Raw genomic sequence first — 72,089 nt, 5'->3', positions numbered from 1 at the left:
TCTCTGTCTTTCTTACAAATGATGTTTGTCATATCTACTCCTCTCTGTGAAAGGGCAGTTAATTCATTAGGCTCACCCAGACAATAAGTATAATTAATAACTAAATAAACTAAACCACTACTTACTAAATAAATCATTCAAAAAGTAATTTTAGGGCCACAGTTTGTCTCCTAAACTAAGCTGACTTTCTTACTGAGAAATGTAAGTTTACTAAAGCCTTTTTGATTGGCATCAGAAATGCCTTCCACTGTATTAATAACCACATCATACTCCTCCACCAGGAATATAGCATTGTAGACATTAAAGAAATTATTTTAAATTGATTATCTAACTGCTGCTCTAGCAGAGCTCCCTGAACTAAAAACCTGAAATATTCTCTCCACTTCTGGAATCATAACACTAGTGTCCCTTGGGAATTAGTTCTATGTCCCATGATTTTTATCAAAGACTTCCAGTATCCATTTTCAAATTGTCCTTAGTTCTTTACAAAGATATAGCTATCAACAGAGATGAGAGCTCTCTAACACATAGACTATTCTTGAAAATGTTGTACTTCTCACACATCTTTGTTCATTTTAAAATTATTTTCGAGAATTACAAAGATAAACCACTGTCATGCTTAGTAGTAACTGCATGACTACAGAAACACCTGCTAACATTGCTATTAGAATAGTATAACCTGTAAAGTATAAGGGCATTATAACCTGTAAAGTATAAGGGCATTATCCAAAAACCCTCACCCTCAGTCAGGCCTTATGTGTCAGCATACTGTACACTTAAGCAGAGAAAGAGTAAAAAAAGCCTGTCACAAAATTAATGTTACTTTCCTTAGAGGCCATGATTCTTTTAGTTATGGCTCAGCTTAAATATAAGTTCCCTATAAAAGTTTTAATCTCTGCTAAACATAACTAAACTGCAAGCCATTTAAAGCAGCATCTTGAAATTTGTGCTTTTTCCAAATATTCTCCCAAACAACCTTGCTGTCTACGGCAGCATAAATACTTCTAGCTACCCTCACATACAGTTTACTATTCCTAAACAGCTGCAAAACACTGCAGAAAAAGTAACAGATACTCATAACTCTCAACTTCTTTCCTCAATAGTTTTGGATAAAGCCAAAGTAATGGGGAGAAGAGAAACCTAAAATCAAGAAAATGTTTAAATATTACTTTAATTCACTTAAAAAGTGAATTTAAAAAGTTTTGCATAAACATGCATGCTCTGAACAATAACAAGCATGAAACTCTAATGCCTGGTATTATTGACTTACTGTGATTTATTTGAAAATCAAAAATTTTGCAAGGGGCATGGCAAAAATATTAGGCAAAATCAGAGACATTCTGCAAAATTCTGTACAAGTGAGAGGTATGCAATCACTGTTCATTAATTCATTATTAACATCAGGTTCTTTGCTATTTCCTAATACTCACTTGAGAGGCTTTTTTACTCACTTGAGATCAGTATGCCTTCTCCATCACTACCCTTCTTTGTTGAATTAAAAGGATCTCTAAACTGAGAACCAAATCCACGTTTAGAAATATTTACAGAAGTCCTCCTGTATTTCAAAAATAATCTCTCAGATTCTGTTTCCAGATAAATCCAAACCACTATAGAGACTAATTTCTGTTTGTCATATATCACTTTGCTTATAATACCTAAACTAGCCCTAATGTTACTTTCAAATCCCTACTAAAAGATCTCCTATTCAAAACTCGGATATGTTCCTGTACAGAACCAGACTAAGTTCACCTGTTCCTTACTTTCAACATCCCTAGATCACAGGTGTACTGTGTAGTTTCACTTAGTGCATAGTACTGTAAACCAGGTGTTTAGGCCACCTTTATAGTTATGATTTCTAGTTTATGACCCTGTTTGTCTATGGAAACTTCTTTTTGAATTTATGTTCAAGCAATTCTATATTTGTTGTATAATATCTTGTTTAATTGTTTCTCAGTATTCTAACCACTGTATGCTGCATCAGTTGTAAAACTCTGATTTCTACTTATTTTATATGTTTTATGCTGTTTGTACAAAATAGCTATGTTTATATATATATATTTTAATTATTTTTATTATTTTTTTTATAATTTTTTTTACTATGTAATTGGAGCTTTTCTCCCTGGGCCTCTACTGAAAACGGTCACCTTGTGTCCAGTCAGACTAACCTGGTAAACAAATGGAAAATAAATAAATACATAAATAAATAATGTTCTAAACTCAACAAGTCTGCTATCAGCATGATGGACATGTGGGCAGTATAAGGAGGCAAAGCATCCTATACGCCCATGTTGGGATCATCACCCATTGCACTCACTTATTTAATATTATAAATGCCAGTGTTCCTTGGAAGAAAGAGATTTAGACTCCTTGTCAAGCAGCAGTTCTGTATGATCTATGAACCAAAAAAAATGCCAAGTGTAAGTTATTGTAGAGTTAGCTCTTGAACCCCATGTACTTCTCTGTATGTTGGCACTTTGTGTTCTCTTTATTTAAATATCCTTAGAGACTGAGCTTCCATTCATGTTTGTAAAATTATTACTAACAATATAAAAGAATGCTTGTGTATTTCCAGAACTATATTTCAATTATTTACCCTAGATATCATATCAAATCATTATGTTTTAATGTATATTTACTGTTGGATGCTATACTTCATATTAGTAGATTTGTGTTTGTACTTGCTAGTTATATACTGCTGAACCTTTATCATTTCTGTAATTGTATCACTGGGCTTGAATCATAACTGGAAAAGCCTCTTTAAATTCTTTAAATATCATTCACCCAGATATCCATGGTGGTGCAGCGGTAGCATTGTTGCCTCACAGCAAGAGGTTCTCCCGTTCGATTCTCGGCTGGAGTGCTTTCTGTGTGGAGTCTGTATGTCCTCCCCACAGTTGAGTGGCATTCTGAACGACATGCATGAATGGGCATGCCTTCGTTGAAGGTTGGGCATCGAGCTGGCAACTCGCACCATAAAAATGCTACTGCCAATCATTAGCGCACTGGAGTTCCGCTGTGGCGACCCCTAACCGGGAAAAGCCAAAAGACAAACAACAACATCATTCACTCAGATACTAGCTTGCTTTGAAACAAAGATCTATCTACCCTGGTAATGGAAAACAAATAAGATTATATCACCCCAGATGGGACTTGAACCCAGAAGCCCCAGATTAGGAGTCTGATGCCTTATCCATTAGGCCACTGGAGCCTGACTGGCTCTTTTGACTCTTCTGACTTAACATCAGCATGTTAAATCAAGGGAGTTTCAGATCTGCCACTTTATATCCAGCTAAAGTGTAAATTGTTTATGTCAAAGGAGATGAATTGCAGCAGTATCTGTGTGGAATAATTTCTGCTTTATAATGTTATTATGGGCCTGTTGCTTAACAAGACCTAATGGAATGAAAGACAACCCATAAAAATTAGGAGACCAGAATCAGGTTTACCAAAAGGCAGTCCAGGCTCTAATTGGATATGCAAGGGCTTTAGACCCTGTGTACCTTAACATCGCTTTCCCTTTAGTGAACACCATTCTCTGATATAGAACACCATTCTCTGATATAGAAGGGCTCTTATTTCAGTAGTATTTTCCTGCCAAGGAACAGTTCCCTTAAAGTTTCCCTTGCTCATTCCTAACCTCCATTTTTGGTAGTGGTAGTGGTGGGGGTAGGGGATGCATACCATCATTAAAAGGACAACAGATGCAAGAAGGAGAACCACCTGAAAAAATGACCAAGCTTTCTCTTTGTAGACGTATTAATTGTCCTTTGGAATGGCAGTATTTCTGTACAAAGTCTCATAAAAGAAATTGTTTCTCTAGGACCTGGCTGTCAAGGACAAAGTAGGACAATACTTTTATTTGTGTTTTCCTTGTGACACTTTAATTAGCTACCGCCCAAGGAATAGATCCCCCAGACACCAACAATCCAACCTTCCACGTGTCCTCCAACAATGGCACCATAATTTACCCCGTCTCCCACACTAAACTGCTAGGGGTTACTATAGACCACAAACTTAAATTCGATATGCATGTAAATCTAACCATTAAGTCGGTCAACAAAAAACTCGGATCCATGTATAGAATAAAGACCTTCTTAACCCCACACACCAAACTAACTATTGCCCGAACCCACCTCCTCTCCACACTCCTTTATGCCTCCCCAATATTCTCCTTCCTCCATAAGAGGGAGCTCAACAAACTTTCTACTACCTATAATCACATTGCCAGATTCATAACGGGAATGCCCTATCGCACACATCACTGCCTAAACCTAAGGACACTAGACTGGCTAGAACTGCCTAATATTCTCAAGCTCAATCAACTCACTGAGGCTTTTAAAATTATCAACCACCCAGAAAAAAACCCTGCACTGAACAAACTACTTACCCCCTACTCCAACCTTACATCCCTCAGGTCCTCCAAAACTCTACAAGTGTTGACCATTAAATCTAACAACTCCGGTGGTGAAGCACTATATGCTAATTCCATTGGCAAATCCTGGAATACCCTCCCAAACAACCTAAGACCTATGTCCTCTCTGCAACAATTTAAAACACACCTCAGAGCTCTCCTGAAGTCCCAATGGTTATGCCCTTGCTCTAATCCAGACTAATAGTTAACATCTTGACTTCACCTTGGCCTCTACAAGCCTCCACCCAACTCTATAACCTACAAGCTCACATTATAGCCCTTTTAGTTCTTCTGTCAAAGTCTGTATATATCTTAAATTATAACTACTTGCTTCCTTTATCTTGCCTTTAAACATCAGTGTATGTACTTGTTTCAACTTTGTACTTGTATTAGTTTTTTGTAACCATGATCGTGGAGCTTTTCTCCTCGGGCCTCCACTGAAAATGGACATGTATCCAGTTGGACTAGCCCGGTCAACAAATGTAAAATAAATAAATAAAATAAATTTAAACAGAATTGTAGCTTAAAGGGCATTTTTGAACTCTAGTATGCATTTTATTTAAGAATTCCCTTTGAAATCAGTATCAGTGTACAATGAATGTGTAAATGGCCAATTACTGAACTGATCTTTTTTATTGCTTCCTATCCCCTACTTGACCATTGCCAACGCCTTGAATCATCTTCACTCCAGCTTCCCTTGAATACCTCTAGATAGCGTTTCTGGGTGAGCACAGGTCATACCCTTTCTTTAGCAAGACCTCTTAACCTTTTGGGGACAGAACCTTATGACTATTTAACTCATGGCTGCGGAGAGAGGAATCAGATGGGGACAGAGATGGAAAGGAGCCAGGAGGCATCATGCTGCCAATGGCTGGTTAAGGTACCTAACCAAGGAGCAATGTACACTGGTGGTGGTGGTTAGAACTGCATGCACACCTGCATGCCAAAAAACTCTAGACATATCCCATTGCCCCTTGTACAGGTTGGAACCTGCAAGGTTCCTGTTCTCCACCAGAAAGTACAGAGGTTGCAGTACAGCCCTACATCCTCCCCTGGTATAAGAAAGCTGGCCACAGTCTGCTTCTTTCTCTTCCTGTAGGTAAGCCATTCCTGCACATAACACCAGGTATTTACATTCTGTGTGCCTTCAAGTCAAACAAATTACAAAGCATAACAACTTGCCTTTTAATACAACTCATTTAGACTTGGAACTTTTTTATTTTATGAGCATTTGGCATACCATTCCAGTAGCACTTATCCATTCATTAAATAACAGTTTTGAAAAGCACACCCCTATAAGAATGGACTTTAGCTGCTTTGGTGACAGGTGGGGAACTACTACTCGGTAAGCAGGTATTTTGTGTCACTAAGTCGAGGTTCAGGATGTTGGCAAGACTCTGTGTACAGCACTGTGGTAAATCATTTTAGCAGGAATGGTGGAAGGTATTTTGGGACAATCAGGTAGTTACAGTGCAATCCTTACATTTCAAGCAGTACATGGCAGGCTGAATAATAATCACAGAACAAAGACTGATGTAGTCCCTAAGTATGTATATGCAGATTTAGAAATACAGACACCTGTTGAATGATAGGAGCATTATGTAGCATGGATTACTGGAGACATATTACTGAATATTGACTTGTAGAAAGGAAAGAAGGATAACATTATGCACTGGCATTTATATGACATACATTGCAATTACATATCTGATGTAGAAGCTGATTTACCAGTAACATGTTTGTGTTTGTTAAGGATGGCATTAATGGGACCTCCAGACACTGCATGAATACTCTATATCACTCGAACAATGATCAAATGATGTAAGACCATCGAAGGCGGAGAAAATTGTAAATATATCTGGAAACCCTCAATAAACCATTGCAGATTACTAGATATCACAGCAAGATTCAACTTTATCATTACTAACAGTGAAAGGATGGGAACTAATTTGCTGCAGCAAAACTCTGAACAAGGTTAGATGGTGGAGTCTGTTAGCAACAATGATATACCTTAGCATACTCACGTCTGCAGCTGTGTCCTGAAATTCTAAGTGATGAAATTTCAGCACTGAATATTTAAATAAAAAGTGTGACGGCCCACACCTTCAAGTCCTAACAACTCTAAAGTAATAATATTTAGTAAGGGTAACAGGATAAGGCTCCCTCAAAGATAGAATAATGAAATCAAGATTCTTTTAGTGCCATTACAGGATTCAGTCTCAAAATTCCATGTTTCAGAAATTCATGTTTTGAATATTTGTACTCAGTTTGAGCACACCGCAGTTCATTTAAATAACAGGTAATAATAGTGGTCAGAATGTGTGTACAGTGATGTGATACTAATTAGATGAGGTTATCCTGGAATCAGAAATACAGTCGTATATGATGATGATGATGAGGCAAAATACATTTGTTTCCCATCAGTGCAGTATAAATAATTTGGCATTATGGGAATTATTTTGTCATGTTGCATGGTCTTTTAGTATGTTTATTCTATTGTAATGGCAGACAGTGTTAAATGTACATACTTGAATTGTTCTCTGAAGTTGTCTGTCTTACTTTTGAATATTAAAACTAGTAAACCACAAACGGAGAATAAAGTGGAGAAAGAGAAATACACACTACTAAAACTCAAAACGTTTAATATATATTGTGAACGCTTTCGTATGAAAATAATATTCCGAACTTCATAGTGTATATTTCTCTTTCTCCGCTTTATTCTCTGTTTGTGGTTTACTAGTTTTATTGTTTTTGTTATTGGTTTTTAAGAGTTTACTTTTGAAACAGTCTGGAAATATATTGCTGATAAGTATATTTCTTGGCACTTTTCAGAGTTTTGAATTGTCTTAATGTTTGCCTGACTGAATTATTTTATATATTTGCTGACATTGTTTGCTGTTTTCTCATCTGTTCTGAAACTGGTACCCCCTATTCCTGTGGTGGTGGTAAAGTTTATAAAACTGGTCTAACTGATCATTTTTATGTGTTTTTCAACTGTTGAACTGTTGAGGGCTACACACTCAAGTGCGAGAAACATTTATCTGCTTTAAAAATGTTTGTTTTACTGTATCTGTTTTAATTTTTGAAAAAAAAAATCCTATCTCTCTACTCATTTCCCACCTTTCTATAACCAGTAGAGTCCTGTTTTCAGATTTTGCTGAATTCTGGGCTGTTTTGTAGTTTCTGTGTTGCCCAGACCTTACTAAGATAGAAGGAAGCTTCTCTGATCATCAGTGAGAGTGGTGAACTCTGAGCAGCCTGTCGCTGGAGGAGTGGTTTCAACTCGAATCTGTAGTTTTATTGGCCATTTTGGGCTATTTCTATCCCTTTCATCTTTCTGTTTGAAAACCCGTGTTTGTGCCGTTTTGCGCATTGAGCAGCGCCGTTTAACTAGGGTTTAACTATTCCCGGTGCTAGAAAGTCTGCTCTTCTAATTTTCCCTTAGAACTAGCCATTTTACTAGTTTTAGCACTCAAAACTGTTTCCTTTTGCTCAGCACTTGTTCAAAACTCATTACCAATATGGGCAACCGATGTTCCATGCCAGAGGTCAACTCCTTGCTGGTCAGATCTGACCACAAGCTAATCACCCTAGACATCAATATCCCGCCCCCACCCCCCATTAAGGAAACCACCATAAAAAACTTATCCAAAGCCAACTTCATGCTTCTTAAGACAGAAGTGGCAAGCTTCATGACACCAATACAAATGGAAAATAGAGGTACAACTGCTGAATCCTGTACAAATGCACTGTATAAGCACATACACGAGTGGATGGATTATGCCATCCCCAACAGAACCAAGATGCTATCCTCCAAAAAAAGGAAGCCAATCTGGTGGTCCCCTGCCCTAAACAAACTCTACAACAGAAGGAAGAAGCTGTTGCAAAAAAAAGAGTAAAATCCCCTGATTGCAGGAACTCCCTGGTCAGCTTCAGTAAGAAGCTGAGATCCCTCATAAAATCCTCCAAAGCTAGTTATGAAAATAAAATTGCCACTGATTCTAAAGTCAACCACAAAGTATTCTACAGCTATGCCAATAATCTCAATGGTGACACTCAGATCTGCTCTGAGCTACAACACAATCGCACTAGATATACAGAACCAACTGATACTGCCAACATCCTGGCAGATAGGTTCAGTGCAAACATCACCCCCCCTCATCCCCTAAAGGGCCCATCACTATACCAGAAGAATGCAAAGCCCCTGTAATCATGGCTGCACAAGTAAAGACCGCACTCTCCAAAGCCAAGAACACATCATCCATGGGACCTGACAACATTCCAGGCTGCATTCTGCATGAACTACAGAACGAACTGGCACCCGACCGAAGTACCATGTTCAATCATAGCCTCACTTCAGGCTTTGTGCCTACTGAATGGCACACAGAGACTGTTATCCCACTCCACAAAGGGGGCGCCATCACTAACTCTGGGAACTACCGCCCCATTAGCCTGATGAGCCTGGTCTGCAAGCCCATGGAACTTATCATCTTGGAGCTTATAAACAGGGATATAGGTAACCTCCAAACTCTGAACCCCACTCAGTTTAGGTTTGTAAAAGGTAGGTTATGTCTCCTAAACCTGATTGACTTCTTTGAAGTAGTCACCAGAGCCCTGGACGAGGGTAAGGTGGTGCACACAGCCTATCTTGACCTCGCCAAGGCTTTCAACACTATCCCCCACTCTGGAATTATAGATAAACTCACTAGACTGGGCATAAATCCCTATGTCACAAGATGGGTGGCCAACTGGCTCACTGACAGAACCCACACAGTGAAAGTAGCTGACTCCAAATCCAACTTCAGACCAGTGACAAGTGGTGTACCACAGGGCTCAGTCGTGGGCCCTCTCCTGTTTGGCATCTACTTCTTAGAAGTCCAGGCTAATACAGAAGGTCTTTGGATAACAAAGTTCGCAGACAACTGCTAACTAGGTGCTATAATAGAATCGCCTAATGATGTGGACATTCTATAAAGGGGCCTCACTGAGACTGATGCTTGGTGTTAAAGTCATGGCCTCAAGCTCAATACCAAGAAGTGCATTATCATCTCCTTTGGGAAAAACACTGTAGCCATGAACTACTACATAGGCAATAGCCTACTAAACACTGAGAGCATGATAAGAGACCTGGGGACACAGGTGGACAGTAGTCTCTCATTTGATAATCATGTCACTGCAGTAGTCAGGAAGTCCTTCTATGTGACACACCTCATCACAAAAGGGTTCTACTCCAGAAAAAGTGAGGTCATCGATCCTCTCTACTCATCCCTCATCAGACCCATTATAGAGTACCACACCCCGTTTGGCATGTACCTCACAAGAAGACATCTGCAACAACTAGAAAGGCCACAGAAATACCTCACAAGGGGGATAACTGGCCTCAAAAAGATGTCATATGCAGACCATCTCAAAAAAACTCCAGCTCTACTCAGTCGCTTATCATCTACTCAGAGGCAACCTTTGCCTAACATACACAGCCATCTCAAACCCAGATCTGTTGAACATGCTACACTTAAAGAAACCCCAATCCCTCTGAGCCACACACACCAGGGACCTAAACCTTGCCATCACAATAAACAGAACATGCTGGAGGGGTAGATTCCATTCCCAGAGACTTCCCATGCTCTGGAACAGACTACCCATTCATGTCAAGCAAAGCTCCTCATTAGCCCTCTTTAAGAAAAATCTTGACAACTGGATGGGAAATAGGAAATTCACCCTGGGGATCACTTCTGTGGCTCTGCTAGACAGGGGCGCAGGAAAATAACTTTCTTGGGTGGCAAAAGCCAGGGAACTTTTTTGGCTAGACTTGTATAGGCCCCAGGGCCGATAGCCTAGTACCTACCTCTGAACCCATGAATATGAAAGCTTTTATGTGATAGCACTGGTGCCAGCAACTATAGGTTAGGGATAGGTACACATCAGTGGAATATATATAAATACACCAAGGTTTATTTATTTATTACAATAACAGTAAAAAATCCAGAAATTGGCAAAATACTCTCTGTTCAAACAATCATAGTAAATTCCACAAAAGAAAGAGAGTATACCATGGCTGGAGTGCTGTAAAAAAAACTTTAATTCGCCATAAAACAATAAAAGCAATAAAACACAGTAAGCACTTTCACAGTTTATTATACAACTGCGTCTTCAGCTCTAAAACCACACACAGCCTAAACTCATTTATACTAATAAAAGCCCAGTCAACAGGCAGCATTAATTAAGACATCTCATTCACTCAGACAGGTTACAACAGAGAAGCCTTTAATGTGTAAGGTGTCATGCTTTCAAAACTGGTTTCAGAGACACTCTATCATTAAGCCCGGGGGACTTATCACTATTCAAATGTATAATCCACACTTGTTCTTTCACCTCAGTTAAGTTCTTAAAGTCTCCCCCTCTTGAATTTGTGACCACGACTTATAATACTAAAAATTTAAAGCTGTGATGCTGTCCTGTCTCTTTAAGGATGGTCTATGCCTGAACATAAAACTGTGTTTCTCACTCAGTACCTTTTTTTACAGCACTCCAGCTATGGTATACTCTCTTTCTTTTTTGGAATTTATTTGTTTGTTGCATTTGTTGACTGGGAATATTCATCTGGGTAGATTGCATTTTTCTTTGAGAGCCACGGAGAAAAGCTGTGTAGAAGAGCATATGCCAATTAATAATACATGGGATATAAATAAATGTAGAAGGCATTGTCCACTTTCAATAGATGCTTGTAATAAAGAGTAATGCCTACTTTATTGTATAATATCAAAAGAGTGTGGAATTTTAACACAAATTAGCAATGTCTCAGCCGATTTATAGCATTTACAAAGACAGAAAAGAAAGCAAAGATTGTTAGTCAATATATAGAAATGGGAAGAAGATATGTTAATGAGAAAGATATTAGAAAAGGTGGAGCAAAGGCAGCTAGAAATGGATAATATGGACAGGTAAGAAAATGATGAAGAGAAGTGTGGAGTACCAGAAAATAAAACAAAAAGGGGAGAAAAAAAAGAGGGAACATGAGACAAAGTAAAAAACCTGGCAGGGATCTTGGTATACTAAGATGAAAAAAGTAAGAGTCACATCATAATAGGTTTAGTAAGAGAAACTGTTGAAGGAAGGAAGTGAAACTTTAGCAGGGCTTACGAAGCATTGAAATTTTCAGTGTCACATTATGTCACAGTTGCAAAGGTTCATTACAAATTAAGGGGGCAGATAATGGAAACCTTCAGACGTTAAAATATATTTAAATGTGTTTCAGATGCTAAAAAGTATACTGTTTAGCTTTCCATTAAGGATTGATTGGAAAATTCCACCACTTTTGAACAGAGAAAGTCAGCTCAGTAAATCATCTTCATCATCAACCACCCCGTTTTTCTACATGGGGTCAGGGTGTTGTCAGTTGTAACCATCTTTGTTGATTCGATGCCACTCTCCTACCTACTGTTCCTGGTCTTTCTCTTACAATTCATTCATCTCTTTGCTGAACACACTAATTTCTTCTTGCCTTCTTCCTGTCTGTCCCAAATCATCTTCACCAGATTGCCTTCTGCTTTTCTGCACATGTACCAAAACCACCACAATCTGTTCTTGTTGATGTTTTCTGCAATTGGAGCTACTTTGGCTTCTGTTTTGATGTCCTCATTTCTTCATCTGTCCTGTAGTGTGCATACTACTACCTTTCTCTTGCATTTCATCTCCATTACCTTTGGCTTCCTCAACTGCTCTATCTTTACTGTCCATATTTCTGTACTATACAGTAATACTGGTTAAACCACTGTCTTGTACACCTTACCTTTTAGCTTTTCTGGAATTCTTCTGGTATGCACTACCCCTGACATGCTGTGCTAGGTGGCTGCAGCCCCTCTGATTCTAGCTTTAGACTCCTCATTCAGTCGTCCCTTTTCCTTAGCCAACCCTCCCAGATACATGATGTTGTTAACTTGTTCTACTATTTTCCCTTCTATCTCAATTCTCATCTTTTTCTGATTTCCCCCATTTGCTGCCATGACAACCATCTTATCTGTGCTCAGTTCTATCCCCTGTGCCTTCAGTTATGCATTCCATTCTCCTGTCTTATCATTTTTGCTGAAGTTCTTGCTCAGAGTCTGCCTGTAATGCCACATCATCTGCATACGGCAACTTTGTCGATCTGTCCCCTCCAACCTGTTTGCTAATGTAGTCCATCAACAGTATGAATAGTAGTGGGCTCAGAGCTGAACCCTGATGCACACCCATCCTCACTGGGAACCCCCTGTGAGGCCAAACACCATTCGTACTTGAGTCGTTGAGTCATTGCACATAGCCATATCAGTATTCCTGGGACTTTGAACCAGCACAGGACTTCTCAAGCCAGCTTTCTTGGGACCTTGTCATATGCTTTCTCCAAGTCTAGCAATGCCCAGTTGGACTCTCCGCATCTCTAACTTCTTCTTCGCTATCTGTCTCACTGCAGAAATCAGGTTAGTTGTATTACATTCTATTCTGAATCCAAACTGCTCATCTCCAATCTTACTACTTTGCATATTTGTTTATCATATCACTCCCTCCAGACTTTACTGCAGTATGATAGGAGTTTGATGCCTCTGTACTGCCCACGGTTGTGGATGTCCTCTTTGTTCTTGTACACTGGCACTAGTATGCTTATTGTCCAGTCATCTGGGCTACACATTTTCTCTATACTGCTATGAGCACCCTCAGGACCAATTTCTCCCCTATCTAAACCAACATCTTGATCACATCTCCTGTGACCTCATCTAAGCCTGCTGCTTTCCATCCTTAGGGCTGTTCTTACTTCTACTAGGCTGGTTTCCTCTTCTTTCATCTTAGGCTGTGTTTTTCCTGTGATTTTTTTTTCATTCAGAAGCTGCTGGAAGTACTCCTTCCATCTAACTTTGATGTCCTGTGGACTGGTGAGCAGGTTGTTGCTGGCATCCCTTATGAAGAGCATCTGACTATTACCTTCTGTCTTTCCCTTGTAAACTGATAGAGTTTCTTTGTGACATCGACTGAGTCATTTTCCAAAGGCTGGTAGCATGCCTAGATCCTTGTTCTTTGTTATTGCAACTCTTCCCTTAGCCTCTTTGTTAGCCACCCAGTATTCCTTTTAACCTGGTCCATCTTTTCTGTCTCTCACTTTTTCTTGCACTCTTTCTTTTGATAACTTTCTGGAGTTCTGTATTCCACCTCCAGCTTTTCTTACATATCTTGCTTCCATATCAGGCTCGGCAGTATATCTGTTCTATAATCCTTACACATTCTATTTCGAGACACTGCTATTCATCGTCAACTCCAACTATTTGCTCTTCTTGCTGTGGTGTAGAGCCCTGAGTAACCCTTGAACTGTTGTGCTTTCTGTCCAGTCAACTTCCAGGTCTTCAGCCAAATCTATGTTGATCTTTGAAGATTGTCTGATAACTGCTTGCAGCTGACTATGGCACCAAGTGGTTTCTGTTGTGGGCTGACTGATTCACTGAGGATGCCTTTGCACTCCTTGATTCTACCCCAGTGCCCTTTCCTTACTAGAAGGAAGTTTACCCGAGTTGCATGCTGGCCACTCTTGTACATGATCCTGTAGGTGCCTGTCTTGCTGAACCAAGTGTTGGCCACCATCAAGTCATTTGCCAGACAGAAGTCTAGAATGTTTTTTTCTTCATTATTCCTGTTGTCCCTCCCATGTGGGCACAGGCAGTCTTCATATCCTGTTCTCTCTCTCCTGCTATGTGCATTCAGGTCACCCATTGTCCACATCAACTCATATTGTTTTGATTTACCTATTAGATCCTGCAACTACTGTCTGAATATACTGTTCCTATTCACTATCACACTTCTGCTGTGTGGCATAGGCAGAGCTTATGAATAGTATTCTGTCTTTATACTGGAGTATAGGCATTTGCCAGATATGAGAATCAAACCTTGTACCTTGCCAGATCAATAAATACTAAAATACGTTCAGATGGAATAGATATTGTGAATGAAGATCTAAGTTAAAAGTAAGGGGGTGGGGTAGGGTGGGGAACTTGCTATGAAGCATACATGCAGAAACACAAGGGACTATATTTGGAAGGTCAGGAGTGAGAGGTGGATGGAGAAAAACGTCTAGAATTCAGTGAGATCTGGCCAAGGACCCTGAGGGCAGTGGTTGGAGTACAGAAAGAATGAGCCTAATTTAATCAGCTACACTGACAACAGTAAGTAAAATGGATTTTCTTAGGCAGTAATGCATTTAGATGCATTATAAATGGACAGCAGCATGGAGGGTGATAAGCGTAGCACATTTGGATGCACTAAAGATGGTGTAGAGAATGCTGTGTGATTGTCGTTGATACAGTAAGTTACATTGATAATAGTAAACACATTTTTATTTCCATTTGTTAACTGGGACAATCCATTTGGGCAAATGTCATTTTTTAGTGGTAGCCTGTGGAGAATATAGTGTAAACAATAGTGTAATAATGTTGTTTGAAAACACATGACATATCTGTTTGATGAGGAAGACTAATTACATGCTATAAAGTACATTTCAGTGAGATACTGCTACTACTTTATTGTGAAAAGACACCAATGCAAGAACTTGTTTTGTTAAGCATATTTAAACAGTGGTCCTTTTGTACACATATATAAACATGGACATGATAATGGACAGAGTAGTTGGAGGCTTTGCCACTTTCTGCTCCCATAAAAAGGTAATGTTTATGCTATTATATATATAGAACACAATACTGAGTCAAAATTAACCGCAAACAGGCCATTGCCAGGATCACAGGCAATACAAGTTTTGGAGGGTGAAGATTTACCCTGCATATGCCCTTCATGTAAATGAAACAATTCTAAGGACACATGTTCAGAGAACACTGCCACTATGAACAAGCTTTGGTAGTCTGTGTGTCTAACTGATTTAATGTCAGCTGACAACACTGGATGTGATAAATAACACACTTCCATACCACTCAACTGTACAGATTTTTGTAGATTGTCCAGATTTTGGCCTCACATTTTTCATCTGTTTTTCATAAAGCTATGATTTTCTGGCAAATCACTGGCAAATCATTGACTATTGAAACACAAAAATTAAGTCAGCAGTGTTTTTCAGTAGTTTGTTGGCTTCCTTTTCCTGGTTTATCATTGACAATTGAAGTCAGAAAATAATGGCAGACATTTGAGTTTCAGACTTCATATCCTTCAGAAAATTCACCCTAATGCAAAACCTGTTATTCTATCAACTTTCTAAGTTTGTAAGAGCAATATTTAGAAAGCATCCCTATTTATGGGTATTTTTACCTCCATTATTTCTGGCTTTATCCAGATTTGTTGCTCTAAGAGGTTGAGAGATATGTACACTTACTATTTTCTCTGAAAAGAAGGAAATTATTAATGAAAGTACAATTTGAAAGTGAAACTATTCAACCACACAAAACAGGGTCTATATTAGATCACCGAACGCTTAAAAAAGTGAACGGTGATTAATCGACCCTATGTATGCGAAAGCTAACAATGTCAAAGTTTCCCAAGGGAAAAAAATCGTTGTTCCAACAAAAAAAAAAAATAAATAAAAAAAATAGTTTCAAACATTACATTAAATGGGGGGCTTTGCCCCCCCCCCCTACTTATATATACCAACTCCAAGACTGCACTACAGTGCCAAAAACGGCAAAGTACCGAAGTGGCCAAGCGAATTCTTTCCCAGGGAAAGAATTCGCTTAACAGCCGCTTCGATATTTAGTGTTTTCAGCCTTTTATGTTCGACCAAGATGCATTCAAAAGAATGCGTTTTTGGTCTTGTAATATAGACCCGACAAAACATTAGTAACTCCATTCATAAATGTAATTGAGTTTTCAAACAAAATATCCATGACTCCTATTAGAAAACAGAGTGTTAGAACAAAGTCAGTAGACTACTATCAAAGGAAAGCTGTTATCTTCATGGGAGGGTGTAATGACCCCTTTTTTGGGCCAGTGATCAAGGAGCCTCAGTCCTCACCAGAGACACCTGTGGGGAACGTTCACTTTGAGGGAAATAGGTACACTCAGTATTTCCAGATGCAGACCTGTCTGCATCAAGCGCAATTTCCCTTAAGAGCACCCAGGGAACATGCTCAGATTTGGCGGCTGGTTCCTCTCTATATCTTGAAAAACTGATGAACACCATAAGTTAAAAGCTTGCTTTGTCATAGGCTCAGCATTTCTATTATAATCTTTTTCACTTCAGTAGTTGCTTAATTTATTTGAAATAAGTTGACACTTAGTGTCCTTAAATAAAAGTGTACTTTAAGGTACAAAAAAAACCCTCTGTCCTCATTCATAACTGTCACAATCTTAGAAATCAGGGAAATACCAACATTATAATCAAGGGCAAATAACTAAAATGTCGAAGCACATTTTGCTTTAAATATTAACACTACTTACTTAAAAACATTTCATAGAAAAAAAAAGCTGTACATGCATTGTCTGAAAAATATGAGTTATTTAATTACAAAATATTGTATTCCTTATGGACTGTATTCCTCACTATGTCATAAAATCTCACATTTATGAGCAAGAGCAAGCTCTATATTTTGAGATGAATTCAAAGCTTAATATATCTTCATGTTCTGTACCAACTAACATTTTTGCAGAATAGCAAGTTTACCTTGAAGTAGGCATACTGCATATATTTGCATGGAACTCTCTTTTAGAAATTACAATGCAAGTTTGTCTTTAGGTTTACTCATCTAAACTATCTATCTGTCGCTCTACCTATGTATCTATCTAATCTGTTTGAATAACTGTCAGTCTATCTGTTTAGTCATCACCATCAAAATCTACTGAAAGTTTATCCCAGCAACTGCAAATCCTTTAATTGGTGATTGGGTCTAATGTGGCCTTTATCTTGGCCTATAACCCTATACCTACCATTTCATACTTTTTGAGGAATAAAAGAAATCTTTGTTAAAAAACAAACAAAAAATGTTCAGTACAGTATTTGCACTATTTTCTAATAGCAGCCATTGATGCTTTACATTTTTTGTTGTAGGGTATCGGCCAAATCAAATGTACACAAAATGAACCAGAGAGCTGACATATTTGAAAATCGTTCACATTATTCAACAAATGGAAAGGATGAAAACGAAAGTCAAAACAAGGATAATTTAAAACAAAAAGTGAGAAGGTCACACAGAAAAAACAGTCAGTAAAAACTAAATGAAACTCCAGCCAAGCTAGAACTTCCACTGAGTGACTTCTCAGACTTCTTGTATCAGAGGCACATGGGGGATACATGCAAATGACCCTTATGAACATTAGATGTTTCAGCTATATGACTATTCCGAATACCCATGACTTATTTATTTTTAAGTCATTTCAATGTACAATTTCAGGCCAGTAAAGCCAAACCCCACTAGCTCTGGATATGCATATTTTGGACTTATGACCGCATCAGCACAGCACAAGCAGATTGTTTGACCAAGCATCAGAAAAGGCTGTTATATCCAGCTGATGCCCATTACCATTAGGGTGACTGCAAAATATCCCAACTAACAAACTAAAACAAAGAGTGAGAAGGTCACACAGAAAAACCAATCAGTAAAACTAAATGAAAACTCCAGCCAAGCTAGAACTTTCACTGAGTGACGTCTCAAACCTCTTGTATCAGAGGCATATGGGATATATACAAATGACCCTTATGAACATCAGGTGTTTCAGCTATATGGAGATTCTGAATGCCCATGACTTACTTATTTTCAAGTTGTTTCAATGGACAATTTCAGTCCAGTAAAGCCAAACAAGTATAATTATAAAAATGTGAAGGCTATTTTGGAATTAGAGAAGGGACATGTTAAATATGACTTCAGAAAGGAAAATATGTCTAAAATGATCAGTCCATTCTACACCCTTGTAAATAATATGGTGAGCCTATGCCTAAAGGGGAAAATGGATTAAAAAATGGTCACAAGTTGTTCATCAGTCCCACAATAAATAAAGTAAACCTGTCTTGGAAGACCAGAAAAACTACAGCAGCATACAGTGGATATATAAAGTTTACATGAAAAAAAAAAAAAAAAACTGCGGTGGTGGTGCTGCAGTAGCATTGTTGCCTCACAGTAAGACGTTGTCCTGTTCGATTCTCAGTTAGAGCGTCTTCTGTGTGGAGACATGCGTGAATGGGCGTACCTTCGTTGAAGGTTGTGCATCAGGGCTGGCAACTCTGCATGTAAAAAACTACTTGCAATCATTAGCAGACCAGAGTTCCGCTGTGGCGACCCCTAACCGGGAAAAGCCAAAAGTAACAACAACATACTCCTGTTAAAATGCCAGGTTTTTATGATACAAAAAATGAGACCACAATAAATCATTTCAAAACTTTTCCCACCTTTAATGTGACCTATAACCTGTACAATTCAATTGAAAAACAAATCTGTTAGGGGAAAAAATGATAAAAAATAAAAAACATACAATATGCTGGTTGCATAAGTGTGCACAACCTTAAACAAATACTTTGTTGTATGTGCACACCCTTAAACTAATACTTTGTTGAAGCATCTTTTGATTTAATTACAGCATTCAGTCTTCATGGGTAGGAGTCTTATCAGCATGGCACATCTTGACTTAGCAATATTTGCCCACTCAAGGGCAAGGTGAGAAACAAAAGGTGAGGGAGCCAGCAAGTGGTAATAACAAACTGCCAGTGATAAGTTGTTTGGAAACAACAGGGGTGCCAAACTATCACCAAAAGTTATAGCCTATATTAGTAGATGCTAAACAGGTTACTGCTAAGAGAGACACAGCTTCTGATATAACCATTGTGAGGCCTGTAGGGGTTAGAGAAGAGCAGTACTTGCTTGGACAGTCCACTCCTGTCAGAGCTTTGGGAGGGACCCCATTCCAAATACCTTTATCTAGGGTTCATCTTTATTGGGTGGGTGGAAGAGGAAGCAAGCAGGAAGGTGTGTTTGAGGATATTCCTGAAGATGTCCTGATAGGGAATGACTTTGGTGATGTAGTACCTTGTATACATGCAGTCAAGTTTGGAGACAGGCATGTAGGTACAGCAGTCTGGGGGAAACCCAGACAGAGCTCATACCTCAAACTGGGACTAGTGTGGTGGCTGTTTCAGAGAAGGAGCTATCCTGTAGCAGTAAGTCTGAAAGTGAGCCACAGCTGCTGGGAGGTACTGATGTTCCCTTGGAAATGGTAATTGTAAGGATGGAGTGGAGTGATGATACCCAGATTGATAGTGAGGTACAGCTGTTGGAAGTTACTAGACTTTCTGTGGAAGTGGAGTTTGAGAAATTCACAAATGTAGAGTTGAGACCGGTTCAACTTACCAACCTTACATTACAAATCTGAGGCTCCTGAAGCTCAAGGAAGAAGGGAGTCTGTATACGGGAACAAGGTTTGTTGTGTAGAAAGTGGACTTCTAAGGGAGGGCTTGAAGGTGAGGTAGTATGTCCGTTGGCAGAGCCTAGAGACTACTGCCTGCCACTTCGTTATAGTCCCTAATATTCCTTTTGAAGGGAATATTAAGGCAGAAAAGTAAGGTGTGCTGTATAGAAAGTGGACTAATAAGGGAGGGCTGAGGTGAGGTAGTACGGCAGTTGGTAGTGCCTAGGCCCTACTATCTGCCATTTCTAGCTGTAGTTAATATTCCTATTGTAGGTGATGTGGATGTAAAAAAAGTAACAAATGCTTTGTTAGAAATTTTTAGCAGAGTAGGTATTCCAAGGGAGATACTGATTGACCTAGGTGCCAACTTCGTCAGACATGCTGACTTGTTTGTGGAAGTGTTGTGGGGTGAAACCTTTAAAGAACACCCCCTACCTTCCTCAGACTAATGATCTTGTGGATATGTTAAACTCTACATTAAAGACTATGCTGCAGGCATTTGCAGAACAGTTTAAAAGGACAAAGTTAACAATTAAACCCAGTAAGTGTCGGGTCAATATGGCAGAGGTCACTTAGAACACAAAGTGTGAAGTGGTAAACTTAAGCCAAAACCTGTCAAAGTAAAAGCTATTCAAGCGTGGCCAGTTCCTTTTGCTAAAAAGCAAGTGAGAGCATTTCCAGGGACTGTGGGTACTGTGGAAAATTTGTGCCTGGTGGTGGTGCAGTGGCTCTGCCCCTTACTGATGTAACTTGGAAAAATAAACCAGATAAGGTAGTATGGACCACAGATTGTGAACAGGCATTCCAAAAACCTAGAGATTTTGGGAGGATTCCTTGTATTAACCAACCCAGATTATAGTAAAGAGTTTGTTGCGCAAGTGGATGCTTCAGATTGTGAGGTGGTTGGGGGGTGTGCTCGGCCAAGTTTCCTCTGAAGGAGAAGAACACAGCAGAGGGGTTAATAATGCCAATGCAAATGGATTGCTCAGGAGGGTAGTGGGTTGATATTCCCAGACAGACCCATTTTTTCTCAAATGTTGTTTTTCAACTTGGGCCACTTGAAAACCATGCTTGAGTCATAGTGTGGGAGAAGTGTGAAGAAATTAGACACTTTTATTTTTTTAGCATGTCTGGCTGAGTTTTTGTACATAATTTCAGATTAACCTGTGTATTATTATTCCAGCATGACTAGCTATGATATTGTAAATAAGTTCTTACATGCCGATTCATAATCTGTTTATACAGAATGTTTTAAAGATTTCACCAGTGTCCTTTTACATTTCTAACTGTGCATGTTTGAGAAGAAAGTTTCTAAAGACAAACTGTCTCAGATTCAGCTGATCTGCAGATGATGTCTTTGGAATGTTGACAGTTGCTGTATGTTACTGTCAGAAGCTGAAAGATAGAAAGGAACTTTTTTAGAAATCGGATGTTGGTTCATTTTTAAAATATGAAAATTAGAACTGAAACAGTCAATGGGCTAGTCTATAAAAAAGCCTGTTGAAGACAGTTGAAGTCAGTTACAGCTGTCAGTTACAGAAGTCAGTTGCAGTTAACAGCTAGTTATAAGCAGTTCACAGATGTACTGTGTAGTTGTTATGTTTTTAGGCTTTTCCAGGTTAGGGTTCGCCACAGCGGAACTCCGGTCCGCTAATGATTGGCAGTAGATTTTTACATGCCGAGTTGCCGGCCCTGATGCACAACCTTCAACGAAGGTACGCCCATTCACGCATGTCTCCATACAGAAAACGCTCTAGCTGAGAATCGAACAGGACAACGTCTTATTGTGAGGCGACAACGCTACCGCAGCACCACCACCGTGGATATCCAAAAAAGAGGACTCACTAAGAACTATAAGCCTGTTTTTGCTCTGTTGTAGTAATTTAGTTTACATCAGGGACAGCATTCTTTAATTAGTTAGGAAATTATAACTAATCAGTTAGATCAGTTTTTCTTTATGCTGAATTTCTATCCTGCAGTATTAATTTCATTTTCCTGGTGACTGAGTTTGTTTGTTTATTGGAAGTTGCTGTTTTATATTTTTAATAATTTTGCTCATTAAATATTTTTATTAACTTACATTGTGGCTGGTCAGTCAGTGTTTCCCTTAGTGATTTGAGAGCGCTTATACTTGCCTTAACTTCCTAGGCCACTCTGAAAGCCTAGCTGCTTAGGTCATTTGCTACTATTTGTTTTAATATTTAATTTTCATAATTGGAAGCCCCTTTGAAAGGGCATGTATACACTCTGGCTGGTGGCAGCATGTTACTGTATTATTCTGGGAAAGAGACACAGCTGGAAATGTGTCAGGCTTTCTCAGAAGTGTTTGGATGTGAGAGATTTAATTTATTTAAGTGTGAGTGTATCAGAGGTCTTAAACTGGGCCACATTGCTCTGAAGTATGTAATTAGGAGTTACACTGAGGGTGGACAGAAGTATACAGTCCAGTCCCTGTTGTGCTCTTAGGGGAAATTGTGAAATATTATTCTTGTTTAAGTGACTGTCTCCTATTGGAGTTAGTAGTGAGGACCGAAGCTCCTTAGTTACTGACCCAGCTTAGTAAGGGAAGTCACATTATTTGTTGGCAGTTTGGTGGAATATTAACTGGATGTCACATTATTTTGTGGCACTTCAGTGGGATATTATCCAGATGTCACAGTGGAAATAATATTCATGTTGCAGAAAAACTCCCATGGAAAGAATATGAAGAATTTGACTCAGAAGACTATAACAGCTTCAGCAATGAACAGAATGATGCCCATTCTACTTGGATGGAATATGGTCAAACTGATTCAACATGGACATATGTCAGTAACAGTCTAAGAACAGCAGACACCCTCCCATAGAAGGGATATGGTGAACTTGAGTCAGAAGATGAGAATAGCCATATGGCAAGCGGAAGACTATCCTGTGCCAGTGGAAGGAATATGGTGATTCTGAGTCAGAAGATGAGAATGGCTATAATAGCAAACAGAAGAGTGTTCATCTCCCATGGAAGGAATATGATGAACCTGACTCAGAAGAGAAGACTGTTTTCACTGGTACTCAGTAGGCTGTCCACAACAGTTGGAAAGAATATGGTGAACCTGACTTAAAAGAAGGAAATGGTTATAATGATATGCAGACAGCTGTTTATCATGCATTGAAAGAATGTGATAAACATGACACTAAAGAAGAAAATGTTTACAGCAATGTGCAGAAATCCTTCAAGCACTCATGCAAAGAGTATGGTAAACCTGACTTTGAAGAGGAGAATCGATATAATAGCAAGCGGAATGCTGTCCTTCATCCAGGAGTTTAGTGAGCCTAACTCAGAAGAGGAGAGTGATTGGATAGTTAAGCATGAAGTTATCCACTATCCATAGAAAGAATATAGTGAACCTGACTTAGAAGAAGTAAATGGCTACAATGGTAAGCAGAAGCCTGTCCACTGCCAATGGAAAGAATATGGTGAAACTGACTCAGAAGAGGAGAAAAGATACACTGGTTGGCATAATGCTGTTCACAAACCATGGAATAAATATGGTGAGCCTGAGTCAGAAAAAGAAAATGGTTGCACTGGTAAGCAAAAAGCTGTTCACTGCCCATAAAAAGAATATAGTTAACTTGAATTAGGAAGGAACATTACCAAGGCTATTATTTGATTTGGAAAGAACATAAAGAACATGGTGAACCTGACTTTGAAGAGGAAACTGGCTGCAACAATGTACAGAAATCTTTCAAGCACTTACCAAAAATGGCAAGCCCGATTAAGATGAAATTTGTAATAGTTAACAGTTTAACATAATATTTCTGACAAAAAAATTGTGTTGTTTGACTCATAATTTCCAGTCTCTAATCATTATTTCCAATGTTGTAGTTCTGTCAAAATGGCTACATGAGCTGCATCCAAAGCATAACTGAAAGGAAAAAAGGAGGAATGAATGAATTCATCAGTGTATGAGTAACAAGTAAATGATATATAAACAGATGTTCACAACTGACAGAAATGATGGTTTATGACAATCGCCTGTGGATATATATATATATATATATATATATATATATATATATATATGTGTGTGTGTTATTTGAAAGATTACATTTCTTTCATTTTTTTAAAGAACATACACAGAATGGTTGAATTTAGAGTGCTGCTGGCATCCACTGTAATAAATACATACAGATAAAACTCCCATGCTCAGTTATTGGGGTGCTTTAATTCTAATCTTTGTATATCTCCTTTCCTCACTGCCATCTTCATGTAAAAATTAAAGCTAGATTTTGATGGCTGGTAAAAAGATGTCCCCTCTTTCCTCTCTTACTCTTCCATTTTTTTCAATTATTAGATACACTAGAAATTGACTTAATAAAACTTAGAGTTTTTTCCATCATTCAAAATAATTTTTGCAAGCTTAGATCTCCATGTTCTACTGGATAAGGTTCATGAATTCCTGAAATCTCATGTCTTCCACCTCCCTAAAAGTAAACCATTGCATTATGTAATTGTGGTAATATTGCAGAGGAAAAATAAAAGAAACACACAGCTAAGCCTGAGTCTTCCCTGTGTAATACCTTAAACTTCCTCTGGTGGAGGTCCATGGGATATATTCCATGCAGCCATAAAGACTTGAAAAATAAAACATCATTGGCATTCAGAAGCCATGTAGCTCAAACGCTGATATGTCATTAAGGGGTGGTTATCATATACAGATAGAATACAACAAGTATATCCAAGATGGCATATTGCAGAGTTATCCACTTGAACAAATCTAGATCTCTTTGTGAATTATTTTTTTAGAGCCACTGATTTCTTATCGGCCCAGATGTAAAACACATAAAGAACCACTAAGTTTGGGTGAGGCAACACACAGTTCACAAGAAAATCAGTGAACTCTTATTGGATTGGCCTTGTGTAACCAAGTACATTGCAAATGAGAAGAAACCTACAGTTTCCTGTTTTACCCATGTGTCAGTAGTGCAACAGGTAGCACATTTGCCTTAGTGCAGAAGGCTGTGGGTCGTATTACCACACCAGGTAGATGTAATACTGACACAGCAGTGCAGCTTAAGGGGAGTGTTGCATTCCTGAATGTATAATCCTTCATATCAGAAGTTAAACCAAGATCCTATTTGCTTGAATTGGTGGCAGCTCAAGTGATGTAAAAGATTCCATGGCAACTATTAGAAAGAATAGGGGAAGCTTCCTTAATGCCCTGGCCAAATTTCTTTATGAATACCATCTAGGGTATCCCCTGAAAAGTGGCCACAAACCAAGTGGAACCTAGTGGAACTAATGTGGTCAACAAAGGGAAACCAAATAAATATACTCAAACACACCTGCTAAGATGTCACTGGCAGAGTACATATGTTTAAATGGGACCCTGCTGCAGAACAACTGCCTTTGAAGGCCATGCACATACTGATGGATGCAGACAACACATGTCACAGCCTGTATAAAAGCACATATATGTGGCAAATACACCTGCTGCAGCACTGACTCAGTAGCTCATTCTGTTAAATGCCTTTCATGTAGAATATTATGCCACACACAGTCCTGAGTTCGAATCCAGTGCATTGCACTCCTTTTACATTGTTGTAAACACAGCAAGGACTGAGTCATGCAATTTTAATCCCCATAGGTTACTGCTACTGAATTATCGGTTACCCAGTTTTACAAGTCGCAGTTCTGCAGGTAGGGACACACTGCATATATTTGTATAGCCTAACTATATCTCACCTACTACTCTGCTATTAGCACTGTTGCATAACAGATATACCTTAAGCACGTACCTCGATTGGACTATAATGCATACCCTTACCCTGGTTCTGTTGTAACAACAGGGCTGACATAGCTGCCACAGTTACATGTAGAGCTTGCAGACCTCCAAGGTGTCTACACCCCCCCCCCATTGTGTCCTAGGCTGCAGCAGCAGCTGCAGCCAGAAGCATACACGACTGTATGTTAAGGGAGCTGCTACAGACCAACCATACCTCCCAACCCCAAATAACAAGGGATCCGGATGCAACCATACATAAAGTGGGGGGGGGTAAAGGGCCAGAAATGGATATATGTTTCATAGTTTGCCTCTACAAAGATAGTAATGTGATAGAATAGAAGTTACTGCATTACCATGCATATTCTGATGGGTATGAAGTGTGACACTAACATGTCTCTCTCCCCCTTCTGACCTCAACCCACAATGTTTGCCAGTGACCTGCCGGATGACCACACTGTCATAGGCAAAACTGTGGACATACTTCATACATCTCTACAGTGGACAGTATTTGTACTTACCTTTGCGATGCTGTAGTCTCCATACCTCAGTAACATCCATCTCAAAAACTAAGAAAGGGAACAAGGCCTACATGAAGGCCTTATACATTGCACTGTGGTGCTGTGTCATTGGTTAATGATAGTATAATTCAGCTGTTTTGGATGCAATTAGCAATTCTGAGCCACAGATTGGTACACAGGCAATTAGCTCTTAGTGAGCATTGCCTACAAAAGGCAAGCAACTGCTTATAGGGAACAGATCTGTATGTGGTTTCACTCACACAGGCAACATATGTGCAAAGCATTTGCAGAGGAACGCTTCAAAAGGAATACATCAATCTACCAGGTATGTACTACATTTTCCCATAAAAATGGATACAGATGGGAGGATTGAGGTATAGGGAATAAGGATTGAAACAGTAGGCTTGTATTAGAGCTATGATAATGACATGTCAGTGATACTCTGCTGTCCAATACCTAGAGGCATGCCTCTCAATTGTCCCTTCTTTGAATCACATCTCTGCTCTATCCCTGTCCATCCCTCCTACAACGGTCAGCTGTTGTAGTAAAGATAGTGGATTACACATAAGAAATAGTGACACTAAGTAAGGGTGTACACTCCTGTAACATCAAACTATGTACTGTAATTCACCTCCTCTCAGTCTGTCAATGTCACACATAAATAGTACTGACATTGTAAAGTGTCCCTTAATGTCCGTGATGTACTCTGGCTTAATCTCTGTTTCATGGACATTCATTCCTGTCTGGTTGAGAGCTATGCCTAATGTACCACTCAACCTCCTACAGTAAGAAATCAGGATGATGCCATATTTAATGGGTAGACAAGGGCCCAAACCCAGTGACAGACTGTACATATTAGCCATACAAAGTAAGAATGTAATTAGAGTAACAGATATTACTGTAGCATAAGTGTTGTCTGAGGGGGTCTCATGGGTGACAGTTAGATTCTGTGTCAGTTTTCTGACAGCAACCATCAATCAGCGGACAAACATTTTTCAGAAATACACAAGTTTGTGCAAGAAGGACCACAGCTATGAGGCAAACATGGTGAAATTCTGCAAATATCTGCATAGTTGAGAGGTATGATGCCTACAGAGAACATATATAACAGCAGGTTTGCATTGCTGTCTGTCATTGTGGCACACTGGTGTGGCTGGACTGTCCCCATATAGTTGTTGGAATAGCACACTGATATTTGTCCGACAGTGCCCTATCACATATTAGTGGGGATTTGCCCATAGGGGACACACCACAGTACACTGCAGTGATGGCTGTAGAGACACACAGCAGAATCTGTCACAGCACACAAGGACATCACACAGTATTCCTACTATCTTGGTGATAGCCACACATGTACTGTGTTGCCAAACTGTGGGGTATGACGTGTGAGGGAGCAGTGGATAGTGCAGACCATTATGAGTGTGTAAGGTCTATATATAGTGGACATCCACATATCTGATCCTGTAATGTGTTCCCCTCTTGTTGTCTTGCAGGAACAATATACTGATGGAGACATCTTCCATTTTCATCTGCAGAAAATGACGCTATACTGGATGCCCTCAGACTCAGCCATCACATCCTGCTTTCAAGGGGTTACCACAATCATGAACAGTGAGCAGCATTGTGAGCCGATCTTGTAAGGGCTGTTAATCATATTGACCAACAGGACAGGACATAAGAGAAGGGTGCAACACCAGGCCACATACATGGTCAAGTGCCAGATGTCAAAGGGCAGCTGCTGTTGTCAGGGATCATGCTGCCACTGCTGGAAGGCCTGCAAAAGAGCAACCACTCTCAGTCACAGAGGAATTCCTGGTGAACCTAGGATCAACCAACAGCTCCCAGCTAACCATCATGCCATACATCATGGAGGCGGGTGCCACAGCGTCCACGTCAGTGGAGCGTCCAGGTAAGCTTACTGTGTTCACCAGTATAATACATTAGCAGTCACTGTGGCAGGCTGTAGAGACCATTACATGGGTGTCGGGGTCTATCTGCATTGGCGGGGGGGGGGTTGGCTTTTACCCACAGTTATGCACACATACTCAGAATGTCAGCAATATAACCAGTATCCCATTAATGTACATGTTGATATATACACATATTACCTTGTAACACTGCAAGATTTGATGTTGCTGACAATACCTCTACCTCACCTTTTCACAGGACATCAGGTGTGGCCAGAGTTCATGGTCCTGTACCTGGTAAGTTTGTACTACTGTTTTGCCAGGTCAGATATACCCTATGAATGTTAAGGGCTGCCATTTTGCTTTTTGCTCAACTGTTGTGCTTAGCCAGAGTAGAATAATTATATATTCCATTTTAGAGCAGTTAACTACAGTGCATAGCCTAGTGAATGACAGGTGTGTATTTGTGCAAACAGTAACATGTTTGCACTTATAGTTACGAGCAACTATGCAGCCTGCTACACATAAGGCAATTACTCCAAGATGCCCATTCAAACAGAACAGGGAGAAGGTACTTACCTGAGGCAGTGCTGCTACAACTAGCATATCATTGTCAAGATAGGTGTACTGGGTTTTTATGTGTAGTTCTGTCACATACACTGTCATATTGCATACCTCACAGGTGTATTGAACTGCCAAAATTACCTGGATGTAGGTGACGTACATGTTATACAGGGCCTGGGTTTTCTGTGTATGTTATTGTGAGAGTGTGTGTGCTGTGCATGGGATCAGAGATGAGAAGATGTTGGACATGTAATGCAGTTGTGGATCCACATCTGTATGAGTCTGTGTGGATTACCATACATAACAGTGCAGGTGGTAATGTACTGCTTTTGCCTTGCTTCTCACAGGGAGGTTGGAGTCTGTCCACCTTACAACCTGATGTCAGTGTGTCATTGGACTCTGATGATGATGGTGGCCATAGTGAAACACAGGTGGGGTTGTCAGGGGATGAATCTGTCCCAGAGGTTGACATCCTTTTTTTGTCCCATTGTCCCTACACACAGTCAGTATGTCCACACATACCCAGTCACCAGAGGCCACAGATATTGGACAGTCAGAGGGTGGCGACATAGTACAGGACAGTTTGGGAACTATGGTGTCAGTGAGTGTAAACACTAGCCATAGCCAGAGAACTGGCGAGGTCCCACACAGGCAGATTGACAGGGGTGCTTGAAGGAGAACTGCTGCCTATCCACCTCCTGCTGCAGGTGCAACATTGCAGGTCACGTGCCACGTGTTTCAGGCTGTCATGGAGGCACAGGCATGAGCTGAATGCAACACCAGATGGATGCTTAGGATTATGGATGCAGTGCAGTCTGACATCCGTGACTGCCTCCACCACATTGGTAACACCATGGAACATTTCACTGATGTAGTGGATATACAGTGGGCTGAGACGGTGTCTGTCTTTCAGTGCACATTGTCTGTGCTGGAACATGTGGTTGCGGTTGGGCATTGGACATGGGGAAGTAAGCCAGCAACACCATCTGCTGGAAGTTCTTGTGGCCATGCACACTCACGTTCCTGTAGTAGCAGTACCTCCAGCACTATGGAGGAAGGTGTGCTGTCCAAACCATGATGTGGTAGGCCATGAGCACATGGTCCTGTGTGGTCCCGTGGGGGACACAGGCCCAGCAGACAGCAGTCACCGTCAGGTACTAGAACCACATCTGACCTTGGGCATGGTGCTGCCTGTGCTACTCCTGGTGAAGCCAGTTCCTGTGTTCATGACCTGAGATGGTGAACTGTCCACTCTACAGTGTACGGTCCACAGCTGTCACCATACACACGTGTAGGGCTAGCACTGGGCTTGACTGTGTACATGCCTACACTCTGTCACCACTTTCACATGCAGGTAACCTACAGACACACACAGCACCTCTCCATGGCTCATGTAACAAGCACCCCTTCCTGACTCACACACATGCTGTCAACTGTTTGGCACAGCCTACGTCTCTGGCACCCCTCACACTACACCCTGTGGATGCGATTATACCTGTGCCACATCCCTGCTGTCCATGCCATCAATGTGGGGACTTGCATGTATGTGTCTAATGCACAGGGTGACTATATAACTTTACACGCATTTTGTGTAGTGCAGTAGTGTTATGCCATGGTTGTTGTGGGCCATATGACAGGTACTGTATGCTGGCATGTGTCAGGACTACACATCAAACATTATTTATCTTTGTTGCCTGATGATACACTGTTGGTAGTGTTACAGAGCTGTGTATGTTTTTGTCTAGGAGTCTGAGCAGTGCAACTATGGGCACATGGTATCAATATAGCAGAATAGGATGGCAAGGTAGCACAGCAGAGATATCGTGTCAGCAAGGTATGTCAGTACATGTGCATGACTCCCTAGGTACATGTGTGTAGAACAGTGTGTCAGGGACAATGGGGACAGTCAGTCTTGTCATGCTTTCATACCTTGTGACACACACTACTACCCTTGATACATGTCACCTGGGTAGTTTACATGTACATCTCTAGATGTTTGTGGACATCAATTATGCTTATGTAGAGGATGGCAATTTTGGGCCAGCGGCTAGTCACAGGGCAATAAAATGCATAACCAATGCACAGGGGTAGGTCACATGGGCATGTCTCGAGGGGCAGAGCCTAGATGGCCAACTGAGAGCAGTGAATTTTGAGAACGCCATAAACTAGTATAATAATATACAAAAATGTATTACTTTCAAGTTTAAAACATCAAAAATCTATAGATAAACCACTAAACTACATAAATATCAATTTTGGTGGAGATATACAAAAACTTTCCTGTCAAGTAACTTGGAGATATATTGAGTCACTGAATATGACCACTCAAGGAATTCTCATTCAGATGCTGCTTTGAAAAAAGAACTGCAATTGATGACATCTACCTTACAGGAACTATCTTTGAAGATAGATGACTTTAAAAATGACTTAGAAATCCTCAAATTAAATTCTCAAAAACAGACTTGATACTCTTAAAGGAGTACAACAGGTTTCTCTAATGTATTCCTCAACTTCACGACCCTTTTCCTCCCTATTTACATTGTCCTCTGTAAAGCAACAACAATAAAGCATTTACAATTTTTATAATTCCCCTTACTTCAGTAACAGAAGCCTACCTTCTCATACTGTGATGGTTTCACTTACAAAATGATTCTCTCACGTTTGAATAAAGCTTGCTGGAGTCATCCAATTACTGACATCATCGAGGCCAGGCAGTGCAGGTACTTTTTTTTTTTTTTTAATCAGTTTCCTCCCCCAAAGTGACATCACCACAGCCGTCATCTGATTCTAACTAAAATAATAAGACCCACCCATTCTGTGATGTCATGGCTCCCTTGTCCTTCCCCCAGCCTGAGTGCTGTTCATTTTATTCAGTAGTAGTGTAGTAACACCAATGTTTGAAAACAGAAATTTGGTATGCATACTTGTACATTCTGCACGGCAAATGATGCTTAGGTGGTGTATCGCTTGCATACTTCTCTGTTGTATTTGCACCAGATACTGCTAGTGTGCAGTGCGGGAATAGAAAAATTAAAACATTACCCTGGTATCAGAGGTGGCAGTGCAACATATTCATAGTGGCTTAACATGAGAGTAGCTCTAAGCAAGCACCATGTGAAACCTGAACAAACACCTAGAATTATTCAGTGCAGCTTCCACACCTTAAGTCTGAAAATGAATTCACATACTCACATGAACAGGAGTAGCTGCATATTGATGGCTAAAGGTGTATGGGCATGTCAGGTGGTTACTACACTGCAAAACTGGTATGTAATGGTGGAGATATTTGGAAGGCATGAGCAAACACACCAGTATATTAAAGCCATAGCACCAATTGAACTGGAGGCTGGCAAATAGATTTAGTAAGGGATTTTGTCCATGCACAAATATTTCAACAGTGATTCTTTGCAGTGGCATCCATTATCTGATTCAAGGTAAGTTAATCTTGATGTCCTTTATTTAAAAAAAAAATCAATAAAAAATGTACTTTGTTATAAGTGACTTCTGGACACAAGAAAAAGGAAGAGGAAAATATAGCAATGTGGTTTGTATGTACAAAGACAAATCCAGGGACACTGCAAAAGGTTTTTTTTGCAAACCAACCAGTGGAGTAAAAACATATGAAGGCAAACACTGCATACCAACACACTTTGCACATGTAAATCTCAATTTTTAACAAGGTGGAAGCATAAAGTGATACCTTAGCACTTAAATTAATAAAGATCTAAACTGGTTAATAGTATAAATGTTTTATTCTTTAGCTCCTTGGTGAAAGACCTTACTGGATGTGATTGCAGTCGAGTAAGGCCATGGCTATAGTGCAGCAAAAAAAGTCCCCTCTAACAAAGGAAATGCTAGCGCAAAGATTAAATTACACGAGTCAAGCACCCTGCTGAGATCTGCCAATCAATGGAATTACCAGGTCAAATTACCCTCAGGACTTTGACAGCTAGGGAAGCTAAGTGTTATGGGGGAGGGGAGAAGTAAATGGACTGGAATTCATTGTCTCACAAATTAGTGCCATTTAAACTAAATTAGAGAAAAAGGCAGCAGTAAACAGCACTTTGAGTGTGTTCTGTGGCATTTGCACTGTTTCTGTTTTAAGTAGTCATCCAGCAGCAGGGAATGTTACTTACACTGTTCTGTTTTACTCAGTACTTTGTACGCATGCAACATCTATGAAATGACAAGAACTTTAGGCAAACGGAGGCCTGCATGATGTAACGTTTTTGAGCCAAACAATGATTTCTGGGATACTGGATGGCAACCTGATTTATGCAAACCACGGCAATATGCCAGCCTCCAGGTGGTCAGAGTCTGGAATTACATATAAAAATATTTAAAATCCTGTAAATAATCCCAGAGTGCTGTTAAAGTGTAGGAAACATCATGCCATGATGTTTTAAACATGTATTTTGAGTCTGTGGGTTCAGTACTCCTTTAAGGAACTATTACAGCAACACCATACAAAAATAACAAATATAGGGGCTTCTCTGAATGACATTGAAGGGAGACTCAAAGAGGAAGAATTCCAAAAAGAATTTCTGCTTAAAAAGAATATATAGCTGCTTAACAAAATAGATGACTTGGAAAACAGAGAAATGAGAGCCATTGGCATTTCTCTAGTGCTGTTAGGGGACATATTTATACACACAGACAAGTTGGATGCTGTGAGATTAGAACCCCTATTTATCTAGCATTACACACTATAGCTCACAGTACTTATCACTTGTGCCACTTTGTTTATCTGATAACACATTGTTAGCCAGTGCTCTTAAGGTGGATGACATCAGCAGGCCTTGTAACAGAGGCCATTGTTGAAACCAGCAGCTAGTCAGTGGGCATAAAATGCATAATCATTGTACAGAGATAGCCCATAGTGAAATACTGTATGGGGATATATTCACACACACAGAGTTGGATGATGTGAGATTAGAACTCCTACATATCTAGTACTACACACTACAGCATACAGTACTTATAGCACGCACCTTGGAGTTTATCTGTTGTGAGATAGTCAGCCAGTCCTCTTAAGTTGGATGACATGCAGAGACCCTGTAGAGGAGGGAATTTAGTGGCCAGCAGCCAGTCACAAGGCCATAAAATGCATACCTTTGCACAGAGACAATGGTATTTGCATAGCGCTGTGAGGGAATATATTGATGCACAGAGTTGGAGGACACGAGAGTAGAACTCCTACCTATCTGTGTATTACACACTACAGCTCACAGTACCTATAGCATGAGCCACAGGTTATGTCTCTTGTATATGTTGATGCAGACACAGTACTTGTGGAGTACGCAAAGTGACCTTGTGTTAGATAGCATGTGTGGCCTGAAGAGTGATACTGCTTGATACTGTTATTGTATCTAGTGTCCTAGGGGTGGGATACCTGATAATATCCCTGCTCTGTGTGTACACTTACCAGTCTGGCCATATGTGGCTGTTTGATAGTCAGACATATGGCCAGGGACAATATGGCCTGTCCAAGGAATGTGTAGCACCCATTCTACATTACACCACCTGTGTACCTATGTCTGTCTGCACGGTGACAGCCCGCTTGCTCAGGGGTCTGTGGGTGAGTGGATTATGTACTGTTGTGGCCTTCGTCTGGTGCCATGGGGCAGCTGTTGTGATGTGTATGTGCAGATAACCCCAGCATTCAGAGGTATGTGGGAACATTTGTACATCCCCGCCCATATTTATATAAATGTGTATAACAGAGTTGTCTCCTTAAATGTAGTTGTGTGTCAGTAATGTAAATGTGTTCTGTAGAAATATGTGGGGAGTCTATGTATCATACATTATATAACTATATATATACATCTTATCATATATATATATATATATATATATATATATATATATGTGTATGTATGTGTGTGTGTATATTATATATATATATATATATATATATATATATATATATATACACACACACACACACACACACACACACACACACATATATATATATATATATATATATATATGTGTGTGTGTGTGTGCGCGACATACTGATAGAGACACTAATTAAGTGTGAGGGGGATCGGGAGAGAGATATGTATACGTTGCTGTATGTCTGTACAGACATATGTCCACATAGCAGGTCTTTGGGCGGTAGAGGCAACAAACTTGGGCTCAAGTTAGCTAAGTATAGGAGCATTCTCAGTGTGATTGTCAGTACTTACAAGGTGACTCCAGGCCAGAGCTACCTGTACTTCAGTCCTGGATTATTGTGTGTTGCAGGCCATTGGCTGCTACACCTGTTACCACAGTACTGCAGATTACATACCTGATATTGTCCAAGGTATTCCTCTGTTGTTTGCTGACCTTAATGTGTGACTCAGACTTCAGAACTTTAAAGAGCTTACCGCATATTTTTGGCCCATTTCACATGGTTTTAAGCTTATAGGTTTAATGAGAAGTTAATTGGATTGACAATTATTTAAGATTATAATAATCTTTTTTGTGTTGGTTTTTAATTATGGTGCAGTAGGATTTTAGTTTATTATACTTGCACCTTTTAGGATGAAAGTTCTCTGTTTGCTGGTGCTAGTAATAGGAACACAACCCCTTGTGGGTCTATGTGATTTGTTAGTTTGAACACACTTAATTAGCATAATTGATTGTATAAAAATGTGGTTGTTATTCATAGATGTAAAACTTTTTTGTCTGAGGAAGGAGCGCCACTGAGTTCTCTGAAAGCGTGTGCTTACTTCATTAAATTTACATTTTTTATTGTCAGCCTTGGACTTGTGCTTTCTACAGCTCATTCGTTTGGTTTACCTGACATAGACACTAGTGCAACAGTCCTGTGACCTCACTGTTTGCATCTCCCTGGACTACTGTTGTGGAGTTTCCAGCTATGTAGCCTAGTGGCTGCTATGGGGCACATACTAGTGAACAGAGTACCTTTTGTCCCAAGTGGCTGTTAGATATGTACATGTAGCCCAGTATCCCACTCTAGATCTCTGCAATTAGCCCAGTAGCACACTGTATATAGCCCACTATATTTCCTTGCAAACATGCGGCAGGTCCATACATATGCTACCATAATGTGGTACCCCTTATAAGTGGTGTACAGGAGAGTGACTTACCTTGCGAATGCAGCAGTTGATAGACCTGTACTTTGGGGCTGACTCTGTCTGAAGCAGGCAGTCCACAACCAATACACAGTGAGGTACAGGTTGTGTGGCCTGGCTGGCATCATTTTGACTGATATGTATGCAAGTCAGAGTACAGTGTTAGTCCCTAGGGTCTTAGGTTGTCAGTGCATGTGCTATGTGTTGCCTCTTGGCCAAGGCCTGGTCATATTGGGCACACCTATGTCTGCTTATAGGGACAGCCTCAGGGGGTTGCTTCTCCAGATTCCCCTGTGGGTGCACTGTTGTGACCTAGGCACTGGTGGGGGGCTGTGTGTTCCCTTCCCTTTGCTGATCCTGCTGCAGCTGTTTCCACAGGATCATATTGTGTAGCATGGCACATACTGTGAACATCTGTACACATGTGGCTGGAGAGTACTGCAGTGCTCCACCAGATATATCAAGGCACCAGAGCTGTGACTTCAACATCCGAAACACATGCTCTATGATGTTCCTGGTTTGTGCGTGTGCCTCACTATGGCATTCTTCAGTGGATGTGTGTACATTTCTGATGGGTGTCATCATCCACTGTTCCAGTGCATAGCCGGCATCCCCAAGTAAATGGCCATGTGGGATGCCCCCCCCTAGCAAACATCCGGTACAGTTGTGATGCATGCCAGATATGGGTGTCATGATAACTGCTAGGGCTGTCAGCACACACATTCATGATAATGCCCTGGGCATTGCACAAGACCTGGCAGCTGATGGAGTGATACCCCTTGTGGTTGAAGCAGATTCTACTCTCTTCACCAGGTAGTGCCTTGATGTGTACATGAGTGCAGTCTATGACACCCAGTATCTCAGGGTAGTGTGTTACATGGTAGAAGAGTTGCATACTGCTGGCCCTTTCCTTAGGGGTGTGGGAAAGATAAATGTGCTCAATGGCATGTGGTAGCATGGCATCTAGGAACTGGTGGAGTACCCTGGAAGCCGATGCTTGTGAGACCCCCATCATGTCTCCATTTGGTCTTTGGAAAGTACCTGTGCTGTCCTAAGGGCTACGCATACCTTTATTTACACTGGGATGGGTTCGCCACTATTGTCTCTGGGTCTGAGTTGAGGGTGGCAGAGCTCAATGAGTTGTTGTAGTATGGTCCTGTCCATCCTGTAGCGTTCTACAATCTCCAGCTCATGTAGCTCCTGCTAGGTTACCCTGGGCTTGAACTCTCTTCTCCTTCTCAGTCTAGGCCTATGGGCAGCATCAGCAGCAGCGGCATTGACCTCAGCATCTAGGCCATACATATGTAGCAGACCTGCAGCAGCCCCTAACATTCCCTAGGTTAAAATTCCCAGATCTGTACTCCAGTGGTGTAAAGTATGGGGAGAAAAAAATGAGATTGTAGGGTGTATGCAAACTTTATAGAGTTATGCTGTAGGTGTACTCTGTATGATTGGCTAGCTGTGATGCATTCCACATGCCAAGTGCCATCATAGGTTCATAGGTATGTACTAGGCTAATGGCCTTGGAGCCTTTACAAGCCTAGCCCATAGGATTACCCTGGCATTGTGCCACCCGACCCTAGTTCCCAATGCCTCTGGCGAGTAAAGCCACTGGATCCCTGGGGTGAATTTTCTATTTCCCATCCACTCAAGATTTCTCTTGAAGCGGGCCAGTGAAGTGCTCTGCTTGACATGTATGGGAAGTCTATTTCATAGCATGGGCAGTCTCAGAGGTATGAACCTGTCCCTCCAGCATGTTCTCTTGATTATGGTAATGAGGTTGAGGTCTTTGGATCATGTGGTGTGGAGGGATTGGGATTTCTTCAGAAGTAGCATTTCTAACAGAGCTGGGTCAGACATGGCTTTGTAAGTCAAGCAGAGATTGCCTCTAAGTAGGCGATATGAGACAGCGAATTGTTGGAGGTTTTTTAGTCTGTCCATATAGAACAAATGTTTAAGGGGTTTAATGGCCCTAGTTCAAGTGAAACGGGGCTCATCAGTAATTAATATATCACTGCTTTCCCAGCCAATTTTTTTTGCAGCTGAGCAGTGAGGAATTCTGTGCCTCACAGGTAAACAAAACTTAGCAGTCAGTAGACACCCCCCATGGAAGGTCACACTAAGCACGGCTGTGCTCCACACAAACATGCTCAAACCCACTGAAACATGTGCCTCTATGTTAAACAAAGCTTAGCAGTCACCAGACCCCCCCCCCCCTTTAGCAGAGTGGCGTGCCATGCAAACAGGTGCCGCTAAGCTCCAATGAGCTTAAAAGTTTGAGGGCACACCCCCCTTTTGATGTCAGCTACTTCTTCTGTGGACACCAACACAGTTCTGTGCCTACACAGATGGGATCTATGGACACAGATACCCATTTGTGCTATTCAGTAACCCCAGGTCATTTGCATACAGGTACATGCACAGTGCCTGGTAACTACACGGACTCAGGCCCTGCCTCATTAGCAACCACAGCAGTCCTACATTTACGTAGTTCACGCAGGTCCTCTAATACATTTCTGTTACATACTCACAAATTCTGTTTTTCACAATATTTTTTTTTCATAACAGCATGTTTGTGCACTGTGACACGCCACTCAAACATACCTAGGGTAGTAAAAAAAAAATATATATTTTCCATTATTTTCCAAATGGTTTTGGACATGCAGTGGTTACTTTTGCACATATCTGTGTCCTCTATACTATTTCTGCCACTGTAACTACACTTTTGTAGCCCCGGTGTCATTTTTACTTCCTGTACACAGAACTTTTCTATGTACATTACAGACACCAACATGGGCTCTGCACGACTGCACATCTGCTTGCTGGATCACTCTACCTGCCTCATTTGCATGCATTTTACCTGCTTATGAGGTGATTTGCATGCCATGGACACTTCTCGTTTGCACTCTCGTGCATGCCCCTTGGCTCCCTTTACTGAATTACACGTATGCTAACTTCCATGTAAGCACTATGCCTACATGGCAAATAAGTCCATGTGGGCTTTATTAAATTTCCCCCCATAATTTAAAACAACATATAATAATACTGCTATTGTCTTATAAATCAACTCTAGATTTAAATATATAGCTATATATATTCCTAGAAACACACACTTGTTATGATACTAAAAATTTAGCAGCAAAGTTCAAGTAATAGTATTGCACATGAACCATGTACTGCATTATGGGAGAACAAACACACAGCAATAGCAGCTGAAGAAAAAATATTGCACCTGGGTTAGTAGTATAAATTATTATGAGTGGCTGGGCTTAATAAATAATGCATAAAATAATATTGCATAGTGAATGGGAAGTCCCAACTTCCTGACCTGTCAGTGATCAGACTTAATGTTGGAATTAGCTTCTCGATGTATAAAGATCCTGGATTGTGGGTAGACTAATGCCAGTTATCCTTTTGGCAACTCTCACCACTCATTGCAGTGATTTATTATCTGTGACTGAACAGCTCCCATACCATACTGAAAAACTTGATGTTAGGATGCTTTCAATTGCTGCAATGTAGTAGGTAGAAATTGCTGACAATGGAAGTTTCGCTTTTTTGAGTTTTCTCAAAAAGTGGAGACATTGGTGTGCTTTTTTCACTATGTGGCAGGTATTGCTGGACCAAGAGAGACCATTAGAGATATGAACTCTGAGGAATTTGGTACTGCATACCCTTTCCACCATCTCATCATTGATCAGGAATGGTGTATGGGGTGTTTGCCTCTTCCTGTAGTCTATGATGATCTCTTTTACTTTACTTAAATTCACGTCAGTGTTGTTTCTTGCACACCATGCAATCAGTGGGTTAACCTCTTATTTGTATTCACTCTCATCTTCTCTCCTGATGAGACCCACAACTGTGGTGTCATCAGCAAACTTGAGGATATGATTTGTACTGAAGTTTGCTGTGCAATCAGGGGCTTGGATAGTAAACAATAGGGGGCTGAGAATGCAACCCTGAGGACCACTTGTGCTGAGTTTTATGCTACTAGAGGTATTCTTGCCCACACAAAGCTTCTGTGACCTGTTAATCAAAAAGTTCAGGATCCAATTGCAGAGGTGTTTACTAATGCCCAGAAGTACTAGCTTATTGACCAATTACATAGGGAAATCTGTGTTAAATGCTCAGCTAAAGTCAATGAATAGCATTCTCACATAGCTGTCCTTTTCTTTCAGATGCTCAAGAGCAAGATGCAATGTGACCATTATTGCATCAGCCGTGGATCTGTTCTCTCTCTAGGCAAACTGCAGTGGATCAAATGTTGATGGTAGTTCCACAGACATGTTTCTTGACTAGCCTCTCAAAACATTTCATAACTGTGGATGTTAGTGCAACAGGCCTGAAGTCGTTCAAGCTGGAGGGTGAGGGTTTTTGGGTAGAGGAATAATATTTCTTACTTTGTAACATGAAGGGACATTTGCTACGCCAAGTGAGATATTAAATATATATGTAAGTACTGTACATAGTTTGTCTACACAGCTCTTTAACACCTTAGTCAAGATATTATCTGGGCCAGCTGCCTTTCTGTAGCACCCTTTTTCCTTCCATCAAGCTAAGGCTGAGTACTGCACTGTCTATTAAATGTATTTTGAAACTGCTAGCACTAAATAGGTAGAATAATACATATAAGTATATAGATATGAAGGTACATTTTTAACCAATATTTAAAATATTTATTTAAAGTTTAGAAACAATAACATATATATACATATTCATTTTATAAGAATGAACTTTTATTATACATGTATATAACTAGGCTCTTCTACTACATATATGAAACATTTTCAGAGTAGTGTGGTATTTGAGTTTATGCTCATTTTGAAATGTTTTTTCATTTTGTAATTTTATATTGTGAGTATTTCCCTTTTAAATATTAATTACTATGCAATTAAGTAATGTATTTAAATCACAACTGTTGGTTTCTTCACTGTTTTGTCTGAAGAAGGCTTGGTAGTGACCGAGCCGAAAGCGCTTACATTAAACAGTGTTTTATTACGTGGAGTTCGCTCTTATTGCTTCCAGGCCCATCTTGTTCGTGTTTTTCATCAGTTTTACTTTTTTGCATTTGTTTAAGGCTGAGTACTGCATCATACAGCTCCATGTGCAACCTTTGCACAATTTTGTATAATGCTGTTTTCCCACCAATTTCAGTTATCACACGCTTACTGGGTGTGTGATCAGTTTTGAAAATGTGTGATGGTTATCATCGCTCAAACATCTGCTTGCACAATGATAAGCAGACCACAGCAGTGGTCAGCAAATTACATACAGAGTTATTGGTTGTAAATGTAAAAGTATTTAAAATGGTTACATACATCTGGATTGGAACCCAGTACCATCTGGCCCATAAAAGGGAATGGATCAATGCATTGTAAGCATAGCTGTCAACTGTACAGATTTTTGCAGAAAGTTCAGATTTTTGCCTCATATTTTTGGTCTGTTCCTCATAAAATTTGTGTTTTTCTGACAAATCACTGGGATGTTCTAAGGATTAAAGCCACTAAATAATGCAATGAGTTTGAATTTCAGACTTCATATCCTTCAGAAAATACATGCTAATACAAATCCTGTTATTTTAGCAACTTTATAAGTTTATAAGAGCAATATTTAAAATGTGTCCCTAGTTTTGGGCACTTGTCCCCCATTATGTCAGGCTTTGTCGAGATTTCTTGTGCTAAGAGGTTGAGAGGTACGATTGTAGGTGGCGCCACAGACTCAGTTGAATAGCAGGTGTATTTTAGAGACTGAATGCCAACTGGCAGACTTAACTGCTGTTGCATACACCTGCTACTTCATCGATTATGTGGCAGCAGGTGTTCATGCACTTCCTGCAGTGATATATGTATGTGTGTGGCTAGATGGTACTGAGTCCAAATACAGCTGTATTTAATGCATTTTGCTACACTGGCAACATATTTCTATCCAGCTGTCCCTAATTATTTCTTTACAATGCTGGGTGATGCACAACATTGTGCAATTATGCTTTATAAAAAACAAATGGGGAAAATAGGACAGTGGTGCTATGGGGAGCAAGCAAGGTAGGGTACAAAGGGAAATCCTTGATAAATGTACTATTGAATCTATAGACTACATGTGATAATGAACTTAAACCTATTAATCCTTAGATCCATTACATTTTGGAGCCAGATGGTACTGGGTTTGAAACCAGGTGTGTATGTGTGTGTGTGTGTGTGTGTGTGTGTGTGTGTGTGTGTGTGTGTGTGTGTGTGTGTGTGTGTGTGTGTGTGTGTGTATATACATGTGTGTGTGTATATATATATATATATATATATATATATATATATATATATGTATGCTATTCAGACAGATCATGGTAAAGTACAGTCTATTTATTCTATCAGCTGTCTAGGTGTGGCAGTCCACTAGTAACTATTTGTACATATCTTATGGCCCATTGTCCCCCCATTATGTATGCCTTTGGGCCAATATCTTGTTCAAAGTGGAGGACAGCTGTGTGTCTGTTTCATTGTAGGGAAACATTGAGCCAGATCAGTGCTATCTGTGTCATAGCTCTGAACCTTCAATCTACAAAATGAGGAGCAGTAGCCCTCGTAATGTAGGACAAATGGGCGAAATGTGCAAAACATACTAATGGCTTACTGACATCTGCAACTAGGATGGTTATATGATGGTTAACACATGATGGTTTTACTTATATAAATGATCTTTTAATGAATTCATGTGATTCATTTCTGTTTATCCTGGATATCAGTGTTATTAAACACAAGATGTGTGGCATACCCTTTCACTGTGGTACTTCATTCAACATGAACTTTCTATGACCCCAAATGAGGTACATTCCTCTTAATAAGGTACAATTAGGGCATATGATATGTGTAATTTTGGTGGTCATTGTAGTATTTAGTACAACTACGTGTCCCAGAGCTTGGTGGCACTTACATGGAATTTTCATCTGCATTTGCTTGCAAGCTTTTGCTGACAGCAACCATACATGGAAATGGTATCTGCATTCCTGTAAGAGGTTTCATGGCCAGCAACACTGCTGTGAGCTGTGAAACCTTGCTTAGGTGTTCCATGCCTCATTAATATCTATTGTGCTGTGCCTTGCAATGCGCAACATCATGTCCATGGTAATACTCTGTGTAGGCTCTGCGAGGAATCCTGGGGATAATCTTTATGGTAAAGCAGACCAAAATCAATTCTTACATTGCATTTTGTTGATATCCTGTAAAATATCTATGTATCAAGTTTTTGAGTAACAGATGACAAATGAACTTCATATGCTTAAGATAATTTGTGGCCAGTTGAGGATTTTCTTTGTAATCTCTATTTTGTGCAGTGTTACCAAAAGCTAATTTTGAATATAAAGATATTAAAATGTGCTGCTTTTACATAATGTGAAAATATATCCCAAAAAGTAAAATTATTATTCTTAGTACTGGGTAGAGTGGAGTATAACAGCTACAAAATGTCCTTATCTTGGTTACCCATACTTTGATGCTGCTAGCTTAAAATGTTCTTGTAGCTGATGAATTTAAATTTAGTTCATATGAAGTAAATAACAAAGTGATAGAATATTTAGCTGTTGTGTCAGGGGACACTGTCTCTCAGATTTTATAATTCTTTATTTTTCTTATGACGGTTATTGTTGACATCAGTTATTAATGCTGGTCATTCCCAAGAGCCCCATGGCAACTTTCTGGTCAGATTTTTATATACCATCTGCGGGAATAACTGGCTTGATATTTTTTTGACTCAGGGTCCTGGTGAAAGAATAGTTTTTTTAATCAAATATTATGTAATCAATAATATTCATCTGTAATTTCTTTTCTTCTCAGAATTCTCTGATGATTATTTTCACTCAAATGGAGGATGAAAGACTGATTGTAGATCAATCCTAACTATAAAAGAGCAACAAGTATAAAAGGACTGCAAAGCCACAGCTGTAACTTTAATGCATTTATTCACTAGAACACAAGCACTTTCATATACAGGTGCAGCATGCCATTCCTTATATATATATATATATATACAGTAATCACAAACTTAATTACCAAATGCTCCAAGTTAATTAAAACTCTTTTATTCAATGTCTTAAAGCTTGCTTCTTAAAGATGGGTTTTATTGATAAACATTGTAGCAATAATCCAAGTGATCTATTGGTATTCCATTGTCTTTGTCTTGTTTGTAGTATCATCACCCCTTAGATTATCTTTAATCAAATGTATAACCATAAACAGAAAGTGATACTCTATTCCTTTACCAGCAGTATGTTTCTGCAAAGCATTTTAATGTTCTTTTTCTTTAAATCATAGATGTGCTCACGGATACATTCTTTAAATGTTCTATGTGGTTGCACCTCACAAATTATTCAACATGAAATATAACAACCATTTATGAACCTAATTGCAATAAGTGATGCTCTTTCTCTCTGTTCCATGTTTTATCCTTAGTTTATAAGTCTCTGCAAAGATAACATGCTATAATAAATTTGGTTCACGATTGGTTGTTTTATGTTCTTGAGCTTAGACTACGTCATTCAGCTGTCCTCAACAACTGAAGAAACAGTTCTGGATTCTGTTCTATCTTCAATGGTCTCTTCATAACTTCTGAGTCCAATGTTCCCACTGACAATACCTTTGCTCCTAGGCAAACAAACAGATATTGAAGTTTTTAATTTTAAAAATAATTTGCTTACTTGCTGGTTTTAGTTTTAACATAACAATTACTTACTATATGTCATGCTAGTACATTAACTATGAAATTTATGCTTCAAACACAAACAAATGGATATTTTACATCTGAGCACCTTTCGTGAACTGTTTCACCTAGGATAATCTAAAATATCTTACAGAAATATTGAGTTATATAGACTGAGATGATTTATGTTTTATGCTTCTTTTCAGTTCTGCTGCTTCTTGCATTTAATTATTTTACTGTACCGAAGGATCATGCAGGTGTTATATGCACTTTGTAGCTAACCTGTAGCTGTTTCTTCATCTGTGCAACTTTTTTTATCTAGACAGGTATTTATGTTGTATCGTTCTATGGTCTAGTGTCAGACCTCTTGTTATTATTTTTTAACACTTCAAAACATGGTGAAAAATCAGTTTATTAGACCCTCACGTTTGATCTCTCTCTGATATACGTTAGAATGATTGTAGTTTTTGCTTTTTGTTATACTTCACTATTCTGCATCAAATCAGGTTCTGTTATCAGACAGCAAAATCATGAGTATCAGAAACACTGGAAACTAATACTAGAAGAACAGAGGGGCAAAAAAAGTCAACTCCAAGATTCTTTTGCAAGCCCACTGAACCCCACCCCCAGTGTGATGGGCAAGCCAACCCCTGGAACTTATATATACTAACTCCACAATTACACCAACTTCAAGAAGTGGCAAACCTCCCAAAAAGGGTAATCACTGCCAGTACACACTAAGAATTTACAATGACAGTGATTACCTATGAAAAAACAGTGAAGAGTGTTGCATTCTTTGGCATCTTGTCCTTCAGGAAATAGGGCTTTGCTCAGCTGTACCACCTACCCATCTGTGCTAATCATAACCCTATTTCTACTACTGCTCCAACCCCAACCCAATGCATTACCTTACTGATAAGCTTTTTTTCTAGCAGTTCTCCTGCACAAGGCACTCAGATGCATACACACACACACACACACACACACACGTGTACACACACTGCACATATATCAGATGGACAAAATGCTAAAACTATCACCTTACCTTGCCCTTATACTAATCCTCACCTGCACACACACACACAGACTCCCACGCCTGTACTGAGTGTTTTGGAAAATCTAGAAGCTTCAAGACCAAAATCCTATTTATGTTGTTTTGTCAATATCTGTTTCATCAACTGCATTTAGTCAATGTATGCAGATGGTCGACAGGTATGTGAGATTGACAGTCCCAGGGTGGGGAATATTCCCTTTCTCTGGGGATTGTGCAATCTCAGAGTTAGTATATAAAAATGATGTTCTAAAGTTGTAAGATGTACGGTTCCTTCTCGGTGCATGCATGGTAATGTTTTGGCGTTCAGTTTGTCGACCTTTTACAGTCAACATTTCTGAGGTCAACTTATGGGCTACTTCACTAAAATGACTAAACCCATATATATTCATATATATGGTTACCATTTGAAAGATCAAACACTCATATGAGCGAATGCTTTTTCCTGGAGTAAAAAAGTGAATGCTCATATTTGCAAATGTTCATTCAAATGACATTGCTGCTCGCAACCTTTTGAATGGGATTATGATGCAGCAGAGTAAAGGAATTTGCCATTAACCCTCTGTTATGCAATCTCAAAGTTAGCATATCTAATTAGTAGAGGATATGGCATTTCAGGGGGTTTGACCTACCCAAACAAGTTATATTTTTCACAATTTCAATATCTTTATATTCATTCTAAAGTAATCGCTATTTGAATGTTCACTCTTGTGACTATTTCATATTTGATGAGACAATTATATATATATATATCTATATATCTATATATCTATCTATATATATATATATATATATATATATGTATATGGGTTCCCTTCAGATGGTCGAACTTTTAAAAGCTCGATTTTCATATGGCCTAGACCATATGATCGAACCTTTAGAAGCTCAACTGGTCTGAATGGGGTTCTCCATAGAGCGTGGAATGGGAAGATTTCCCTTTACTGCAATGTAGTGTGATCTTGGAGTCGCTATATTTAAATAGCGGGGGTGTGGAGGGTGCAGGGGAGCTTGCCCCCTTGCTAGCACTGTTTAGTTTTTTTTTTTTTTGTTTATTTCTTTTTTTTTTTTTTTTTTCACATTTTCAAACATTCAAATGTTCGATCATATGGTCTCAACCATATGAAAGTTGAGCATTTGGACATTCGATTATGTGAAGTGGGCCCATATATATATATATATATATATATATATATATATATATATATATATATATATATATATATATCTGTGTGTGTGTTGTGTGTGTAGGTAGATAAACTCAACTTTTGAAAGTTTTGATTATTTAGAAGTGCTATCTTCTTCACTGGTTTGAAAACCAAGAGTTAATTATGTACAGTAAAACTATATGTGTAGTTAAGACCCATCCTTCAGAAACTTTCTTCAGGAGTTTCAGGAAACCTTTAAGCAGAGGTTTTCCCACTTATGGAGACATTTATATGCCTACACACGTAAACAGTACCAAAAAAGAAAGAAAACAAACTATTTTTCTATCATATCTTCCTATTTGCTGAACTAATATCTATATGTATATTCCACATGCCCTCATATACTCTTTTTGTGTCATACCTCTTTCAGATATATTACACTCCACCACTATCTCTGATAATGGTTTGCTTTTCTTATAACTCCATTATCCTTGCTTCTCCCTCCTATGGTATTTATTCTTTTAAAGCTAAATGTTTTGTCCTCTGCATAAGTATTTTATGACTATTTTTCCTATTCTTCTTTTAAAGAAAACATATCACAAATATAGAGTTTTTACTCATAGCTTGATCCTTATATCCCATTTAATATCTTAGTAGATCTCCTGTCTTCCCTTTTGGTTTATCTAGTTTCTCTTCCTCTATACTGCTTTCAAAGCTGAATGCATTAGCCTAAGCGTGATCTAAGCAAAACCATATTTATGGGTGAAATAGCCTTGCATTGTCTAAACTACAACCTGGCATACTATCAGCATTTGCCTTTAGCATCTTGACTTTACTTTCGATACTATAGATTCAGATTCTTCTCCTTCTAATCTCATTTTATTGTAGTCTGATGTCTGTTTTATATTGATTTCTCTGAATCATTATTCCAAAGTTCATTATTTTGCAGTTTTTACTATCCATCCTTCTGACAGTCCAAAGCTTATGAAAGCCTTTGCAGATGCACTCGCATCACTAATGGCCTTCTGCGAACATTTATTTTGTTCACTAAACCTGAGGATAAATTTGTTATGAGGAGACGTTAGTACTGGCCCTATCGCTGATGCCACACCCTCTGTTTGCAGCCCCAAAGAAAAGCCTCATTTCCTTCATTCTCTTATTTATAACATACTTTTCTCAGTACCTGTTGTGTTTCATTTCTCCTTAGCCAACTACATTGTACTGAAAAGAGTTAGTAGTGGCTGGATAAACATATTACATCCACTGAATTTCACTTACCCATGTGGCAGGCTGCAGTTTTGTAACACTGGAGAAAAGTAGTCCATCACAGCCTGTTCTTAGATAAACTGTGCCTTCAAAATGTATTGTTTGAGAAATATATTAAAGTGTTTCTTAAAATCACCTTAACCGTCCATATTGTTAAATTTAAACTTATTTAGCTATACATTTCTGTTTCATTCTGCAGATAAAAATAAAAAAAAGCTTACTTTTTACCATCACACAAACTGGGCTATCCACAGGTTCACAGATTAATAGGTAAATACTAGGCAATCAGTCTCTAGACCATTACAAATGTAACCTATAACACATATTCAGAAGTTCCTTAAAGCCTCAAGAAGGGTAATACAAGACTGATCGGAGGATATTTTAGTCCAGTAATCTAGGTTTATCTTAAAAGTGAGAAGGATGCTACTTTGCTTCACAGTTGGTTCCAGAAGTGGATCCATTGGAATATAAATTTATCAAGCCAATTTGCCTTATTCATTTATTGATGAAAAGTGCAGCTTCTTTAACCTGATATTTGAGGTACTAGATTTTGTGAAGGAATACAAGGTCAAAGAGGTTTGCATCTTTCATGTCGTGAATGGCTAGACACAGATTCCCATGAAAAAGTTTATAGAAAACTGATTATATAGATAGGCTTCCATTCTGTCCTGATAACTAAAGTTTATGAGGCCTCTGAGGTCTCCTAAGTTGAATTATATATTTAGACAAATCTATGTCTAAAGGATCATTATATCTAGCAATGGTTCTGTTGAAATATGAGTAAAGAAGAATTAAAATTTCTTTGAATATTGAAGAGATGCTTCTGGAAATTAGGTGAGGCAGATAGAAGGTCTTCCTAACTTCTGTGGAGATATGACAGTCAAAAGATCAGTAATTATCTCTTACATCAGAGTCCTTTTGAAAGAGTGAGTCACTAAATGTTTTGTTTACCAAAATAACCAATATTACCTTTTTCATATTTAAGTTGAGACCATTATGTCTGCGTCAGTTGTTAGCATGACCTAACCCTTGTTGGAGCAATTGTAAGTCAGTGGAAAATCAAATAATACAATTTATGTTCATCTGCAAACTTAGGTAACCAAAGACCTGGAGTGTTAGCCTGAAGGTCTGAGAAACAGAAGCCCAATAGGAAAGATCCCAGTACTGAGCCATGTACTACAAAACTAGCACCTTTTTTTGGTTTCAGAAATTGCAGATGTGACTCTCTAACTACATGTGTTCTGTCAGACAATCAGTTAGCTACCCACTACATAACATAAGGGTTTACATTCAGATTTACAAGTTTGCTGATAATGCTTGCATGGGGAATAGTGTCTAAGACCTTGGCTAGGTCTAGATTTGCTGTATGTACTGCATAACCACTATCCACTATTTTGTTGACTTTTTCAAAGAAACTTATGAGCTTAAAGAGGCAAGACCTTACTTGTCAAACTAATGAGGACCCATCCAGGGTTAACAGGTTTTCAATGCCTAGATAAATGAAGTCTATAAGATGAGGTGCATGGCAAAGAGAGAGGTGGCAAAGGCTAAGGATAAGGCGTACGATGAGTTGTATAAAAGGTTGGACACTAAGGAGGGAGAAAAGGATCTGTACCGATTGGCTAGACAGAGGGACCGAGCTAGTAAAGATGTGCAGCAGGTAAGGGTGATAAAGGATAATGAGGGAAACATACTCACAAGCAAGGAGAGTGTGTTGAGCAGATGGAAAGAGTACTTTGAGGGGCTGATGAATGAAGAGAATGAGAGGGAGAGAAGGTTGGATGATGTGCGGATAGTGAATCATGAAGTGCAGTGGATTAGCAAGGAGGAAGTAAGGATAGCTATGAAGAGGATGAAGAACGGAAAGGCTGTTGGTCCAGATGACATACCTGTGGAAGCATGGAGGTGTTTAGGTGAAATGGCAGTGGAGTTTTTAACTAGATTGTTTAATGAAATCTCGGAAAGTGAGAGGATGCCTGAGGAATGGAGAAAAAGTATTTTGGTACCGATTTTTAAGAATAAGGGTGATGTGCAGAGCTGTAGTAACTACAAAGGGATTAAATTGATCAGTCACAGCATGAAGTTATGGGAAAGAGTAGTGGAAGCTAGGTTAAGAAGGGATGTGATGATTAGTGACCAGCAGTATGGTTTCATGCCAGGAAAGAGCACCACAGATGCGATGTTTGCTTTGCGAGTGTTGATGGAGAAGTACAGAGAATGTCAGAAGGAGTTGCATTGTGTCTTTGTGGATTTAGAGAAAACATATGACAGGGTGCCTAGAGAGGAGTTGTGGTATTGTATGAGGAAGTCGGGAGTGTCAGATAAGTATGTAAGAGTGGTACAGGATATGTATGAGGGTAGTGTGACAGTGGTGAGGTCTGCGGTGGGAGTGACGGATGCATTTAAGGTGGAGGTGGGATTACATCAAGGTTCAGCTCTGAGCTCTTTCTTATTTGTAATGGTGATGGACAGGTTGACAGACGAGATCAGACAGGAGTTCCCGTGGACTATGATGTTTGCAGATGACATTGTGATCTGTAGTGAGAGTAGGGAATAGGTGGAGGAGACCCTGGAGAGGTAGAGATATGCTCTAGATAGAAGAGGAACGAAGGTCAGCAGGACTAAGACAGAATATATGTATGTGAATGAGAGGGAGGATAGAGGAATGGTGAGGATGCAGGGAGTAGAGCTGGTGAATGCAGATGAATTTAAATACTTGGGATCAATAGTTCAGAGTAACGGTGAGTGTGGAAGAGAGTTGAAGAAGAAAGTACAGGTAGGATGGAGTGGGTGGAGAAGAGTGTCAGGAGTGATTTGTGACAGACGAGTACCAGTAAGAGTGAAAGAGAAGGTCTATAAGAGGGTAGTGAAACCAGCTATGTTATATGGGTTGCAGATAGTGGCATTGACAAAAAGACAGGAGTCAGAGCTTGACATGGCAAAGTTGAAGATGTTAAGATTTGCACTGGGTGTGTCGAGGATGGACAGGATTAGGAATAAGTATATTAGAGGGTCAGCCCAGGTTGGAAGGTTTGGAGACAAAGCCAGAGAGGCAAGATTATGTTGGTTTGGACATGTGCTGAGGAGGGATGCTGAGTATATTAGGAAAAAGATGCTATGGATGAAGCTGCCAGGTAATAGGAAAAGAGGAAGGCCTAAGATAAGGTTTATGGATGTGGTGTGAGAAAACATGCAGGTGGTTGGTGTGACAGAGCAAGATGCAGAGGACAGGACAGGAAGGAATGGAAACAGTTGATCTGCTGTGGCGACCCCTGACGGGAGCAGCCGAAAGAAGAAGAAGATAAATGAAGTCTATGATAATATGTTCCATAGCTTTACATATAAGGCTCATGTTACTATAGTCTATCTTTATAACGTGTTATTTAAAGGACAACAACAGTCAGAAAGTTAAACAAATTTAACATAGTTAAAGTGTAGATGTCCCTATCACACTAAGGGGTTAAAAAGATTTTTTTAACATCTCCTACTCTGTACTGGCATTATATGGGCAGATATTCTGATGTATTTTCATTTTTTCTCTCAGTATTTTTACATTCCATATATTTTATAATGGTGTCCTTCCGTATGTCATGGATTTTACCAGTCTTTCAGTCTGCAACCTCTGAAATTTATAATTTTCTAGAATAACAGCTTGAAGTAGCACCCATATGTGACCACCCATTTCACATTATATTTATGTAGCAAATGTTCAACCAAATGATTAAATATTAAATAAATATTTTGATCTGTTGGCTAGTGTACATGTATAAGCAATGTTCTAGATTAAAGACAGGATTTGTTGAGAAACAGTTTGACTATTTTTGATTTTCATTTATTGCAGTATCCTTTGCTCTTGTGTAGACTTATCATTTTCATAATTATAAACTAAGCGACTACACAAGGCTGTATTCAAGTTAACTTTATCTATGTTTCCAGGTATGCTGCTATCCATTTTCTAAATACTTACCCTTGTGGTAGAAGAAAGCTAAATATTGCAGCCCAGACTTCCCCATCTTGAGCAACATTCTGTAGTTGATCCTGTAAAATTTCCAGGGGTCCTCAGGCATGTAGAGAAACATAAGCTCTCCTGTAGTCCCTGGGTTTTCCCTGAGCCTTCCTCCAAATGGGCCTTACCTGCTATACTCCCCACAGCAGATGTACAAGAGGCTTCCACACTATGTACCTGGTATACCTCCCACAGAAGATGTACAAGAAGCATCCACACTGTATACCTGGTATACCTCCCATGACAGCTATACAAGAGGCTTCCACACTATGTACCTGGTATACCTCCCACAGAAGATGTACAAGAAGCATCCACACTATATATCTGGTATACTTCCCACAGCAGATGTACAAGAGGCTTCCACACTATGTACCTGGTATACCTCCTACAGAAGATGTACAAGAAGCATCCACACTATGTACCTGGTATACCTCCCACAGAAGATGTACAAGAAGCATCCACACTATGTACCTGGTATACCTCCCATGACAGCTATACAAGAGGCTTCCACACTATGTACCTGGTATACCTCCCATGGCAGATGTACATGAGGTATCCACACTGTTTTTAAACTACCTAATTTCAGACTTGTGTACTTAACATATAGTCATGGAATTACTGTGTGTGTGTGTGTGTGTGTGTCAGTTTCTTGCTCTTCATTTTAAGAACCTGACTATGCAGAAAATCTTGACACTCTTGGTTGAAGTAAAGACAACAGAGCTCAAGTTACAAGTTATCATTGGATTTCAGTTTCTCCTTCTCCACATTGGGTGGGAGGACTACTACACTGTGGCTTTTGTGTGCATAACTGTGACTCTCAGGGACAATACCGTGGGGTGACACACTTTACATTAACCCATGTGAGGCGTGTGACTGACTCTGTGGATGTGTTCTGACAGTTTCAGAAACAGAAAGTGGTACAGTGCTGAATATAATAGTGGCACAATATGCTCTGTAAGTTGGCTGTAGGACTCTCAATGTCACTAGATGCATATAATATGGTAAATGCATTTTTAGCAGAAACATGGGATTTGGAATGATTTCTTGAATCTTAATTGTAGCTAAATGCTATTGTCCCTTTGGGCTCTGAATCTTCAAAATTTATCTTAATTGCATCTAAAAGTTTCTGCTGCTTTGAACTCAGTATATAAACTATATGAACTAGCCTTTTGTTTATTATTACTTTGTTCACTAACCATAAGATATCCACAAATATATGAAACTTTGTTTTGACTTTGTGCCACACCAGAAAATAAAGTAATTTTGTGTAAGAAATGCATTGCAACTACTTCTAAATGTTTTACCACATTATGCTTTTGATGTGAAAATGACAGCATTTTATCATTTTTTCTTATTGAGATACACTTTTGCAAATGTTTTACTTTTATACTCAAGTTGAACTACTTAATGAGTGTCTTTTTTACCTATCAGCACTTTTCATTTGTAATAAAATACAAAGTGCTTGATTTACAAACATTTGGTCTGGATGCAGAGTGTTGCACTTGTTTTGGAAAGGTGTATTCAATAAGGTGCACATGAGTTTTTATACAGAGGACACCTCCCCATTATGGAACAGACAGGTCATGTGCAGTACCACACAGGTGCTTCTTAGAATATAATGGATGCAGAAGAAGGTCTAGAGCAGAGCAATGCAGAAGATGCACTATATGGAACCAGATTATCTGACAGGTCCAGCTTAACTGTTTACTAACTTATTGTTTCTCCTCCACCTATCATTTACTTGACATGTGCTAGAGATACTATTAAATCCTGATACACAGAGTCTTTGTAAAGCAAGGGTAAAAGTGGATTTGGACAACTCAGTGCATTGCCCTATAACCTCAAGAAATGTATTCACCTTTTTCATTTGATGACCTTCTAATGATAAAAAGATGGTTGTTCTGAAATGTTAAACATATATTCCTTTGCAAACTACACACAGATCTGTATTGCAGATATTAATTAAAACAGTCTCAGATAACTTATTGACTGATTGTCTAATCCATACTGTTTCTTGGAGATATTCAGAAAAAATGTACTCAGCTGACTAGAAAGCGTATGCTTGGGTACACCCTTCTGTGGATATACTGAGGTATGCACAAAGGTACCTAAATTATTTGTTTGTGCCTTCATGGGTTCATAGGTGTATGCTAGGCTAATAACCACTGGGACCTTTATAAGTCTAGAAACACATCTCAAATGGATCGCAGAAGGTTTTTGAGCCTTAGAGGTTATTTTAAGGGGTATATGTAAGCCACAGTATGATTTACAGACTGCTTCTGTCCATTAGAGATATATGTATTAGAGCTTCAACTGATTTTCAGCAAGTTTTGTGTGATGGAGCTCTTATAATCAAAACAGTGACTGAAAGAAGTTTGTCTAACTAATCCCAAGGTTTTGTGACCTCAGAGATATTTATTTATTTTGTATTTACCCATTGTTGTCTGGGTTCATCCCAATAGGTCAGTAGTCTCCTTTCATGAGAGACCAGAGGTGGCATTCATACTGACTAGGGAAAATTGAGCCAAGACACCAGGGATCCCTTCCACCTACACTTTTTTAGTCTGAGCCACTATGCAGAGTCAGAAAGCTGCTGCTGGGCTCAGACACTTCCAACATGGTTGAGGATAGCAGTCACAGAGCTGATAATGTGGCAGGGCCTGTAGAGTATAACACACAGAGATGGCAGAGGCAGTTATGAATAATTCTGATGTTGAAAGGATTTAAAACACAAGTCTTAATGAATTTAATACAGGAGGAAGAGACAAAGGCTGGAGAAGAGGCTGACTGCAATACAATGGTAGACCGAGTGCTACAGAAGCAGGACATTTATGAGAATGCCAGTAAGAAGCCAGGAAAGAAAGAAAGAAATGTCAGAAATGATGGTATAGATATGTTTGGAAAAGCCAGTTTTAAGGCTGTTCACCTACAATAGGGTAAAGTGAGAAAAAAATGATACAAAAAAAGGAGACCTTCAATGGGTCATGTTAAAGTTGCAAGTTAGGCAGTCAGAAGAAGGAGTACTGAGGAAGATGGAAGCTCAGGAGTGCAAGAAAACACTGATGGACTGAATGTGTCATGGAAATAGCCAGTGGTAATAACCAGAAGATAAAAACAATGAAGCCATTGACAGGTATAACATAATGGATAATGTTATTTTGCCACTGGGTTTTGATGTGGAAAACATAAGAGCATTAATTCACTTAGGTAATGAAGACTTTTGTGACATGACATTTGAAATGTATTTGTTAGCAGAATGCTTTATTAACAAAGCAAATAAAAAAAAACACTGCCCACAGAAAGACTTTCTGTTTCAGAATTTAAGCATTCAGATAAAAAGAAAATTAAATGTATAGTTCAGAACATCAGATGCAGAAGAATGAGTTTAGAATGTTTTTGTTTGTAATAAAATATGATATTAGAAAGTACATGATGAAAGAAAAGTTTGAACAAGAGGATGAGAAGTATGGATAATACCAACTGTGTGTGAAGAAGAAATATGACATATACCAAACATAATTATGTTTTATGGGAAAAGGGCAATAATGTATATTGGGGAAAACCTAGATTTTTTTTAGAGGAAAACACAGTTGATGTAAGATAGAAAAAGAAGATATTGACAATGTAGGGAGAGAGGGCATGCTACCTGGAATTGTAAACCAGTATGCAGAGAATATAAAGAGTGGACATTTCTGGTTTGACTTCCCTTTATTAGAACAAGAAAAGGCAAATAAAAATAGTAGATAAGAGGGACAATTAGCTGAAAATGTTACTGAAGATATTTGTTAAGATGGAAATAAGTAATTAAGAGAATATAGAAAATACTGGAATGATGTGGTAAATGAAGAGATTGTCTATTGACAAAGTGGTCTTAGATAAAACTTAAAATAAGTATGCAATATTAGAAAGCGATGGGAGAGAGGAGGTAGAGATTGAGACATGAAAAGAATAAGAACTAAATGAAAAATCAATTTGGGAGGGTTAGGATAAAAAAATAAAAACTGGAAGTAATAAAGATGTGACAAAAGGAACACGATGATAAAGAGATATTTGCATTAAATGTAAATTAAATAGTATGTGAATATATATCAGGAGTTTGTAGTGACTGAATGATGTAAGAAATAAAGTATGGATAGTATATGTTTATTGGACACAAGATGTGTGAAAAGTAAAAAAAAAATAGAAAGAGTTGTGGAAGTTCAGGGATATGAATTATAATAAAAGGTAAGGAATTAAATATTAGATGTGACAGCAGCAGTACCTGGAAGGCTAGTAATTCATGATATGAGAAGAAGGGAGAAAATGCATCTAATAGTGATATCTGCATACACAAATACCTCTGAAAGGAATAAAATGTTTGAAGCCATTAATAAATATGTAATGGTAAACAGATCCATAATTATAGTGGGAGATTTTAATTGTAATGTAAGGAAGGAACAAAGAAAACTAACACAAGATATTAAGGGGATTAAATAAATGGCAATATGGATGGTTGGAAATAGGGAAAAATAGAGACTTTATATTCAGAAGAGGAAATTTTAAAACTGAAATGCATTATGTGATATATTCAAAATTCAGAATATATCAAGGAGTTGGAAATGATTGAATTCTCAAAGTACAGGGTGGTGTGGTTGAGGATAGGAGATAATAGAGAGACAATTAAAGAAGGAAAATAGTGGTTAATTGCAAAAAAGTGAAATGAGGGAAGAATGTAGATGATTATGGAAAGAACATATGATGCTGAGAGTGCACTATGCAAATTGGAAATATTGATAGGTGGTACATCAGGGAAAATATAAAAAGTATTTTTAGAATGAAAAGAAGAGATAAGATTGAATATGAAGAGAATATGAGGCAGTATTACAAATGGATAGAACAAGTGAGAGACAGAATAAGAAAATTAGAAAAAGAATTGCATAAAATTATAGAAAAAAGTAAAGGCAGTTATGTGCAGAAAATAATTATGTTTAAATAGAAAAATGAGAAAGTTTTACCATTTTAAGGAGAAAGTTTAAAACAAGGCATAGGAAGGTAGATGAATTATTATCAAATAAAGTAATATAAAAAAATAAACAAGAAATTTTGGAAGAGCTTGAGAAATTGAAGTAAAAATGTATGAAAAAGAAGAAAAATGAGAAAATGGAAGGTGAAAAAGATATCTGGAAATGCTAAGAAACAATTAGAAGGCAAAATTAAAATGGAAGAATTGGAGGCAACTGCAAGGCATGGAAAGAAGGAATGAGCACCATGACTGGATGGATTACGTTATGGATATTATAAAGGAGTGATGAAAGTAAAAAAAAGAGTGATCATTAAAATACTGAATGAGTGTCTGAAAAATACATAAAATAAGAGATGCTGTGGGGTGGTTAAATTTATTTGGAAAAAGATGAAAGAAACAGTATAAACAATTGGAGACTAATAGCACCAGGAAATAAAGATTTTAATTGTTTTAAAGAAAATAATGCCAAAAAGGGTGCAGTAAGTACTGGATGAAGTTTTATAGGATATTTTTTCATGTACAAAGAAGAAAAGTGAAAATATTAATACTGGTAAAGGAAGTGGTAGGTATGATTTTGAAAGAAAACAAGGAGATAAGGTTAAGAATATAATATAGCAAGATCATGTGATAGAGTAAGTCATGACACAATCTGGAAGGTATCAAAGGCATATGGGATGGTGAGAAAATAGTGAATGTAATAAAAATATATTATGAAAAATTCTGGGTGAAAGTTATGGCTAGATGAGAAATAAAGTAGTAATTAGTTGAGTTAAACAAAGATGTCAGCTGACCATATATCTATTTGTAATGTTTTAGCTTTCAAGAAAACTTGCATTCTTTAAATTTTAAAACAATACAACTAGGTGCAATCCTCATGTATGGGTAGAGTGAGTCATGACACAATCTGGAAGGTATTAAAGGCATATGGAATTGGAGAGAAAATAGCAAATGTAATAAAATGTGCTATGAAAATATTGGGTGAAAGTTATGGTAAATGGATAGATGAGAAGTAAAATAATTATTAGCTGAGGCATTAAACAAAGTTGTCCCATGGCAATATTTCTATTTGTATTTTTTAACTTTCAAGAAAACTTGTATTTTTTAAATTTAAAAACAATGCCGCTAGGTGCAATCCTCATGTATGGTGCAATATATATAAGTGTAATAATGCAAACTTGCACTTGTAGAATAATTGAAACAAGATGGGAGATGAATAAAAGTATTATAATACCTACAAATTTGTCATAAGCAGATGTTTTGGCTTTTATGGCTTAAAATAAGGTTTTGTTGAGTGTAAAGGGTTTGATGATAGTAAGAAACTTCATTGGATATGTTATGCCAGAAAATAAATAAGTATATTGGTAGTGAAATTTGGAGAATGTGAAAGTATAACAGGACAACAGAGAAAATAATGGAAGAAATTAAAACATTATTTATCACTTAAGAAGAAGGTATACATTGTAAATACATTTTTATTGAAAAAACTAGCTCATTCAGGAGTATACATGTTTTCAAGAAAGATGAAGAAAGATCTGAGGTATTTTCAATTTTATTTGAGGATCGTTGAACCCAGTTAAAAGAAGAATGATATACAATAAAAAAGGAGGAGGTTTGAATTAAAAAATGTGGTAAATTTAGCATGGTTGCATATGTTTTGGATAACAGGAAATGCCAAAAAGAGAGAGAGAAAAGGAAAATGATAGGTATGGAAAATGGTGAAAAAAAATAAGAAGTAACTAGGGGAAAATATGGAAAGGAAGGAGAATGAAATTAGTTACATTATCAATGTTAACATAATGAAATTGATAGAAATAGAAATGAATGGTAAATATGGTCATGGAAAAGTTTTACTTGGTGTATCCATGGAAAGAGTTAAAGGAAGGAGTAATGTATATAGTAAAAGATAAAAGGAACAGGTCTGAAATGTTTTATGAGACAAGGGATAGTCTGTGAAGAATTTTGACAGATAAATTACACCTAAGGGGTAATATGAAATATAAAGGAATAGAGGAAAATAATATGCAATGAATGTATTGAAGAAAAAAGAACAGAACATTGTTTTGGAATGTAAAAAGAATTAAACATGGGAAGGATTTAGAAATATAAATATAGATATGATACTGTGCGGAAAATATAAGAAATAAAAGAAATATGAAATTTATAAAAGGGACAAAATATTGTATTGTAGCAAATGAATATTGTGGAAAAATGATGTGATGGACTGTTGCATAATAAAAATTCAGAAGAAGACGATGTGCTAGTATGAAAGAAGGGATGGGTGGCTAGAGGGAAGGATAAAAAGGAGATAGGGGAATATTGTTAATGTAATGGCAGTATGATTCTGACAATATGAAAAGTACAAATATTATCAATGTAAAACTGAATGTGCATATATTGTGAAGATGAAAGCGTAAATAGTATAAAATGTATATTGTATTAATAAATATAAATACAGCAACCCCTACTCTTTTCAATAAGTACTGTTGAATCCTATACATCCACCTGAGCTACTACCAACTATAGCAGATGAGACCTCAGTCTGACATCTCATCCAAAGCGTGGCATACTCAGGAGTACAGCACCCTCTCCAATACCACACTGAAGTATCAGTAATGTAAAATGAATATAATTACCTAGAGTTGGACAAGAACCTACAGTTTTCTAGTCTTCCTCGACCAAAAGCAAATTTGCTTTCCACTGAGCCAGTTTAGCATCAGATTAGATGTTTATGTAAGTTCATAGGGTAACAGGGCTGATAGTGTTTGGGGTCCTGCTCCCAAATGTAAAATAATTCATTAATTGTCCTTTTGACTAAACATGCTTACTCATTCCAGAGTTCCTGAAAACCAAGTTGATAACATGAACAATATTTTTGTGTAATATAGAGGATTATGATTGGGTCTCCAATGATATCCAGCTTATGAGGTTGAGCTATGGATATCCAAATATTTACCTCGAGAACAGAATGAAGCAAAGCGGTGAAACTGAAAATACATGTTGAGAACATATATTGAATGAGTTACGATTTTAGAGTCTTCATTATAATTCCTTGTTGTACATGGAGCTTTAGCTGCATTTTAGTAGTTGCAGAAAAAAAGTGAAGGAATGCAAAGTGTTTTAGAGTGTGCCAGTTGCATGATGACATAATGAGGTATGCTACTGGCTAGGCTTTTCTGTATGGGAGATAAAGCTGAACTTTGCACACATCCTAGGAAGTGTACAGATGGTGAGTTAGCACATCTGTTGTTACTACTCCATCGCACTGACATTTTTCTTTCTTGTGAGCACATACAAGTCATCCTGCTCTTGTCTCTGCTGTGAACGTGTGCAAGTCATTTTACTATCAATGTCATATGTTTTTTGCCTCACACAGAAGAGGGGCTATGGCAAACTATTACTAGGCCATTTATCAGACTATGGTGTTTGTGTTGCTACTCTTCCACAAAGTATTGTTTTCACTTGACTTCCATCTTGCTGTTTCCCCATCTTTAAAGGCATACTCATCACTTGGATTTGTGCATTGGTAAACAAAAGAAAATAAATAAATAAATAAATAAATAAATAAAATAAGTTCTGGCATGTCTCTCTGCATATCTCCTGGTTGGAGCAGCTTAGATCATTCATTCCCAATATGGCCACCACTAGGTTGCCATCAGATTAGTCTAATTTAAGGGGCTTTAGGGCGCTAGTGGCATTGTGGATTCTGACTCTGGACAGGCAGCTTACAATCATCCCTGTTTTATGCAGTCTAGTCATACCTCTCAACCTCTTAGTGCAAGAAATCTGGACAAAGCCTGACATAATGGGGAAACAAAGGCCCAAAAATAGGATACATTTTAAATATTGCTCTTATAAACTTAGAAAGTTGCTAGAATAACAGGATTTGTGTTAGCATGCATTTCTGAAGAATATGAAGTCAGAAAATGAAATATGTGTAATTATTTAGTGACTTTAATCCTTAGCTCATCCTAGTGAGTTATAAAAAAAAAATTATGAGGAACACACCAAAAAATATGAGGCACAAATCTGGGCCTTCTGGGAACATCTATACAGTTGAGAGGTATGAGTCTGGTGAGAATGGAGACCATGTGGCTAACTATAATGTCAGCTATAATTAAAAACATGTCTGGAAGCAGGATTAGTGGACCTTATGCACTTAGGTCTGTTTCTTGGTGACTCTTGAGTGATGAAGCTGTAGTTGCAGCATGTCTGAGTGGAGAATGAATAGTTGTTGCCTTGTTTGCTGTAGTCTGTAACCTTTTAGAGCATGTTCCAGGAGGCTGTGGCAACATTTTTTTTTACAGTTTCAGAGCTAGTTATGGGTTTAATAGTATGTTGTGCTTGACTTCCTATTGAAATGTTTGCACTTGTAATGCAGGGTGCCGATAAACCAAAGAAAGAAGAAAATGCAGAAGACTGAATATCAAACATTGCTCTTCTCCATTAAACTTGTTTTTTTGTAAGTTGGGCGGTGCACCCCCAATGTGGAGACAAGCCCTCAACACCCCTCGAACTTCTGTATACCAACTCTTTGAGATTGCCATACCTTGGAGAAAAGGGAATATTCCAAGAAATAACCATCTTAGACATGGTGAATGTAAGTCTTTTTTTAAGCAATTCCATCTCCGTATTTCAGGAATTGCTTATATGGGTCCTGACATTTCAAATGGCTACCATTGTGACTGATGTGATCTTGTTGAGGAATGATGCTTACTGACAGTGGGCTTATGCAAGAGGTTTGACTCCATGTTTCTTAAAAATGTACATCTCTCAGAGGTTTTACTATCAAGTGGTAGAAGCAGTGTAGAGCTTGCAAATATAAAGCAGTTGCATTAGAACACCTGATGCTATCAGACTGGCCATAGATGGGGTTGGAGATAGACTACTGTAGAAGTCCCTGAATATTTATGGACAAAGTATTTAGAGTGTTACTCTGAAGTTAGGGTCAGATGGTGGCTAACTTAGCAGTACTTTATGAAAAGAAAGAATTAGATCTGTCAAAAGTGATGAATAGTGGTGAGTCACCTATTGGCTTCTATGTGGCTACTAGTAGTGCTGGTCTCAGTGCAGCTGTGGTCAGTTAGAATCAATGTCTCTCTGCTCCTTCTCTCACCAGAAGAAAACAGTAGTGCTAATCTGAATCTGGTTCTTGAGAAGCAGAAGACAGGCTCTTTGGTGATCAGCAGTCTCATCCCTAATGCTGTAGAGGTTTGTAGGCTTTTTCTGGTTTTCTCCTGGTAAATGCCCTGAATAACGCATACATCAACATAGCAAAACTGAGCAGTGCTGCAGAATGATCCAGAAATTAAAACTGAAGAGGCTTCCACCATAGTGGAAACCAGACCAATCAGGGAAATCCCATCATACTACTCAGAGACAGTTAGGAATCAATGCCACTGTGCTCCCTCCCTCTGTTATTATGAGCAAAACAGTCGCAATAAGCCCAAGCTGACTTTCAGGCTTTTTCATGATCTGTTGTTTCTAGAACAGCTAGGAAATAATGTCCTTCTGTTTCCCTCTCTCCCCTGAAATAAAACAGAAGCATCAGTCCTAAGCTGATTCCTTAGAAGTGGTTTTAGGCTCTTCAGTGATCAGCTGTCTTGCCCCAGATGTAGCAGATTTTAAAAGTAAGATTGAAAAAAGGGTTAATATTATAACTATTGCAGTACTCACCATGTTGGCAGAAGGCATAAAACAGGAGAACGGAAGCTATAACAGTATAAGAGAAGTGTCCTCCCAGTTTGATCTTCCAATGTTCTGTAGTATGAGCAGATGATATAAGACTGGATGGAGCTTTCATGCATCATGTAAACTAATAAAATTCCCATTTCACTTTTTAATAGTGAATTAAAAATGGAAATATTTTCTTAAATGTTAAAAATTAAGTCTAAAACTGTTTAAAGATAACTTTACATCACTGGAAAAAGTCAAGGTGTATTATAAAAATACAAATAATGTACAAGCTGCACATAGCTTATGTAGTAATGAATGGAAAATGCTTGGATAGAAATATTGCTTAATTTAACTAGGTTATTGACCGGTTCATCAAATCTATTTTTAGGCATTAAAAACAAAACAAGCAAGCAAAAAAGATCTCCACACACTGGAACAGTGTATTTACATCAACACTGTAGGCATCAATTACACAAACTTCAGCAAATGATAGGGGAATTGAAAAGAAAACTGAAGGCACAAAGAATAAAGGTGGGTGCAGGTAAAACAGTTGCAATGACATCAAATGGGGGAAATAAGAAGAAGATGAGAACTGAAATAGAGGGGGAAACAGTGAAACAGGCTAACAGCTTCAATTATCTGAGAGGCGTTTGAGGAGAAGTCTAAATGAAGAGGTCAGAGAGAGAATCAGAGCAGATGCAGCCAAATGGCACAGAGTACCAGGGGTAGTTTGTGACAGAAGGATGCCAAAGAAGCCAAAATGTAAGGTGTACAAAACAGTAACATGCCAGTACCATTGTTGTTTGCCTTTCAGCTTTTTCCCGGTAAGGGGTCGCCACAGCGGAACTCTGGTCCACTAATGATTGGCAGTAGATTTTTTATGAAATGCCGAGGTGCCAGCTCGATGCTCAACCTTCAGTGAAGGCATGCCCATTTACGCACGCATGTCTTTCGAATGCTACCCAACTGCGGGTGGACATACAGACACCACATACAAGGCATTCCCAAGCCCAGCCGAGAATCGAACGGGAGAACCTCTTGCTGTGAGGTAACAACGCTGCCACCGTACCACTGCAGCATACTGTATGTTTCAGAAAACTGGTCAATGAAGGCAAAGCAGTTGGGGAAGCTAGAGGTGATGGGAGATGAAAAGCCTGAGATGGGTAGTAGCAGGCACACTGTGGGTTAGATAAAGAAATAAGAATCTCAGACCAGAAACTCAAGTATGTCCAGTTGTGTAGTATGTCATAGAGAACAAATTATGGTGGTTCAGGCAGATTTGCAGGAAAGCAGAAAACAACAGATTTTGGTCAAAAAGGAAGAAGGCAAGAGAAAATGAGGGTGTTCAATACAGAGATGGATAGATTGTGAGAGAAGAACTGCAACAGTCAAAGAAGGTAGGAGAGTGGCATTGAAATGAGAGGAATGGTGACAGTTGATGCAACATCTTGACCCCATTTTGAAAATGGCAACAAGGTGGTTGATGATAATGATGACGATGATGATGAATCATACAAACTCTGACAGCATTTTGTTGTATGATTTAGTCTTGTTTCATTGAACTCATTTAAATAAAATGGTATGAAGTGAATGTATTTGTAACTTACCTCGTGGTTTTCCAGTCTTGGAGTTAGTTAAATGGTTGCAAAAGCTTTTTGCATATGGGAGAAAACCTGCCTGAGAGAGTATGTGAGACTTTTCTCCACCACCAGTTCATTAAGTTAGATTTACCTTGTCCACTTTCATTCAAACAAAAATATCAGAATCACTACATCTACTATAACTTTAAACAGACTGCTGTACTACAGTTGTAATAAAATAATAATAATGATTGTTGTAGATACATAAGTATTTAAGTAACAAAAACAGTGAGCAATAGATGAATACATTCCCTTACTAGGATAATAGCTGTAGATGTGTAAAGTAACAGTAATTCAATTACTTTCGATAAATGGCACTGAAACTTAAGCTAATTGGCCATCACTGGAGATAATATTAGTGGCATATCATTTAGCTCTAATGGTTCACTTTTTCACTAAGTCTTTTTCTTACATTTTTTGTACTCCCCCTCAGCTATGTCAAAGGAAGAATGTTAGGCCCCAAAACATAATTATGTTTTGTGTAGTTTGCATCATTCAGATTTTATACTAAGCTAATTAGGTAATTCTGCATTGCCCCATATCCACAGTTGTTTCTACATTGAATACCTGTCTTTGTCTTCTCCTGCAAGTAGGTCTTTGTACATTGCAATTTCTGTTTCCAGCTTTGTCTTTGTGCTGATGAAATCATTATTATTTATTCTGTATTTGTTTATTGCACTGGTTAATTGATGAATTTCTTCCATAATTGCTTCAATTTTTATTTTGTTTTCGTGCAGGTGCATGGCATAACTTGCTTTGGTGTCCTTGAGCTTGGCATCAAACACTGTTTTCTGAAATTGAAATTCAATAATCTTTTTGTATTGCAGTTTGACAAAATGACATCATCATATATCATGCATAGATTATATGACAAAATACATCAGCATGTATGTTACATTGATAAAATATATAACAAGTATTTACTTTAACACATTATTTATGCCTAATAAACAAACAAACAAACATTTTGCCAGGAAACCAGAACAATACCTAATCTTATGGAAATTTCTTTTTATATTACACTTAAACATTCTAATCAATATCCTCCTCCTCTACAATTTAGCCCACAATTATATCCCATATCAAAACAAGACCTTGTATGCTAACTCTGGCCCTGATATATAAACTATAACTACTTCATTCCTTTGTACTCAAAACTAAAATATTCCAGTAGTCACAGAGTCCTGCGTAAAATCAGACTTTGTATCATATGGTTTAACTTCCCAGGTTACAAATATTTCTTTAATGAGAGACCAGAGTAACTGTGGTTTGTCTGTTTTGATATTTCAGATTTTGGCAAATAATGTCACATTGGTTTATTAGGCAAGTGGGACAGAAGACCACTGAGGAGCTTAGTCCAATTTCTGTATTGCAGCAGACCACCATCTGGTTAAATTACTTGGTTAGTGTCACACAGCAGGCAAATAAAGGCATAGGGAATCAAACGTATGCCTCTCAACTGCTATACATTTTGTGGAGCATTTCAATTTTAGAATAACAACATACATCTGTTCCACTACTCTAATTGGGCTGTATACTATTCTGATTTCTGCTCATTTATTGGCCCAGTTATAGAGCCAATGAAAGAAAGAGTTTTTGGTGTGCTTCATGATCAAAAAAGGAGACAATCAAAAAGTTTAGCGATAATGTAGATTTTTTTTTAAATTGCCATTACCACATAATGCTAAGCAGTATGCCTCTCAACTGCCCAGAAATTTGCAGAGTATCCAATTTTTGCCTCATTTTTAATCTGTTTCTCATAAAACTTGTGATTTTCTAGCATATCATTAAGGACCGAAAACACTAAATAAGGAAGGACATTTGAGATATAGACTTCATAGCCTTCAGACAATGCATGCTAATTCAAAACCTGCTATTATACTGATTTTTTATGTTTATAAGAGAAGATTAAAACTGATGGGTTTATCTGTTGATTTGTCTAAGGGTCTCAGTCTCCAGTCTCATATGTTGAGCTGCCTGAGTCTTTGTGCTGCTTGCATTCTGCAGCTGTGTACTGAGGTCTATCACTAGTTACTCCACGTAACTATCTTTTCTATAAGTGATAGTTGCAACTGTGTTGGCTAATGCAAAGTAGAGTTTATGTGACTGTTGAAACCATAATGGATTAATTCTTTCTACTGCCTGTTCTTTTTTTTGGCTGCTGTTGTTAAATTGGGGTGCGCCACTAATGTAGCTGCTGGGTTACTTGCACTGCAGAGATCTTTTATCCATCTACTATCAGTAAGGGAGCCTCTTTACTTATAATCAGTAACAGAGCAAAACATAAGCTCAGAAAGTTGCACTGTTTTAGATAATAGCTCCAATAACACCATGTTATATTTTGTCTGTGTAAAGAGAAGTGGGTAGTTTTTACTATAATTACTACCTCTGTCTTAACTTTGTTCTGAGAATTGTCTTGTGTAAAACTTCCTCTGTAGAATTCTCAACACGCATTTTACATTACAGGCTGCATGCTCAGTTATTAAAAAAGGATGCTGTCTTTAATATAGTAAGGGGTACCGGCAGCCTGTGTCCTGTCTTGTTTTTGAAATGGTAGTAGGGGGTTTAGGGAGATATCGACTCTCCCTTTACTAACAGAGCAAATGGCAAAAGTAAAAGGGTGATGGTATATTAAAGCACAACCATTGTTCACTGTTGCACAAATTTTATTTATTTTTTCTTGGGGGGGAGGCAGGGGCATCCTCAGTGATGTCTTCGCAGACATTTTTAAATTAGACTGTGCACAGTCAGTGGGGTTGCTATAATAAAACATTGATGAGAAGGTAATCATATGTCAGTGTTAGACATAGTATTATGAGATTACACTACCTAATATAAATTCACATCCACTTTATATAGTGTTTTTAGCAGGATCTTGACCTGTTCTAATAATATAAAATGAAATTAGTGATGTCTGAATTTGGGCCCTGTTGCAGGTGGGCATCTTATAACTACACTAGTACATACTAGAACTGTAGGTTCTACAGCAGTGAATCATTTGAAGGAGGAGGGTAGGTATGAGGTAAGGCTCATAAGATTGACTGCAAAGCCAGGGTCACTTACCTGTTTTGTATTGCATGTAAGAATGAATATGTAACTTGTTACAGTGCAGTAAGGATATATTTCTGAGGCACCTGTGGAAATGTGGGCTATAATTCTACAGGCTGTACCCTCCATAGAGAGCAGATTTACTCTTTATGCCCCGAATTTGAGCATCTGTAAATTTAAGTGCTATACTTATGGACACTTTGCTGTGATTTGTTAATGTTCCCCTGCTATGATTTTGAAAGCAGAAAGGTTGAAAGGTATAATCAGACTCTTGACTACAGGAAACAGCTTGTTAACAACTCATAGCCTTATCTTCTGTATTAATTGTCATACAAAATTGAAACCTACCCACAATCCCCTATTTGAGAGGTCAGTAACTTATCCTTTAGGCTACTAGGACCTGCAAGTTAGCTTAGAAATATCAGTGACATTTGTAGTTTAGAATACTGCAGTGTTCAGAAATTAAAAAAAATAACCATTTTTTTATTTGTGCTGTGCATTTTTATAATGCCACTTCAGGTTCAAATTTGTATATGAGAATCCTTCAGGAGCAAATTTTCACATCATTCCATACAATATTACACAAATGCAATTGCCCATTTGTACCCGCAATCCCTCCTACCAGAAGAAAACACTGCTCTCACTTCTAAAGACAACAGTGTACAGAAATGCAGTCTGTGTAAGGACAGAAGAAATCCATAAAAGCCTGAAGTGAAATGAATGAGATCAGAAACTAATCAACTTCACTTTGCAAATCTCTGTGTGTAGCAGAAGAAAAAAAATAAGGTACAACAAAAACATCTGAATACTGAAGGACCCAAATAGCATCTAGTAAAAAAAAAAGAAAACTGCTCTTATGTTTGGTACAGGAAGAGAGTCACTCATTCTAAAGACCTTAAGCTAGCCTGAGACATTAAGAGACATGCTGGAGAGACAGATATGAAGTTGCCACTCCTCTGGAACAAACTCCCAATTCATATAAAACAGAGCTCCTCAATGACTCTGTTTCAGCATAACTTGGACCATTGGATGGAAAACCGTAAATTTACCCTTGGGGTTTCACCTATGTCCCTCTTGGACAGGGGCAGATAGTGCTGATATTAGATGCAAATATAGACTATATATCTTGGTCTGTAAGTGAGCAAGGGCATAACATGGCTAGGCTTGTAAAGGTCCTAGGGCCAATAGCCTAGTAACCTCTTATGATCCTATGCATTCTATAAATGAAATGAGTTTATAGTAAATGTGGTCAGACAATACAGCTCACCTTTGCAACAATTTTGAGTAAATTTACATATGTTTTACCAGACAGTGTTAGGACTTCTTAAGACTGAAAGACATCCATATCAGTATAATTACAAAGACTTGTTTCACAGTAGTGACGGTACTCCTATACCTTGGTTCAGCATCTAGCATGCTTTCAAGCTCACTGGAAACTGTGGAGGAATGTTTGTGTTTATCAAGGACAGCAATATCTCATGGCAAAACCCTCATGATCCCTATCTAGATTCTCTAGAGGTCCAAGTCACGCAGAATTAATCTAACTACCATGTGATTTCTAGTTTCAGATCACCTTCCATGTGTCGTACTGACCAGAATAATTGCCTAAATACTTTAGATAAAGTCACTATCCATCCCAATGGTATTCTTCTAAGAAACTTCACAAACATCAATTAGCAAATCTTTACAACCAGTAACAAATATGCCCAGTGCTTCCTTGAATTTGTTAATACCAGCACTCTTGAACAAACTGCCATCTTCCCACAAGAAGCCCCAATATCCTTGATATTGCCCTTGTATACATAGCTTCTACTTGCAGCCCTTCCAGTATCTGATCATAAATCTATAATCTTCAAAAACCAGGAACACCCGTTTACAAAATGGAAGAGTCTATCTGCCTGCAGGAAAATAAAGTAGTTTGTGAATGGGTGTTCTTGTTTTTTGTAGTTTGTTTGTTCTACTTTTTTTTAAATCTATAATCTTTTCCTTTAAAACTGGTGGTACCCCTACTGTAACTATCACTGCCTTTAGTCATTTCTAAAGCAAATCTTTTCAAGTCAAAGATGACCTAAATAAATTCAAAAGCAACCATCCACATACTGATCTCATCACCAAGGCTGGCAATTACAACTACAATTCCTGCTTATACATAAATAGTCGCTTTGAGAGGTTTGTCCTATTCACTCCAAATATGGTTGCAACTTTAAGAATGTTCCCTTACAGTGAATACTCATATTAATAAACTGATTAAGAAAAGAAAGAAAATCTCTGAGATTGTCTGCAACACGCACTTGAATACCAAGACAATAGCCAGTATCCTAGCAGATAAATTTAGCTTCAACTTTACTGTATACATCAACTCAGTTATCCCTCTATTCTCCATACACTCCTCCCTAAACTAAACATAAATTAAGCTCTGTCTCACTTACATCAAGCTAAAAAATATTGCTTACATCAGCCCTGACTATGTATTGGTTTGCACAATTATTAGCACTAAATATTGCCCAGCTCAGGCTCTCCTTAATCTTTTTAATCACATCTGTTCTACATACCTGATGTTTGAGGAATTGCCAGTGTAATCCTACTATATAAAGGAAGACTTAGCACCAGTCCAGTAAATTATAGACTCGTAAGTCTCACCAGTCTTATATCCATGATAATGGGCTATATCGTATTCAGGTTCATTAGCATAGACACAAGTTACTTCCTGACCCATGACCCAAACCAGTTTGTGTCTGCCAAGGGCAGATAATATCTCCTGAACCTGGACAGTCTTTGAAAAGGTCATTGAAGTGGTGTACAGTGGTCACTCTGCTAACACTGTCTATCTTGACCTAATCAAAGCTTTCAACATAATCCCTGCAAATGTACTGTTGATATGCTTGCTAAACTTAATGTGAATCCCTATGTTTCCTGTATATAGCTAGTTGTTTGGCTAAGAGAACCCATGTAGTGAATGCTGATGGACATTCTTTGAACATTCATATGCTAGTAGTGGTGTCCTGCAGGGCTCTGCATTGGGCCCTCTCTTTTTCAGTTTGTTTGCTTCTCAGATATCCAAGCTAATCTTCCAGGCTTGTTGTTATCTAAGTTTGCTGATTACACTAAACTGGGTACAGCTGTCAGCTTACCTTCTAATACAGTTACTTCATCAAGTGCTTGACAGTATCAGCTGCTGGTGTGCTAACATTGGTCTTAATATAAATGCTTGGAAATGCCACACCATTTTAACTTAAATACTGCTATCAGGGACCAGAGCACCAGTGTTGATGACTTGCTGTCATTTTACAATCATATATCCAGAAGAGTTTGAAAATCCTTCTCTCTGGCTCAAATAATTTCCAAAAGCATCTGCTCTAGACTTCTTACTCATCTTTTATAAGATCTATTATTGAAGAAAATGCTCCTTTTTGGCATGCACCTTTCTAAACATTTTGCTGAATTTGAGATGCCTAAGAGATTAACTAAAAATTGAGATGCCTAAGAAATTGTTAACTAAAAAGTCCACTGGTCTTAAGCCCCTTAATTACTCAGACAGACCAGCAACCCTCTTCTTGAACTCAGGCCAACTATTCATGGTGATCTTTGCCTTGCACTTTGAGCCTTTATAGACCTTTCCCTTTTTGATCTCTCTACCTATCTCATCAAAAACCTTTACCAAGGATCCCACTCTATACAACATAAGACTTTATAATGGGATATGTATCTAACCTAATGCATTCTATTCCTGTGGAACAACTGTACCCTAAATGTCAAACAAAACAGTACTATGGCTACTTTTAAAGTAATTTTTGATAACTGAATGGGTAGTCATACCTTCTTTGACATATAGCCATTCCAGACAAATAAGGTAAACTTTATTGAATTGCAAAGTAATTTAAGAGGTGTATTTGACTAACTCTTAGTTGCTCTAGTCACTGCTTGCCCTGGTATAAGACTATGAAACTAAGAATATGAAGGCTGTTTTGGTATGGTTAGCTGAAAAGGCTAAGCACTCCTCTACATGTTTTCAGAATTTATTTTTCTAAGCTTCTTGTAGGACAATTGCCAAATTCATAACCACTACTTCCTCATGTAACCTTAGAACTCACTCTCAAACTGTCTTACTCTTCAAACCGCAAGAACTAGACTACAGTGCTCTAACCAGAGTTCTTCCATCTTAGTACCAAAACTTTGGCAACCTCTTCCTAATTACATAAAAGACTTCATTAATAACATTAACTTCAGACCTCATCTTAAATCATATCTTGTCAAGCAAGTGCAACAAAAATGTTACACTACTGGCCATATCACCTGACAGCCTCTTAACCCCAAAATACAGACAAAAGCATTGTTTTGCATTTATTTACTGAGGGTTAACTATTCCACTCTTCTCCATTTTATTTTGCAAAAAGCCTTTTACAAACTGTAAATATATATTATCACACAACCCTAGTTTCATTGTAAATAGCATACTTAACAATATAAACGACCGCTGCATAGTGTACTCAAAACTATTGTTACCATTTCTTACTTTACTTTGGTTTCCTTGCATCTTTTTCATTTATCTTGCTTATTCCCCAGGCTGGGCCTGAAATAAATCATTTATGATCAGTGACCTACCCTGATAAACAAATCCAAATAAAAACTAGAAATGTTCTGAAATGGCTGCTACAAATGGTTATATTTTTGTGAGAACAACAGATCCTTCAGGGACCATGAGACTCTCCAAGTACAAGAATCACTGTGTGCTATTATAGCAATAACCCATGCCTGGGTGTGGGTAATGCTGGATTTACCCACGGTTGGTGTGGTTTGGTCCCGAGGGACCAAACAAAGCCAACAGTGGGTAAATACAGCATTACCCACACCCAGAAGTGGGTTATTGCTATTATACCATGACATTATTTAAGAAAAGAAACTGTTACTTTTCTTAAATAATGGCATAGTATAATGCCTGTTTGCTGCCCTTCCGCAGACGTCTGGCATCCGCGGC

This window comes from Protopterus annectens, chromosome 9.part0, assembly GCF_019279795.1.
Source record: "Protopterus annectens isolate FY-2018-M chromosome 9.part0, PAN1.0, whole genome shotgun sequence".
In the NCBI taxonomy this organism is placed as follows: Eukaryota; Metazoa; Chordata; order Ceratodontiformes; family Protopteridae; genus Protopterus; species Protopterus annectens.
This window is presented reverse-complemented; position numbering follows the sequence as displayed.